This window comes from Lissotriton vulgaris, chromosome 4_1, assembly GCF_964263255.1.
Source record: "Lissotriton vulgaris chromosome 4_1, aLisVul1.2, whole genome shotgun sequence".
Classification (NCBI taxonomy): domain Eukaryota; kingdom Metazoa; phylum Chordata; class Amphibia; order Caudata; family Salamandridae; genus Lissotriton; species Lissotriton vulgaris.
In genome coordinates, this window is record NC_141691.1 from 37,837,159 (window position 1) to 37,909,247 (window position 72,089).

The following is a 72,089-nucleotide window of genomic DNA, read 5'->3' on the forward strand; positions in this document are numbered from 1 at the left end:
GGGCGGTTAGTTCAGGGGTAACAAAACTTGTCTCAATTCTGTCACCAACACCAGGGGTCGTGTGTGGAAGGTTTGGGTAGGACGTGATGAGGTTTAGGGTTGTGGGAAGAGGTAAAGGTGGGTAGAGGGTGAAGCACAGGTGTGAACGGAACGGGAAATAGTGCGCAATTCTATGCAATGCCGGTGCACGTTTTTACAGTGAAAGTGGTTCAGAGCGCTATTTACACTATGTACACATCTACCAGTGGAAACAGGAGAAAATGGTAACGAGGTACTCACATGCCCCGCCGTAACTCTCCTGTGAGTTACGGCCGCTCTCCAGTCACCTCCTGAGGACGCCACCAGTCCTCACACCAGACGTCTTCCTCGTCTGCTTCTTCTTTCCGGTCCTTCGGTCCTTCCGCTGCTGGTTCTCCGAGGTCTGCCAACTCCTGCCACGAGCTCGCTGTTGGGAACCCCGAGTCGTTTGGGTCGTCGGCTTTTCTACTCTCCTGCCTGTATCCGGTCGAAGGACTTCCGGGGTTAGGTGAGTTCACTTCCGGTCCTTCACTAGCGACCCAACTTCCGGGGTCATGGAGGGACGTTTCCAATCCGTCCTGTATCGAGGTTATCGGTGGAGCCTGCGGGGAGACAGAGAGAGGAGTAGTTCCGGTGGGGTAAGAGTCCACAGCGTTCCGTTGTACCCCCGATGTAGGGATCAACCCTTCACATTCCCTTCCCCTAGGAGTGTTTCTTGTAGGGCTGGAAGGTGGAGGATATCGGGATAGATAGTCTGCGTTGCCCTGTTCTAGGCCTTTTCGATGCAATGTTCGAAAACGAAAAGGCTGGAGGGAAAGAAACCAACGAAGCACTCGATCATTGTGTCCCCGGTTGCGAGCCATCCATTCGAGTGGAGCGTGGTCTGTATATAAAATGAATTCCCTACCATCAAGGTAGTAGCGAAGGCTTTCCACGGCCCACTTGATAGCGAGTGCTTCTTTTTCTACAACCGAATAGTTGATTTCCCTGGGAAACAGTTTTCTGCTAAGATACAGAATGGGTTTCTCTGCTCCTTCCGAATCTTTTTGGGATAGAACAGCCCCTAAACCTTGATCCGATGCATCAGTTTGCAAAATAAAAGGCTGACTATAATCGGGGCTCATCAACACAGGTTCAGAGGTCAAGGCGTTCTTTAGAACATTGAAAGCTTGCAGAAGTACGGGAGATGGTTGTTGGAGGGTCTCCTCTGTTTTTGCAGTCTTTTTGAGGAGATCTGTGAGGGGAGCTGCTACTGGTGAAAAGTTGGGGATAAATCTCCTGTAATAACCCAACATCCCCAAGAAGGCACGGAGATCTTTTCGTGTTTTTGGGAAAGGTATCGCCTGTATTGTTTTGACTTTGCTCTCTTGGGGCCGAATGTGTCCTTCACCCAACAAATAGCCGAGATATTTAACACTCTGTGCCGCTAATGTGGTTTTAGCTGGGTTAATGGTAAACCCGTATTTGCCCAAAGAGGAGACTACTGAATATAAATGGGACAGGTGTTGCTCCCAGGTGTCACTATAAATGATGATGTCATCAAGATAAGCACCCGCATACGAAGCATGAGGGCGTAGGACTTGATTCATGGCCCTCTGAAAGGTCGCCGGGGCCCCGTGCAAGCCGAAGGGCATTACTTTAAACTGAAACAGGCCTTCGGGGGTGGAGAAGGCGGTCTTGTGTTTGTCCTCAGTTTTCAGCGGAATCTGCCAATAGCCTTTGCAGAGATCAAGAGTGCTAATGTACCTTGCTTTGCCTATTCGTTCAACCATCTCGTCCACACGGGGAAGAGGATAGGAATCAAAGGCGGAGATCTTATTCACCTCCCTGAAGTCAATACAAAATCGTGTAGACCCATCGGGTTTAGGGACTAAAACAATGGGCGGATTCCAACTACTGCTCGATGGTTCGATGATATTCATTTTAAGCATTTGGTTCGTTTCTTCTTTGATGACAGCCCGACGGGCTTCCGGAATACGGTACGGTCGTTGCCTTACAGTTTTCCCTGGCTCAGTGTGGATGGCGTGTTCCACCACAGTGGTATGCCCCGGCAGAGTTGAAAAGACTGACTGTAGGGGTACAAGAGAACAACATAGTTCTTGTTTTTGGCGTTCTATCAAACCGCTGTCGAAACAGCTTTCAAATAGGAAGGGTTCGTGACCCGACAGAACAGGGCGCGGTCCCTCCCATTTCTTGAGGAGGTTGATGTGATAGATTTGATTGTTTCCCCTATTGGCATCTGTTTCCACCTCGTAAGTGACTGGAGTCACTTGTCTCACTATCGTAAACGGACCCTGCCACTGACCCAATAGCTTATGGTCCGAAGAGGGGATTAGTAGGAGTACCTGGTCTCCGGGGACAAAAGTTCTGGGTTTGGTTCCCTTGTCGTACTGGGCTTTCTGAGTGGATTTTCAGCTACAAGATTCTGTTTGACAATTTCACGGACCTCACCTAAGTGGGTTTTTAAATTTTCAATGTACTCTGGAAGAGGGCGAGTATGGTCCGGCTCGGCCTCCCAAGCTTCACGAGCCATATCCAATAGGGTTCGGGGTGCCCTGCCATACAATAATTCATATGGCGAGTAGCCGGTACTACTTTGTACTTTACAGCGGATGGCAAAAAGAGCAAGGGGCAGCATTTCCTCCCAGCGTTTACTCTCTAGGCCCAACAGCTTTTTCAGAGTGGTTTTTAGGGTGGCGTTATAACGCTCGACTAAACCGTCGGTTTGGGGATGGTAAGCAGAAGTTCTTATTTGCTTGATTCCCAGGGTAGAACAAACCTGACGCATTAGGGAGGAAACAAAGGGGGTACCTTGGTCGGTTAAAATCTCTCGGGGAAAACCCACTCTAGAAAAGATGGCAATAAGAGCTTTGTTTATGTTCTGTGTTGTTGGTTGTCTGAGGGGAAATGCTTCGGGAAAGCGAGTGGCGTAATCCACTAGTACTAGGGCGTACCTGCACCCACTTCTGGACGGTAAGAGGGGACCTATAAGATCCATTCCTACTCTAGAAAACGGAACATCAATCAGTGGTAAAGGTTGGAGGGGAACCCTTGGGGGTCTATACCGACTATTCTTTTGGCACACCGGGCACTCCCTACAGTACCGTTTAATTTCTGCATATACTCCTGGCCAATAAAACTTCTCTAGAATAGCTTCCCCCGTCTTCTCGTCACTGAAGTGCCCTCCCAGTAAATGACTATGGGCCAAAAAGAGTACTTTCTCCCTAAACAGTCCTGGAATGATTAACTGGGCATTTTTCTGAGGTCCCCCTTTCCTATAGAGGAGTCCATTTTTTATGAAAAAATAAGGACCTACTTGTAATGGATCCTCGTTGGGAAGAGCCCGACCCCATGCATCTTGGAGAACCGGATCTTCCTGTTGGGCGGCTCGAAATTCTCTGTCGGTCTCCCAGGGATGGGTTTCCGTTTGTGCAGGACAAGCCAAGGAATATTCCCTTCTCTCTTTTTTCTTTTGAGTTTTGGACTTCAAAGGTTTTGCTGGCTGTTCGATAGCAGGGGAGACTCCTGAAAAAGGTGCTTCAGCCCACCATTTCTTTAGTGAGTCTGTGGTATCCTGGAGGAGGTGAGGAAGACCACTGTAATCACTGCCTAATATAGCTTCTTCAGGAAGATTCGGAACCAGCCCAACAGTCAAAGAGCTACCACTACTACTGGGGTGTTGTACATATACTTTGGTGGTTGGATAACATTTCGTGTCTCCGTGGACACACTTGATGGCTACAGTTCCTGTCACAGGTTCCGGAGAGTGAGGGATGCTATGGTTCTGGGCATGCTTTTTCAATCCTCCCCTAATCTTTGCAATCCTTTGTTTCTTTGAACTTTTTATTGGTCTTTTTTACTCATTTTCTATCCCTCTCTTTTTCACATCTATATATTTTTTTCTACTTTTAGTTACTTTAAAACTACTTTTTTAACTCTTTTCTTTTATTTACTTGTTCCCTATTCTCTTTCAATTATTTTCATTCCTGTCCAGGACCATGGCAAAGGGAGCCGGGAAGAACAAGGAAAGGCTCCCTTGCGGGCGATTAAGGGGGGAGGATGTTTTGGCCCCAGATATTTTCAGTGCAGTGGAAGACCGTGGCAGCAGGGGGCAGGCCCGGTTCAGGGTATGGCCTCCGGGAGCGTCGCCAGCTCTGGGATAAGGTGTGATGGGTCTTGCGTAGGGAGTCAGGGGTCCAGCGCACCTGCCATCAGGCGACGCACCAGTGGGCTTACCTCCTTGACTGGGAGCAGGACCTGCTCCACCTGCTAGGCATAGAGATTCCTGGCCTTGGTGAGTAGCTATTTAATAACTACTTTATTTTCTTCTGCTCTGTGTTATATTGCTGCTGATTCGATTACATTGCAGGTAAATTAATGTTTAAATAGTTTCTGTGATTGCAGGTGCTTGCCTGCTCAGTGGCGTTGCTACTATGCTTACTTGTTTGCAACTTTGTGCTCATTTGAGCAGAACTGCGTAATGCTAGAGAGACTAGAGACTCAAGTCTAGTCCATCCTTTGTACTCCTGCTGCCACTAAGAAGAGATAGTGGTGGATTGATAGGTTGAGTATATTATGACTTGTTATTTAGTAGTAGGACATTTTTTAGTGGTCTGCAATCATGATGACGGACTGTGTCTGTCACGTTGCGTGCTGCTGAGTGCTGCAGTCATAGTAGAACCTTTTTTGTTGTTGGTTTAGTTAGTGATTTACATAACTTTCCAAGTAGACGGTCTGTGAATCCAGCAATACTGTACAATCTATCCTAGTTGACAAGATCAGATAGGTCAATCAATACATGTAGTGCAATTGTTGGTAATTTGTTTCCCCAAGATAATTTTAGATTGTGGTCAAATAAATCAAATATTTCAAAAAAACAATCATCCATGTTTGTGTTTATTTCATGATCATCAGCACCTCCCAGGGGCAAGAAGACCACACCTGAGACTCCGGCGGAACAAGGTGGGCAAAATCAGTCCTCTGCAGGCCGTTCTGCTGGCCCCAGTAAGTTGTTCTGTTGTTAATATGAATAATTATACTTCCCTGACTTTTACAGCTCCTATTCATTCCAAACTGTTTCCTAATTCTATGTTTTACAAAATAGTCTTTGATCTTCTTGTAGACTATTTCTACATTCTTATCCTGCCTCTACCATCACTCTCTGTGCTACTACTATTTACTAATATTATGAGTCGGTCTGTGTAGGTAGCTAAGCTTGCTCAGTCGGCAAACGGTGTTAAACAAAACTCTGATCCATCAATAGCTCTAGAGGCACTGAGTGCAGTCCTCTGGGTTGCCCTTGCTGTCTATTCCAGTCTTCTTAATGTTAGTGCTTTGACAATCTCCAACAACAAAATGTCAATGTCCACCAAGAATAAGCGAGTAGTTGGCTTTTTGATTTGATAGTAGCACATACCATACCGCTAGTGTTTCAGGAACTATTCTGCACATACAGAAGTATGGAGAAGAGAAATAGGACATTGTTGATGATAGCTGCAGTTCGACTTTCCACATACCTCAGTCAGAACAGAAGTTGAACCTCCAATTCCCTTCCCGACTATTTAGTGTGTCTGACCACTGATTATACGACCCAGAAGAACAGAAGAAGACTACCGAGTCCCGACCTATCAGAGTCACAGAAGCATACTTGCAAAGTGCAGTAATGCAACTGCAAACCCTTCTGCTCACTCACTCGTGAACAAAAACCACACAGTGTTTTTTAGTTTTAAAGTTTTATTTTCAAATAAGAAATAAAAAAACGATTTCTTTATTTTTTATAGCGCAGTATTCCCAGGGAGCAGTGGTGATAGATGGCGTTAAAGTTTAAACACCCTTCCCTAGTATATACTTCAACTTAACACATCTAATTATTAATAGTAACTGTGCGGGAATCGGGAGCCCTCACCTTGTTGGAACTTCAAGTCCTCCTGATGGTGATGAGGAGTAGGTGGTTCTGTCTGTAATTAGAAAAATGTTGTACGTTAAAAAGCAAACATTCATCAGTTGTGCCAAAAAGTGTTGCATGTTATAGCTAAGCATATAAGTTAACACCCTCTCCAAAACCGTGACTTTTTTCAGTCCCAATAATTAAAAATTGTTTAACATTTTCTTTTCCTTTACGAGACAAAATACGGGGTGGTGTATGGCATCTAAAAATATGACATGTTTTTTCTAGGCGTCATCACAACATCGGAGTCGGCACTTCCCACCACCAGTGCCGGGGCCAGTAGTGCGGACGGGTCCACTCCAGGGGCGGATGCGGCGGCGCCACAAGTGCCACCAGGAGGAGCTGCTGCGGGGGATACCTCAGCAGCTGCGGACGGTGGTAAGTTATTACACTCATTACTTATTGACATTTTAGAGTAGGCTCGCAAAGGGGTGTATGGTGTACTCTACAGTAGACAGTACACTAGTAGAAGTACACTGTACTGTTATGAACAGTTACTCATTTAGAACTACATTTTTGTCACGGAGAAGACAGTCACCCTTGACTTAGCCATAGCATTAGCGGCGGTAGTACTCGAGTAAGCAATGGCCCCCTCTATCTGACTTCAACTCAGCTGTGAAACTTTTATCGTGAAGCCAAGTCAGATCAGATGAACTTGAGGGATGTGATGAACTAAAAAGGGATAGAAGGGTGCAAGGAAGGACGAGCGAGTCGTAACATTTATGACTGCAAAGAATGATACATATTTTTAAATGCATGCAGAGGTGGCTGATAGGAAGGAATCAGATGCATGGCTGCTTGAAGCAAGGATGGTTGTAGGAGAAAGAAAAGATGACTGACTGTGTGGGTGAATCAGAAAATGCATGTATGGTGTGCATTGCAATATATCATTTGGTTGAAACTGAAATGCAAGTCAAGACGGTGGTTTACCAAATAAAATTAAAAGGGTGTTAGTTGGTTGTTGAGAAAAATTTAAGTTGGTACAGTTGAGACATTAAGAAGAATGATAGACGTTTACTTTGGAAGCATGGATGGTATCTTCTTATTTCTCATAGATAGCAGAGGTGTATGTAGAGCAGACGCTCAGTGGATGAAGGGTGTTACTTTGTTTGAACAGCATGTCCGTTCCAGAGTGGCAAAGCAGAGGAAATCCAAATATTAGAAGTTGTGATTGTTCAGAAATTCTCCCTTGACTAACAGTACAGCAGTTTACTTTGCAAGCACATCATATATTGTGTATGTATTGTATAGTTGACATTGTATCAAGTCAAGTCCCTTCCTCCGGCAATTATGGGTACCACACTCACTCCCTATGTTAATAATTTTCTTTCAGATGTGTCAATCATGGGAGGACTATCACTGTTGTTCACTCATTATATCACAACAAAGCACCTAAAGTCATCTATCATATAAGCAAAAATCATGTGATCGGCTGGATACATGATCCTTTTGTAGTACTGAAGTCCCGGGGGGGAGGGGGAGTGCGAAATATAAATTACATTGAGCAGTAGCCCTTGATGTAAACGAGTATGGCCAGTGCCACCCCTATAGAAAAGTAAGAGCTTCCCTATCCCCACCTGCATGTACTGCTTAAAGTAATGCGAGTCTGCATCATCATGGCTTGTGTCTGTTTTTCTTGGTTGCAAGCTGACTGAACTGGCATTATGCTGGCTACCAAAAGTTCACGTACAAGTAATTTCTTTTGCAAAACCAGAGAAAAAAAGGAAAAGACTGGTGTACTCTCTGACTCTCTGACTATGTAGTGAGTCCATAGTGCTGCTAGTAGAATTCCTGAAACTCCCACTAATGTTACAGCCCTACAAAGACGGCGGAAAGATACATGCCAAAATGTTATACTGTGCTTGAAAGTTGATAGTGTTACTGTGAGACAACTTTCTGTTGAATTATGTTGTGTTATTCTTAAAGAGTATTGGTTACAGTATTTTTCTTTCTTTCTTCATATAGATGCTCCACAAAAGTTCACCAGAAAGGAGATGGCTGTCTGGGCCCGGGCCCGGAAGCTGGAGGCCATTTGTGCAGAATATCGCCGGCTGTGGGCTTGGGAACAGGAGGAGGAGGCGGCAACAGCTGCATCCTCCTCCAGTGCCCCCGGGTCCACCAGCCAGAAGCCTCCAGTACGGCGCCGTGGTCCAACAGCCTCCAGCCGCCACCGCTCAGCTGCAACAAAACCAGCAGCTGCCCCCCCACCAGAGCCTGGATTGCATGCCGGCGCCGGCTACGCCGCCAAATGGACTACCTGGAGCACATGGAGAAGCAGAAGCACCAGCTCCAGGTCCTCCGCAGAGAGCTGCGGGACCACCTGTCCACAGGACACCGCCGGAAGTGACTTTGTCCCTTGCCCCTTTTTTAAACACTGTTGGGGGGGGAATTGGCAGTTGGGAATTCTGAGGGACTTTTTGCGGGACATTGAAATGGACATTTGTTGGGGTTAGGGAGGGGGTGGTTTGGGTCTTTGAACTAGTTTATCTTTGTTAGGGTAAATATATATATATTTTTTTTACATACTTCAACATAGTGTATGCATTCATATTACTTTGTGGGGTGGTGGGCGGGGGTTACTGCACGTTTAGTTTCCTCAAACTTACCAGCATGAATTATCTAAAACGTCTAAAAAGTTACAAAAGTGCCACTAACAGAGTTAGTGAATACAATTAGCCTACTAGTACTTTACTAGTACTCCTGTCAGTCCCTCCTCTCCTCCGAGTCCTAGCCCATTATTCTACCTCCCCAAAATGCTTATCTCACCTGTGATTCGTGTTTGAGAATAGAGCTAGGCACAGCGCTGGCTGCATGGCAAATGGCGATTACGGTTGCCCATGAAATCCATCCAGGACAGAAATTCCATTGTTGTGGTGGTAGAAGGAGTGGTACCACACTAGCAGTAGGGGTATATGAAAAACAAAGGAAAAACATGAGACATTGAGTGGCTTGAGAGGAGTATTGGAAGGAACAGTATATTTGTAGCCTAAGCAATGCTGAAGATAAGTATGGGAAAAAAAATTGCATGGATGATATGGCTACAACAAGAAAAGTGACACAACAGCATAAAAAGTCTTGACATGTAGGAGGATGATGTTGACGATGGACCAATCGATTGTGGGCATGAAATTCAGAATTGATTTGAAAATACTCATTGGTGTTTTTTTAAGCAGAATTACAATATCCTAGGATTCATCTAGCTGCCTTAAAAATGATTTGAGGAGGTTGCTTGCACCTTATCCTCCCCAGCAAGTGTGTGGAATTGTTGCTGGCATTTAGTCACACCACAATGAAAACCACCCAGCCCGGGAGAAGAGGGTTATGTGTTTGAAAATTGGATGGGAATGGGGTTTTTGGGAAAGTTTTGTGGAGAGAGGAAAAAAACACAGCATGGACAAACAACACATGAAGAAAAACAAATCTTTGGATAAAAGATATGCATAAATATTTTAAGGGACATAAAAGAAGTGCATGCATGAAGTTGTTTGCTAAATGAATGGTTCGGTTACTGAAAATAATAATAATAATAATAGGGGCATTTATAAAGCGCTGAGTTACGCGCACCGGCGTGTCCCCGTGCTGAAAAGTGGGAGAGGCGGCAAACAGGGAAAAAAACAGCTGCCAGGCAGGCATTATCTAACATAAAGGTGGATTTTTAATTTCGCTCGAAACCTCGTTTCTTCAGGTTCCAGGCGCAAATCCACTGGGAGTTTGTTCCAGTAGTTTGCCGCTAAATACCTAAAGGATCTCCCTCCCATGCGAGCTTTCTTCACCTTGGGGATCCTCAACAGTCCCCCCCCGCGGACTCGAGCACTTGAGCAGGTTCTTACGCTTCAATCAGTCTCCGCAGTGGTCGAGGTGCCCTGCCATTCAAGATCCTGTGACAGGTGCAGAGTGCCTTGTACTCGACTCTGCTCCTCACAGGGAGCCAGTGTAGCTTCTGCAGGGCCATCTTCGAGGGCGCCCTTTTGGGCAGCCTAAGGATCAAGCGCACTGCCGCATTTTGCAGCACTTGAAGGCAGCCCACGCTTTTCTCCGGTGCCCCCAAGTACAGCAGGTTCGCATAATCTAGCCTTGCGGTCACCAGAGCATGTACAAGGGTTTGACGGGCTTCCATCGGCAGTAAATCCAAGACTTTCCTCAGTCTTTTCTGGACCCCAAAACACACTCCGACCACCCGGTTGATCTGGGGCCCGAAGGTAAGGCCCGCATCAAACCATACTCCTAGGTTTTTTGCCTCCTGGCAGGGGGTGGGAGTCGGTCCTAAACAGGGTGGCCACCAAGCCGACGACCAAGCAGACTGGGCTCTCCCTACCACCAACACCTCTGTCTTGCTGCCATTAAGTTTCAAACAATTGATGGCCATCCAATCGGCAAGCTCTTTCATGCACGATCGGAAGCCATCTGCAGCAAGACAGGGCGCATGCGATAGGGAGATGACCAGTTACGTATCATCGGCATAAGATACCATTTGGAGGACATGGCTCTTCACAATGGAGGCTACCGGCGCTACATACAGATTAAAAAGGGTCGGTTTCAGGGACGAGCCCTGAGGCACGCCCTGGGCCAGAAGTACCCCTTTAGAATAGCAGTCACCTTGCCTCACTTGAAAGCATCTTCCCGTTAGGAAGGCCTGGATCCACCTCAGCGCAGTATTAGCGATGCCACCTCTGTTCAGACACTGTAGCAAGGTGGTATGTGCTACAGTGTCGAACGCCGCGCTGAGGTCTAACAGGATCAGGGCCATAGTTTGCCCCTCATCTACGCCCTGTCTCAGATGTTCTGTTGGCATGAGAAGGGCGGACTCTGTAGAATGGCGCGGTCTAAAGCCAAACTGCATGGCGTGGAGCAAACCCGCCTCCTCCACATGTTTCATAATTTGGGTGTTTACCACCTTCTCCGCCACTTTGGACAGAAAAGGCAGGAGTGAGATGGGCCTCAGATTTTCTAACACCTCAAAGCCAATGTGGGATTTTTTCCGGAGAGGGAGCACCACTGCCTGTTTCCACCCCTTAGGTAACATGCCAGACTTAAAGGAGATATCCAGGACATGCCTTATATAAGGCTCCAGGACTTCTAGGCTGTCCCCCAACCGTTTAGGGGACACCGGGTCCAAGGGGGAGCCAAATTTAACAGAGAGACATACCCTGACTAGCTCCTCAGGAGAGGGGGTACTAAAATCTGTGAGGAGCCCCGCGATCTCCGTGCCCTCCGATGTGACCTCAAACTCAACCCCCATAGGGGGAGGGTTAGGAAAGGTCGAGTAAATTTTCTCGACTTTGTTGGAGAAGTAGCCGGCGATACGATCACATGTTTCCGTCGAACAACTCTCCGGGTCTGCTGACGAGTCTAAAGTAGTCAGAGACTTATAGATGCAGAAGAGCTCTTTGGCCGAATTTTTTGCCCCTAAAATTTGTCCTGCATAAAAGGCCGCCTTCGACTTTTTAATCAGCCTGTGATGAAGCCGCCGTTTTTCTAAAAACAATTCCCTGGCCTGGGTGTCATAAGTGACCCTCCAAGCTCTTTCAGCTCGCTTACATTCTGCCTTTGTTCGTCGCAGCTCTCCACTGAACCATGGGGCTGATCTTTCCTTGCCGCTGCCTGCGGATGTTCGGCAGAATGGGGCGGTCTGATCAAGCGCTTCTGTAATGCGCCTATTCAAGTTAGAAACCGCGTTTCTATGTCCTCACCTCCTGGCTGGCCGTCCCTCGTCAGAGCTTCATTAAAATCCTCCAAGGAGAATTTTGCCCACTTCCTCCTTAAATAGTTTAGGGGTGCCTGACTAAGTTTTGTGGATTTGAAGCTCCTCATGGAAAATACCACCAAAAAGTGGTCTGTCCAGGGAATCGGTTCAACTGTGGAGACCTCGACCCCTCCCCAGTTTGCAAAGACCGGGTGCAAAAGATGACCTTGACGGTGCGTGGGGCTTGAGAGCTTGAGTTCAAGCTGAAGAGCCTGAAAGCAGTACTAACTACAACTTACTAAGTAGTACTAAAGTATTAAACAGTACAGGGCTGCTGTAATTACACAATTTCACTCAGAGGGAGAATGACTTAGTAATACATTACATTATTTTTAAAAATAGCAAAGAAAGTTATGAAATAGCTGTAGGAATGAATTTGAAGCAGAGGGTCACACTCATAGAAGTTCACACCAATACGTTATTTAAAAGATAAGGAGAAGTGAAGAGGATACTGTAACTGTATGTTGTTATTGTCCTATTCAATTTGGGAAATTGCATGCATCCAGCCATTCCTCTTATTCGCGGTACTCCTCCATTCCATCTGACGCTCCGTCGATCAAACTTGGTGACCAGGCACACTGTCCACTGCCTGCCTGGCGGATACGGAATTGTGGATTGATGTTGTTCGCATGGCACAAGGTAAAGCCGGCCTGCAATTGTTGATGGAAAAACAGGAAGGGATATTAAAACAGAGCTGAGAAAAAATATAAGGTACGGTGTGTAGTGCAAAAATAACACTTTCAGAGGCAACAGTATTACATACAGGGCCATGCAGACAATCAAGGCAGGCACCACTGAGTGAACCAACCTGAGGATGTAGGATACCTCTTTGACACAGACAGACAAAGCATATCTAATTTTATGCAGCAAGGCACATAGCCACAATTTTACATGAACCTGGTCTCTGGCATACACTACACTGGCTCGACCACTCCCATACCACGACTAGACAGACATGTAGGTCTGCTGTAGTTGTTGTTGACTTGTTTACCTGTTGTTTGCAACTCACGAAATGGCCATATTTCTTCCGTAAACGGACAATGATGATGATCCATCCATCCCAGTGAGTAACTGTGTAAAGAATAAAGATAATATGTAACTTTAATCATCAAGACTCATCATCATCATAGTATGTTATTGGCAAACTCAATGTTGTATACACACTGAGTCCAAGGACATTTTCCATATTGAAAAATGCAACATAGTTGCTGGCCCCTGCAGTAGAAGTACAAATTGTATTAAACAAGGTAACAAAGTACACTTGAGTTACATTTAGTGTGTAAAAGATTAAATTATAATAACAGAACACATAGATAGGATTCACTTCATGCACAACAAACAAACAACAATTGCTTTCATCAGAGCCAGACAGCCAGTGTTGTCCACCACTGCATGCCATCTCATCATTCATTACCTGTTCCACTTGTCATCATCTTATTCTTAAGTGAAGGGCCACAGGTAAGCCTCTCATGTCAATTTCAGAAGGTGCAGTCAGCATAGTGAGTCATTCCAGTCCCACTTCTTTTGAGGGGACTCATGTATGGACTGAAGCGATGGTTTCTAGATTCTGCGTAATCTGCCTAATCTGTCCATCTGCCTTGAGAGAAATGGATAGGACAGTCTAGAGGAGGAGGATAGAGGAGCATGACGAAGTTGTGAACTTGTGAACTTCAGGAATGCAGACAGCGGCACCTTCAATATGGAAAATAAGACGAAGACAGTGCTGCTGATGGATTTGTTGTGATTAAAGCTAAAAGTTGCAAATCAAAGAAAGACACACAGAAATAAAAGTCAAAAAGGATGGAAGAAAACAAAAAGTAAGATTTTCAAGCCTAGTTGTCAGGGAAGTAGAGCTCGTCCTCAAACTCTGTGAATTGAACATGGAGTAGGTCAGCTAACAGAGAAGAGCTTCAGTCACCTTCGTTGGTGCCCTCTTCTTCCTGCGTGGATTCACATATTTTGTAATCTAGTGGTATGAAGTGCTGATTCATCTTGATCATTGTTAACCTCTCCACATGTTTGGGCGAGAGGCGGGACCTTTTTGAAGTGACAATGGCACCAGCAGCGCTGAAATCTCTTTCCGAAGACACTCTTGCGAGTGGGCAAGACAAATAATTTATATCCAGCCTGCTGAGCAGTGGCCAGTGAGGCCTTTTCCTATACCAATACACCAATGGGTCACGATCAATGTAGACCTCTGTTGGGTCATCCAGATAGGCCTGCACCATCCACTCAAGGGCCTCCCTGGGTGATGCTCCACTTTGCTTACCATGTTTTGCCTTTACATCAACACTGGAGCGAGCAAACCCTTGCTGAGTTATCTAATCCGCTTCCGACAAAATTATGGCTGGGCCTGGTGCAGGTGATGATGACGAGGATACTGTTGCTGCTGTCGGTAATGGCTGTGAGGGAAAGTGACTGCCTTCGGCCACAGAAGTGGACCTTGACGCTGTATGGCCTGCTGCTTCAGTAGTACTTGTAGTGCTTCCTTCAATTTCCTGCCGCTCTTTTTCGAACTGAGTGGCTGACACAGCTAGCCAATGTTTGTACTTTGAAACTTCTTCTTCATCAAAAGGAATGAATACTTTGCTGGTCAGTGCCTGTTTGTACCGTGGATCCAGAAGAGTGGCACAAATGTAATGTTGTTCTGAATGTATTTTTTTAAGCCTTTCATTGACAAGTAGGTGGCTTAATAAGCTCTCCGCCAACCGATATGCATCTTGTTTGTGAACATCAGCTCGAACTGTTGAAGACACCGCCTTCAGTTGTTGCTCTAGCATGAACAACAATGGGATAGCTTTGCCCTAACTACAGTCCTCCCTGCTGACTTCACGGGTGAAGACCTCAAAAGGACGAAGCATGTCTGTCAGGCTTTTAACTAGGTCCCATTCCTCCGGCTCTAGCCTCATGTCTTTCATAGCAGCAGACCATTTGTTAATGCTATTGACATACTCATTGGTTACCAAGTACTGCTCAAACAGACGTTCAAGCATGTAGAAGGTGGAGTTCCAACCTGTTGCCACCTCCAGGATGAGTCATTTGACTGGCACTCCATGGCTAAGTTGAATGATCCTCATCTCCTTCCAGGCCTAAAAAGAATGGCTGAAATGTGTTCAGATTCTTCGGCAGGTGGTCAGTAACTTGCTGACTGTGTTTTTTCTTTTCAATAATGTTAATGCAGTGCACCAAACACGGCACTCTGAAGTAATCACCATCATGCATGGCCTTAACTGTATTACTGCCATTATCCGTGGAAACATAACCAATCATGCGACTTCTTGGCACTAGCCATTTAGAGACCTTACCCTTAAACTCATCCAAAATGTTTAATGCAGTATGAGATTTCTCCATGGCAAACATGGCTACTGTTGCATGTTTCTGACTCGCTTGAAAAATTGTGGCATGGTCAATACCTCTAGACATCTTTTCTCTAACCCCTGCAAAAGAGACCCAGTGTGCAGTGATGCACATGTAATCCACGGCTTGGCAACTGGTCCACATGTCTGTTGTCAGGTTGACGTAAATAATTAATTTACTCTCTTAATTTCTATGCAGGTAAGTACTTAATTAATAATAACTCAAGTCGGAAAGAAAGAACCAGAGTCCGTGGTGTTAGAGTTCTTAGGGGTTTTATTCCTCAAAAAGGAATGGTCAGGACCATAATATCATGTTCTTCCCACCGCAGGGGTGGAAGAAGGGATAGAGCGCTCCATTTTATTGACAGTACATAGCTTATATACTTAATTCATGTCATAGGAAACAGTTATAGTAGGCGTAACAGCTGAGAGAAGACAAGATAACAGTATACACGTGTTACTAGTACGTAATCAGAAGGCGTGGACTAGACGCGAACTGGAGGTGTGTGCTAGAAACGTCACAGGTAGGTGTCACAAAAGGGGTGGCACTAACAGAAATGTTGCAATGTCAGCAGAAATTGGAAACTTGGATGCGCGCGCAGCTGCATGACGTGTGATTGACGTGAAACTGGAGGGTGCAGGGGGCTTGACAGTTACACTGACGGAAAGAGACAGAAGTCTGGCATGTCAGATCAACTTGTACTTCTATCATATCTGATATCTGATGTTTAGGAACCATATTATCTGGACGGAAAGGTCTCTAGGGCAGAAGCTGTTCTATACTAACTGTGGATGCGTGTATAAGCGCCTAAGTGTCTGCATGAGAAGCGTGGGGCACGGGGCCTTCCATGGAAGCATGGTAACAGAAGCTATGAATTACTTGCACGGAGACAGGTCGGCCCTTTGGCCCTGTAGCTGAGGGGGATGTTTACTGAAGCTAGCAGGCAGGAATGTATTTTCGAGGAGCAGATCAGATAATTCGAAGGTTGAAGTCAGTCTTGGCAGAAAACAGGCTGAGCTGAGCGCAAGGGGCCGCGCTAGAAGTAAGTCAGAGTTCACGGGCACAGAGGCAGCTTGGGCTGAGGCTGTCAGAGTCAGAAGCCAGAAAAGAGGCTCGATGGCAGAAATTCAGGGCCTACTTCGCCAAAGCAGAAAAACATGGAAGGCATACTGCAAAAAGACGTTGGCATAGCATACTTAGGAACGGACTATTTAACCCATTCAGGGTGGATCTGAAAGAGGACATGTTAACGTTGGACGCAAATGTATTTGCGTCTTCATAGCTGGTACAGGAGGGAAGTTACATGCACTTTAAGCTGGTACATGGAGTCGGTGGGGTACGCGCTAGGGAACACAACTTGACCATAAAATTTAATTTTCCTCATTCCCTCCTTGTTCCCTACGGACCCTTCATGAAATCTCGATCCTCATGAATCGATCAGTTTGTTCTTGCAGCATCATTTGCTCATCTTTCTTTCTTTGACGGTTTGAGAGGAAACTGGAATGTTCAATGCAGGATGTGGCACACAGTCCACAAATCGCTGGCCCGCACTGCAGGCACAGGCAGCAACTGAATACTATGACTAGGCCAATGCCTAAGAAGGATAGGATTTTCCATCCCCAAGCAGTTAACGTTGTCCAGAACCAACCGGACCAAGTCCAGGTGCCTGGATTCTGATGTATCTGATTTGCAATTTGATGGAGACGTGTAATAGCTTGATATACAGATGGTGCGTTTTGTGGTATGAAAACACAGCAACTTGACCCGATGACCTTACAAGCTCCACCTCTATCTGCCAAGATGACGTCAATAACAAGACGATTTTGAAGGACAACAACCCGCATAGCAGACTGTTCTTCTGTTAAGTTACCTAGGGCGGAGGCAGTTTCATTCACTACTGCTTCAAGTGTTCTAGTTAATCTGCGTATTAGTTTACTATTTTGAACAGGTCCTAAAAAGAAAAAGAATCCTTTATTAAAATCAGTGTACTGTTCCCATGCCGTTTCTGTGTAGTCGACAAGTGGGATATCTCTTCTGGGTCTATTCTTTACTAGATTTGTATTTCTATGGTAATCAGGGGGAGCTAGGAAAACAGGTGGCAGAAGGAATGCAATATAACAGGTACCATCCCAATCTGGAGGTAGGCGTATGTATGCGGTATGACCCCAACAAAATAGGAATGACTGATAGCTTTAAAAGACGATTTACCATGATCACTGAATTCGACCACAGTAGTGCATTTACTATGACCCAAGTGTACTGAACCTTTCTTCCTGATACATAATTCACCAGTGACTGGTAATACTGACATAACCGGTAGAACTGGTGCGGTTTCGGATTCAACAGTAAGAATCATAAGGCTAATTGTGTAATTACCTAATCCATATACTTCATTTTCTAGATCAGTTCCTACTCTAGTGGGGAGTCCCTCCTTGTCAGGGTAACAGACATCGAGCAGGACCAAGTTCAGGTTTCCCCAAACCCAGCCCCCATCGAAAACAGCAATATCAGGATCTAAGGAATTAATTACTTTAAACCATGCACCACAGGAGCCATTGTGAGTGAACGGGTACGGAAAGAGGGGAAGGGCTCCCTTGTAATTCTGGTAGGGAGGGAGTCGGCCACATATCCAGCAGTCTGTAGCATTGTTAGTTTGATGGGAGTGGTGTAACATACTAATGAATGTGTTGTTGCGCAGCGCAAGTCTGTATGACAGTTCATGTGGAGGTAACTTACTAAAAGTGTGTTCAGCAGAGACATTGTAAACAGATTGTTCACGCCTGAAAATAGGGTAGTAGATAGGTAGAAGGATGCTAGCAACAATAATTAAAACACTTAGAATAAACATGATTAATAGTGTCACTATACTGTGACTACGAAGTGATTTGCAATATGCACTTTTCTTAATTTGTCTCTCTCTCTCTCTATCTCGATCTAGGGGATACATGTCAGAAACTATTTAACCGATTCACCTAGGGGAGGACTTAAACAATTAAACTGTCTGACTTGCTAGATCGGAGTTTCGACCGGTACTCCTCTTGGGGAGTTTTTTCTCGTTCGGTAACTGTAAAGTCTTTTGGCTCAACACAGTCTTTGGTGGGGGTGGACGAGTCTCGGTCTGGTTTCAGTTCATGGAATTTTTTCACATGACTCGTATGGACCCACCCCTTTCTCCCTTCGATCTTCACGGCGGTCCTCGTGGTGAGAAGGACGGTCTTCGGTGATTTCCAGCGGGGCTCCAGCGGACTCTTCCTATCGAAATTTCGCACCAGGACTAGGTCCCCAGGACGGACATCGTGCGGCTTTACGTCAGTGTTGTCAGGGAAAGCTGCGGCAACCTGTGAACGACATGATTGGAGTGCAGACATCAAGGAGGCAAGGTAATCTGTCAACATATTACAATCAACATCAGTGATCTTTTTAGGAATGGGCGTCCCCCACATATTCGGTGGTCTGCCAAAAACCACTTCGTACGGGGATAGCCCTGATCTCGAGTGGGCGACCATTCTCATGTAGAACAGTGCCACGGGCAGGGCGACTATCCAGTCGACCCCTTTCTCCTGACATATCTTTGCAAGGCGGATCTTTAGTGTCTGGTTATGCCTTTCTACAAGGCCTGCGGCTTCAGGATGTCGGACACAATGAAATTTCCACTGGTATCCTAACAGTAAAGAAACTTGTTTCATTAGCTCGGACGAGAAGGGTTGTCCGTTATCTGAGTACACGACACGAGGCAAACCGTATCGTGGGAAGAATTCACGAACCAGCTGCTTGGCAGTGGTCGGAGCAGTATAGTCTGAGACTGGGTATGCTTCGGTCCAGCGGGACAGAGCACAAACAACTACAAGGACATACTTGAATCCTCGACAACTGTTCATCTGGATATAGTCCATCTGGAGGACTTCAAAAGGGTGATCGGGAGGATGAAATCCACCTTGCTCTACAGGGACGCTTTTACCTGGATTGAACTGACAACAGATCATGCAAGTACGCACTTTCTGTTTTGCTGCTGCTCGTAAGTGTTTATTACTCCAGAGATTTTGTAAACTGTCTAACATCGCTTTCTCTCCTAGATGTGCTGGACTATGTGCTGTATTAATCATGACTTGAACCATAGAGTCAGGGAGAAACCATGTAGATTTTCCCTTCGTCATCCAACCTTGATCTGTCTGGATCCCTCCTAGTTCAATCCATCTCTTTATTTCTTCTGGGGTAGCATGTGCCTGAATATCAATTACATCTAGAGCGGGATCCCTGACTGCCATACACTTTGTCGGTACTATTGTTTTTGTCACATCAGTTGTCTGGGTGTGAGTCAGTGCTGTATGTTTTGCTGTCTGGTCTGCCAGGTCGTTACCCTGGGAAACAGAATCTGTGACTTTAGTATGTGCTTTACACTTCATAACAGATATGCCTGAAGGCAGATGTATTGCTTCTAACAATGCTTGAATGAGGGGACCGTGTTGTATCTTGGCACCATGAGAGGTCAAGAAACCTCTTTCCTGCCATAACATGCCGAAGTCGTGTACGACTCCGAACGCATAACGGGAATCAGTGTATATGTTAACATTTCTGTTCTTGGCTAGTATACAAGCTCGGGTCAGAGTGATGAGCTCTGCTGCTTGAGCAGACAATGTGTCAATACGATGTGTTTCTTTAACTTCAGTTTCAGTGGTCACTGCATATGCGGCCACTAATTCTCCTGTACTTGTTCTCAGGCATGAACCGTCCACGTAAAGTGTCAGGTCTGGATTTGTCAGTGGAACATCTGTTAAATCTCGTCTAGGTTTTGTTACTGCATTAATGATTTCTATACAATCATGCGGGGCTGGATCTGTCATAATTGTAGGTAACAATGTTGCGGGGTTCAGAATGCTGCAGCGTCTGATTTCTATGTGTGGCTGGAATAGCGTTAATTCATAACCTGTCAGTCGTGCTATAGTCAAGTGCTGAGTCTGGGTTCTGTTTAACAGAACCTCTACAGAGTGTGGAACTTGTACTGTTAACTGATGGCCTAAAACAATTGAATCGCTCTGTCTGATGGCTAATGCTGTTGCTGCTACTGACTTTAAGCACGCAGGGAGTGCCTGGGCTACTGAATCCAATGTACTTGAAAAATAAGCCCAAGGCTTATGTGAACCTGCTTGATCTTGGGTGAGGACAGACAACGCTGTACCATCACGTTCTGTAACAAAAAGTGTAAACGGTTTGCTGTAACATGGTGTCGCTAAAACTGGTGCTTGGCATAATGCTTTCTTTAATTCCTCAAAGGCTTGTGTATGTTCCTGAGTCCAAGGAAGGACAGTCGAGGTTGCTGCCTCCTGCGTTGTTAACTGAATGAGTGGTTTAGCTAGAAATGCATATTGAGGAATCCATTGTCTGCAGTACGAGGTGAGGCCTATGAAGGCCCGCACTTCCTTTTGTGTCTGGGGTCGTGGCATATTTACAATTAACTGAATGCGATCGGGAGTGAGCTGTCTCCCCACTTTGGACAGCAAGTGACCCAAGTACACAACTTGCTGAACACAGAATTGTAGCTTCGAAGGGGACACCTTGTGTCCCTTGTCGGCCAGAAAGTGTAAAACTGTCAGTGATGCTTGTTCACATTCGGGCTCACTTCGTGCGGTGATCAGCAGATCATCGACGTATTGCAGTAATGCGGTGTTAACTGGCATTGTGATACAATCAAGTTGTCTCTTCAGTGCTTGGCTATAGATGCTGGGGCTTTCTGTGAATCCTTGAGGTGCGCGTGAAAATTTGAAACTGCGTCCATTTAAACTGAATCCGAAGAGATATTGGCTCTCTGGATCAATAGGCACGCTGAAGAAGGCGTTCTTGAGGTCAATTACAGTAAAGAACGTTGCTTCTGAATCAATAGCAGTCAATAGGGATGAGATGTCGGGAACCACAGGGTACTGTGGAATAATGCATTTATTCAGTTCTCGAAGATCAATCACCAGCCGATATACTGGCGGTGCATTGGGATCAGTACGTTTAAGAATCGGAATAATGGGTGAATTACAGATATTGGAGTCAGTCTCTACGACCACTCCTTGAGCTATGAGCTCTTCAATGATTTCCAGTAAAGCCACTACAGCATCAGGTGGTAACTTGTATTGTCTGATTCGTGGTAGTACAACTCCTGTCTTGAGTGTAACACGGTATGGTGTGATATGCATACAACCTACATCAGTTGGGCCTTTTGCCCACAAGTGATCTGGTACATTTTTCAATCTGACATCGAATTCTCGCAAAACATAATGACCCTTGAAATCCCGTAGAAAGAGTCTAACTCCCTCCGGGGAACAGCAGATTATAGCTCCTAGAGCCTTCAATGTTTTAATTCCTAACAGATTTTCTGGACATGATTTTGTAAGTAACAAGTCTGTAACACGTGATAATGGACCCACAGCCAGGGGAACTGGTTCTGATACTTCATTTACAATGGGCTGTCCTGAAAAGCCAAGGGAAACATTCTGTGAGCCTGAGAGGGGTGCCCCTGGGACTTCATTATGACTTATTGTGGTGCGGCTTGCCCCTGTGTCAATTAAAAACTTTCTGTCTTTTCCCAATACTTGACTGTGTACATAAGGACCCTCTTGATCTACAGGAATTTCAATAAGAGGCAAGCCAAATTCCCTCTCTAGGCTGTTTCATGTATATCGTGGATAATCAGGGTAAGCGGACTGGGCATACTGGTACATCTGTTGTGAAACTTGCTGGGACGCGGCAATGGGCTGTGGCTGTGATACCGCTACTGTCTGTGCCGGAGGTGAAGAAGCATGCATGGGCTGTGTATTCTGTGAAGACTGATGCTGGTTATGGTCTTGTCTAGGCGGATGCGGTCTTTCTTTAGTTTTACCTGTTGCTATGTTATGTTTCAGGACTGGGCATTCATGTACGTAATGACCTGGCTGCTTACAGTAATTGCATGTCCCTTTAACGGGAGCTGTAGTGTGACTTGTCTGGGTCCCACCCTTTCTCTGACCGTCGGCTGGGACCGTCTGAGCTACTAACATTTTCATCTTCGTGTCTTTCATGCGTTTTTGTTCCTGATCTTGTTCTTCTCTAATTCTGTTCTGATGATATTGGAGCATCTGTAACATCTGGGATGGCGTATTTGCCTGCCAAGTACTTTCAACTTTGTACACTCGGTTTTTAACTAATGGTAGGAATTCTCGACTAATTTTGATACAAAAAGATGCGGATATGACTCGCTACTTGGTTTGAGGCCACTATTAATAATGAAACATTTCTCGAATCTTGAATAGAAGTCACTAGTATCTTCATCATGTTTCTGTTTACAGGACGAGATCGCGTCCCAATCTTCCTTTCTAGTTGTCAATAATCTTGGCAGGACCTGTACTATCAAACCGGGTAATGCTTTAGTTTTGTCCCCAAGGCCTACCCCTGGGACCCGTTTGTTCTCTTCATCTTCTATTTCTGCCCATGCAATCTTTGTGTCCCCCACCTCCCATTCTTTTTCCTTTAATTTCTCGTAGATGCCCGTGGGCAGCAGTACTTTTAACATTTTCATGATATCCTCATACGTGTAATCCCCCATTAGTAACATGTCTTTAAGCTCTCTGTGAAAACCTGCAGGGTCTTTATCATGACACGGGACTAGTTTCTTCATTTCCAACAGCTCTAATTTAGTCAGAGGAGTGTGAACATACACGCGTTTCAAACGATGATCCTCACCCATAACTGGGTGTACTTCTCGTAAAGGGTTCTGGCTTTCAATGCCACTCCCGCATTGCATGTGGTACATTTTCCTTTCTGGAGGCGGGGCGGGAACATATTCAGAGCTTACGAAAGTGTTATATTTATGTCGTTGTTCTAGAATTATTTGTATTAACTTGGTACTGAAACCTCTCCATCTATCCATAAGTAGTGCTTCTAATGTTTCGTGTAAGGGACCTGGATCAGAATGTTGGTTTCTGTATTTCGTGAGGAGGTGCTGAATCATGTATACACCTGCTAATTTCTGTTCGTCTGGAGAAAGGTTCAGAAACGTCTGTGCTAAGGTATCATCATTATATATGTCTGCATTTTCGGCCCATAATATGGCTGACCGGGCTAGTTCTTGTTCATCCATAGAATTGAGTACATGGTACCCCATTCTTTCTCGTAGTCTTTTATCAGTCTCCTGGAACTGATGTTCAGAAGAATTCGGATTTGTTAAAGCAGAGAGAAAAACTCTCTTGTTTTCCGGACGGATACCCTTCCTAAGGTAAGTTCCCTTACCTACATACGCTATAGTATCTGCAGTCTTTACTGGTTCTTCCTGTTCTTCTTCCTCCTCGGAGGAAGCTTTTTCTTTCTCTTTTTGGTGTACTGCTATCACTGCTTTTCTTATTTTTCTACACATACTGGCTATGCAAGTCCCCTTGTCATGTTTTCCTTCAGCTATATTTTGACCCCACTTGTTCAGTGCATCTAATTCACTCTGATCTGTTCCAGGCCTGTCTCGTTCTCTTATTAGGCAATTTATAAAAAAACGTAGTATCTGTGCTTGAACGTCAACTTTCTGTTTCTCCATGGCCTCCTTAATACTGTCAGGGTCTTTCCCTGTCTGAACAAACTCATATATTCTATCTAGACGGTCCTTCATTCCTACATAGCATAGCAAGATATCAGTAGCAGATCTTAACCGTAGTGATGCCAATATCATTAGATCGTCTTTTCCGGGTACTGGGTCGTATCTGCAAACTGAAAGGTTTTCTTTTAATGCGTCAAGGCGGGGTGACCTGAACGTGAGAGGACTCTGCATATCCCTGAGATTGAATCTGTGTGTTAATGGCGGGGTCCGAAGACCCGCGGTCGCACCTCCTGAAGCGGAGGCTTGTGCATTATCTCCCTGTGGAGTCTGTATCTGAACTTGAATTTGTCGTTTAGTAGGATCAGGTAGACGTTGTTTCGGTAGGTCAATTTTGGGTGCGGGAAGTGGCGGGGCTGGCGGAACGGGGGAGGTCTGTCGCGGTACCGGCGGAACATGATCTGGGGGCGGGGTGCCACCCCCGTCCCTGTCAGTAGGCAAGGCACGAACAGGCAGATTGGTGTAAGCCGGTGCTACATCCTCTAGATAAGAATTTAGGAATATGTCTTTAGTAGTCTTATGCATTACTTTAGTTGGAACTAATGGTGGCGGTAAGTTTTTCGGTATTTCTGATAGGGCCTCAGGTGTACCCTCGGCCGCGAGATACATACCGTTTACGAGATTGTTTCGTGCACGGTCTATTTGTTCTGTTTTTACTCGGATCCCCTCGGTAACTAGTTCGTTTTCTTGGGCTTTTTCGGATTCTTTAAGTCTATCTTCTCTACGTAATGCTCTTTCAGCACGTTTATGTGATTCCTTACGCCAAAATTCTATGGCGTCTTTCTGAGATTGTCTGGCTTTCTTTTTCCATAGTGCTTCCTCTACCTTCATGATGCACTCGGCATCCCATGTTCCGTTAACGGGCCATCTGTATCTTTCGTCTAGATGTTTGGTATAGTCAGCCCATAAATCGAGATATAATATGGCATCTATGCCATGCTTATGGTACATAAAGTTACCTGGAGTGTCCCTAGGGGGAATAGGAATTTCTTCCTCCAGTATCCCTTTCCTAGTTCCTATCTGCTTCAACTTGTTGAAAAACGGCATTTTGCTTACTTAGTACTGAATGCTCAATCCTTGGTTTACTTAATACTGGGTACAGCTAATTATACAAGAAACACAATAATGCACATTAAAAACGGTCACATTCATACCACAACATTAATCACATGAAAAGACATTTGAGACATAGATGACTACCCCCTATACTGGATGTACTGCTAAACAGTACAGATACACTGGTGTAACAGTGCAGAAATTCAGAAATTCAGAATACTAGATATACTGCTAAACAGTACAGATACACTGCCTAAAAAACAGTGCAGACCGGACTTGTGTACCCAAACCCGTCTAGATACGTCCCAGCAATGGTACTCACCGGGAAGCACGGAAACAGAAGGCCTCGAAAAACTCGACTGGACTCGATTCGACACTTCGGAAAACTTCGGAAAACTTCGGAAAATTTCGGAAACCTGGTGGGCCTCTTGACACCTCGGACCTTGCTTCTTTCGGCTAGGCTCTGGTCGGGATCCTCCGCACTCCTCACCGCCTCGTCTGGGTACTGATCGCAGTCTTCGTCACCTCCGTGGACCAGAGGGAGATGCAGGAAATCCTGCCGGTACGCGTAAGTTCTTTCTAGCTGATGGCAGGGAACGGAGCTTGCAATGCACCTACCGGCGCGTGAGGTGGGGGAGGGGTCCCTGTTCGGGCGCCAAAATGACGTAAATAATTAATTTACTCTCTTAATTTCTATGCAGGTAAGTACTTAATTAATAATAACTCAAGTCGGAAAGAAAGAACCAGAGTCCGTGGTGTTAGAGTTCTTAGGGGTTTTATTCCTCAAAAAGGAATGGTCAGGACCATAATATCATGTTCTTCCCACCGCAGGGGTGGAAGAAGGGATAGAGCGCTCCATTTTATTGACAGTACATAGCTTATATACTTAATTCATGTCATAGGAAACAGTTATAGTAGGCGTAACAGCTGAGAGAAGACAAGATAACAGTATACACGTGTTACTAGTACGTAATCAGAAGGCGTGGACTAGACGCGAACTGGAGGTGTGTGCTAGAAACGTCACAGGTAGGTGTCACAAAAGGGGTGGCACTAACAGAAATGTTGCAATGTCAGCAGAAATTGGAAACTTGGATGCGCGCGCAGCTGCATGACGTGTGATTGACGTGAAACTGGAGGGTGCAGGGGGCTTGACAGTTACACTGACGGAAAGAGACAGAAGTCTGGCATGTCAGATCAACTTGTACTTCTATCATATCTGATATCTGATGTTTAGGAACCATATTATCTGGACGGAAAGGTCTCTAGGGCAGAAGCTGTTCTATACTAACTGTGGATGCGTGTATAAGCGCCTAAGTGTCTGCATGAGAAGCGTGGGGCACGGGGCCTTCCATGGAAGCATGGTAACAGAAGCTATGAATTACTTGCATGGAGACAGGTCGGCCCTTTGGCCCTGTAGCTGAGGGGGATGTTTACTGAAGCTAGCAGGCAGGAATGTATTTTCGAGGAGCAGATCAGATAATTCGAAGGTTGAAGTCAGTCTTGGCAGAAAACAGGCTGAGCTGAGCGCAAGGGGCCGCGCTAGAAGTAAGTCAGAGTTCACGGGCACAGAGGCAGCCTGGGCTGAGGCTGTCAGAGTCAGAAGCCAGAAAAGAGGCTCGATGGCAGAAATTCAGGGCCTACTTCGCCAAAGCAGAAAAACATGGAAGGCATACTGCAAAAAGACGTTGGCATAGCATACTTAGGAACGGACTATTTAACCCATTCAGGGTGGATCTGAAAGAGGACATGTTAACGTTGGACGCAAATGTATTTGCGTCTTCATAGCTGGTACAGGAGGGAAGTTACATGCACTTTAAGCTGGTACATGGAGTCGGTGGGGTACGCGCTAGGGAACACAACTTGACCATAAAATTTAATTTTCCTCAAGGTGGATAGTGTGAACAGCACTCTTCTGCAAAGCTGACCCAATCACTTCCAGCACATCTTCATGTAGTGCTGGAAACGCAACTCTGGTAAAATAGGACCGGCTAGGAACCTTCCATTTAGGGCAGACTATTGCCACAAATTCTAGAAAACCCACCCCTTCCATGAAAGAAAAAGGGAGAAGGTCCAGTGCTAGCATTTTAGCCAGCTTTACGTTATACAGACGTGCTGTTGGGTGGTTGCGTTCAAATGGCGCCTCCGACCAAAACATGCTTTTAATGGTGGTCTGGACCGTTTTCATATGTGATAATGATGATCCAGACTTCTTCAACCCAGTTAGGCTCATTGATGTACTTTTTCACATTGGTGTCTCTAACAGACTCTTAGTGTGCCTTATACATGTTGCTAGGGTAGAGGGTGTGGGCGCTACCACTGCAGTGCTGCTGCCAGGGGTACTGGGTGTACCAGAACAAATGTCTGTCACTTCTTCACTTCCCCCCTGCACGATCAGCCCCTCGTCATCATCAGATGCAATATGAATGAATACATTTGGATTTGTGGTAGTTTTGGCTTCCCGGATCTTCCTTATGTGCGCCTCCTAAATGATAGTGTGGTGTTTTTGGAGATGACCTCTCTGGCCTCCGGTACCATAGTTGGTACCAAGCTTACCCCGACTAACTAAAGTTCTACAAATCGAACAAACGACCATGTTTTCCGCCTTTTTGCTAACACTAAAGAAGTCCCAAACTGGGGACTGGAGATGTCTGCTGGTGGTGGAGGTGCTACTTTCAATGCCAGATGAAATGGAGGATGGGAGTGGCTGAATTTGACTCTTTTGTGCACTTACAGCACCACTACTTGAGGTAATGGAGGTCGAGCTGGATGGAGGTCCCTGCCGGCCCTTCTGACGAGAAAATATGGAAGCTATAGGTCATGTTGGTGTAGTAGTTAACTGCATTGGTGGTGGTACCAGTGCCACGCCGCCCACATCATGCTCAGCAGCAGTTTGGGATAGGGTCAAAGTTTCTGTCTGCTGCATGCCCGCTGGGGCTGGAGTGAAGACTGTGATGACTGGGTCGTCGTCAGACTGTTCATCATCAGCAGAATACACCACTTCTTGTTCGTCGTCATCATGAGCCATAAGTGAAAGCCTTGCGGGAACCTTCCTTTTAGGCTTAGCTACCTTTGTCGGCTCATGGCGTGCCTCACTCTCAGACAGCATTGGTGGGTTCCAATCAACATCAAGATCATCAGAAGGAAGGGTGCTTGAAGAAGAACTTGTAATAGTAGCCCTCCTTCATCTTTTTCCTGCTGGGGATCCGGAAGACAATGGATCATCATCAGGAGGAGTGGCTTCCTCGGATGATACCTCCGCTTGAATCTTGATTTCCTGATGTTCCCCTACTTCTGGAGGAACAAGCATTGTGGGCAGTTGTGCTGCTCCATGCGCCTCTAGTTTTGCCTCTCCATGCGCCTCTACTTGCGCCTCTCCATGCGCCTCTCCTTGCGCCTCTCCTTGCGCTTCTTCTGGCGCTTGCACTAGTTGCACCTGTGGTTGTCGTTGCTGCTGTAGTTATTGAACACTTGTCAGATGAGTTACACCCTGCGTTGATTGGATGCTACTTTTTTGCGATGAGCCGACATCACTGGTCGATGGTGATTGCGCAATTAAAGTGGCTGCCTCTGCAGCACTCATGGCCTTGGACCTAACTCAGCGTGGTGGCACTGAGCCCAATGAAGTGGAGATGCTGCTTCCAGCTTTATCCCCGGCGGACACCGCTGCTGCTGCAGGCGTAGTTTTTTTTCCGCAAAAAAGTTTCTGTGGGCACACCAGTCTCATTGGTAAGTGGCGTCACTTTCTTCTTCTGCTCCTTCTTACTGCCAGAGGCACTGGCAACTTTTTTGCTAGAGGAGGTACGGCCACCTTTCTTTGGGACCATCTTCTTCAGATGTCAGAACAGCTGGCCGCAGTTGCACAAGTTGCAGAGTTTTCTCTGGCCACATGTGACGTCACGTGACGTTGTTCTGCACACACCACTGCAGGACTTCTTCCTGGCATGGATGATGATGAACGATGATTGATGTGTTTCTCTTGTTCACCTAAAAGGAAAGGAAGCCAGAGGAGCATCAGTTATATTAATGTTGCATATGTCGTGCTTCAATAAATATTTGCATCTAGGTATTGCATTTATTATTAACACACCCAAAAACGGAAAGATACACAATAAAAATTGCAATTCTAATCCAAAATGGATGTTTAATTTAATAGAAGAGACACCACAGGAAAGACTTGGTCCATGCACCACTGAGTACCCCTGGGCATAATGGATGAACGCAAGGCAAACTGGGTGCAGGCCTGAGCACACTGCCTGGCTTCAAAATGGCCCCTTGACCCCCACCAAATGGCCAGGCCCAGCCTGGACCAGGCCTAAAAATGGCCCCAACCCACATGGCCAGGCCCAACAACACCCCAAAAAGTCTAAAAACACACAAAAATCACCCCAATCCAATGCCATCCATGCCCTCAATGATGTTTAAATTCAAGACACTTTGCACATAAAAGGGAAGAGGGTCAAAGACTCTACTCTACCACCCTGAACCCCCAAAGGTCTCAGTTAAACACACTGTGAGGGGTGGAGAGCACAAAACAACACATACAACGAAACAGAAAACTCATCTGTTTAGAAAAACTGCCCTCACTCACATACCAAAGTATGTGACATGCTTCATCATAGGGCCTGCTTACAATACTCCCTGTTGTAGCTACACTCAGGGCGGAGCATAAGGGAGGGGTAAAAATAATAAAATACGCACAATAAAATGTAAGACCACAGAACTCAACACGCAACATACAAAGTGATAGAACAGTGCATATCACCACGTGATTGGAACTAGTGATGCGACATAAAGTGCAGTTGAATAAGTATGTGATTTAAAACTGGTTAGAGGATACCAAAACAAACTTTATTACAAGGTTCCCCCACCAGGATTAAAAAGAAAAAGGGTGGGTAGTGTCTAGAAGAGAAAGTGAGGTTTCTCAAAACACCCCTCCTGGTACTGCTAGTGTCAACATGTTTCGACCGACTTACTGTGCCTGCATAGGTCACCCCGGTCTTCTTCAGGACTAATGTCGCTCCCAGTACCTCTTAAGGCCTCCCATATTTTGGTTGGTATGCCACAGAAAGCACGAGCCTGTCCAATTAGATCCTGGCCCTTTTAGTCACGTGTGGAAAGTGCTCTCAATATTGTAGGAGAACATAAACTAAATTGGGAACATAACAAAACAGAAATGGTATGGTCATACTACACGTCACGGTGAGTTCTAGTCCCATCACCATGTCTTAAAATCACTGGTTGTGTTCCCACTGTGGTCAGGAGTATAATATTCACCCTCTTGGATCCTATCCCTGGTATGGAAAGTAGTCCCCCAGGTGTAGTGATCCCAAACGAAACAAACATAAATAAAGTTTTTTACAGTGCTGCATATATACAGATGTATCACATATCACCACATTCCATCTCCATAGTTATTGCCAAATATCCCTCTCACTTCCATCATCATATTTATGTAATTGTGGCGAGGAGTGTTGTTGTTATAATAAATTAGTACATTGTGCATGCTGACTTATGCCCACTCTGTACTCACTGAGTTTATATAATATATAAACTAAAGATGATGTCCGGCAGGAGGGTATCCCAGGAGCACAACCTACGTTGAAATGAGAGGACAAAATACAAAGTAAACTCTCCTCTCACTGCCACTATCTACGGCGTGCCTCTCCAAATGACCCGCTCTCTCTTTACGGATCGAAATAGTTTTTAAAGGAAGGAGCCCTTCGGGTGCTAGTTGTCATCCCCCTCAAGCCCACAACCCTTTGCCACCTCCTTACTGTTCCGTAGGCTTGCCCTGACTCCTCTGCCTGTGAACCGGATCACCGTGAAGACTGCACGCAATCAAGGTAGTTAGTATTTTAAAGGGAAAAGCCGTCACCGGCCCACGTGATCACTCTTCCAGACGTGGGGCGTAATGACGTGTTGGTGCTGGGAGAAGTAGTTTTTGGCCCCAGCTACTCGCGTGATCGCCGTGATTTGCAGGGTTAATCATCGGCGCAGACGAAATTATAACCTTGCCCATTATGGCCCGCCTAGATAATTTTATGGGTGAATAGTGCTGTTGATATTTGTTTTTTTGTTTTTACACATGTTTCTTTTCAAAACCGAAGAGACCTGGGTTCTTATCTAGTGCAGTAGATTAAGGTTTGAATAACCCAGTAATTTAGAAATCAAATACTATGCAGGGTAGATGTTGACAGATCCGTAATTCTGCATGCCATATCAAAATAGACCTGACCTCAGCATTATATTTAGAGTCTTAAGTAGCAGCTGTTATTAGCGTATACTCCTTAGACCCTAAATTCAAGACACTCCACAGAAAGACTTAATCCATGCACCACTGAGTAACCGTGGGCATAATGGATGAAAGCAAGGCAAACTGGGTGCAGGCCTGATCACACTGCCTGGCTTCAAAATGGCCCCTTGAGCCTTGACCCCCCCCCCCACATGGCCAGGCCCTACCTGTACCAGACCTCAAAATGGCCCCCACCCACATGGCCAAGCCCCAACAACACCCCAAAAAGTTGAAAAACACATAAAAATCACCACAATCCAATGCCATCCATGCCCTCAATGATCTTTAAAATAAATTCAAGAGACTCCACAGAAAGACTTGGCCCATGCAGCACTGAGTACCCCTGGACATAATGGATGAAAGCAAGGCAAACTTGGTGCAGGCCTGAGCACACTGCCTGGCTTCAAAATGGCCCCTTGACCCCCAACACATGGCCAGGTCCTGCCTGTACCAGGCCTCAAAATGGCCCCCACCCACATGGCCAGGCCCCAACAACACCCCAAAAAGTCAAAAAACATATACAAATCACCCCAATCCAATGCCATTCATGCCCTTAATGATGTTTAAATTCAAGAGACCTCACAGAAGGACTTGGCCCATGCAACACTGAGTACCCCTGGGCATACTGGATGAAAGCAAGGCAAACTGGGTGAAGGCATGAGCACAATGCCTGGATTCAAAATGGCCCCTTGACCCTCAGCCAAATGGCCAGGCCCTGCCTGGACCAGGCCTCAAAATGGCCCCCACCCACAAGGCCAGACCCCAACAACACCCCTAAAAGTCGAAAAACACATAAAAATCACCCCAATCCAATGCCGTCCATGTCCTCAATGATGTTTAAATTCAAGAGACCCCACAGAAAGACTTTACCCATGCACCACTGAGTACCCCTTGACATAATGGATGAAAGCAATGCAAACTGGGTGCAGGCCTGAACACACTGCCTGGCTTCAAAATGGCCCCTTGAACCTTGACCCCCACCAAATGGCCAGGCCCTGCCTGGACCCTGGGCCTACTGGCTAGTATGGCTTTACAGGCACCCCAAAATTAAAAAAATAAATCCACATATAACAGTGAGATAAAATTCCATGACATAAATGAGATTTAAGTTCAACAAAACTTGCAGAAACAGTTGTATCATGCACCCAAGACTAACCCTGGGCCTACTGGATACTGTGGCTACCTACAATATATTGTTTTTAAAGTTGTGAAAAAGTTTAAAAATTGTAGTTGCAGCAACTGCAATACCCCAAACAAACAACACCAACTGACTTGTAAAATCTCAAATCCAAAAGTGATCCAAACTCCAAAAAGTCCTCAAATACAAATATCCAGCAGCAGCCTCAAAAAGTAATCCTTCCAGCTCCAGATCCAAATGAAAAGTGACCAGGACATGGACATAGCACTCGGAGGAGCCTGCTGGACAGGAACAGGAAGTTGGAGACTCTTGGGCATTTCCTTCCTATCACCCCCCCCCCCCAAAAAAATGGACTCCTTGCACAAAAAAGTGCACTCAAATGTCAATCTGAGGAGTTATTCAGATCAAAATCATCATTTTAAGAAGGTTTATGCTGCCTGCAGTGGATTTCTTGTGCAAAATTGAAATTTTTGCAAGTTCGGGAAAGCGAGCTGTTCAAATCTCTCGCCGGAATTCAGCTGCGCGCTGCATCTACGTGTTCGCAATTGTTTACTCCCACGATGCGTGATCGCGGGCACTTATGACGTACTCGCGTTGTCAAACTCTCACTGTGCAAGATGGCGGACCGCTATGACGTACTCGCGGTCGATAAAACTCTTCTGCGATCACACAGCAAGATCCAAAATGGCGCAGCAGACACAAACCGGGAGAAAAACAACTAGCAAACTCAGAATCACGGTAAGTCAACGCCGCGCACGTGATATGGTATCAAGCACGACCAAGCAAAAAAATACGCCAGCTTGAGAATTGCGGATGTTTGGGCAAATTCGCAGGATTCGCGGACTGCGAAATTGTCAAAGAATCAGCAAATTCCGCGAGCTTGTATGCATTTTACGCCCATACTTACTTTCCGCCATTGGTGTGTCTCCAACCATGTGCAGGGACATGCTGCATACCTCAAGCTCACTCATCTGAAACATAGTATAGACTCAGGAATGGCAGAGTAAATACAACTGTGCATGCCTCCATCGCTGTCCTGCCCCTGAACACCCAGGCTGCTGCACCCCATCTACTCCCACCTCCCTGAGGTGTCTGCCTGTCCCTGCACACCCAAGCTGCTGCACACCATCCACTCCCACCGCCCAGAGGTGTTTGCCCACCCCTGCGCACCCAGACTACTGCACACCATCTACTCCCACCGTGCAGAGGGGACTGCCTGTCGCTGCACAAACAAGCCTCTTTGATTACCTTCTGCTACCCTGCGTGTTTCCAAGAGGGCTCACCACGTGCTGAAGTGAGCTCCAAGGCTGGAGCCCGAGTCCTTGGCAGCCAGAAGGGCCAGAAGGGCGCACATTTAATTCTGGGTCTTGATATTGCAATGGCCGAGAACATATCAATGCACACCCGCTCAGCCCTTAAGGTGCTGCTAACTGTTTGACCCATGAGCCGAAGCCATGTGACAGTAGACCCACGCTGCCCGCCACACTGTGGTTCAGCAGGGCTCACACAAAGCCTTTCCAGTCGACACTTCCAGGACGTGGCATCATCACAGGCTGTACACCCTCTCAGCACTGATTGTTGTACCCATACCTCAGTGCACCAAAAGTCACCGACATTTGACGTATGCCTGTGCCGGACGCAGTGTGCCCGTTGCCACCAAGTCTTACACCCATCAATCATGTGCATCTATGATTGTCTATCGTGGTGTGGTAGCCATCATGTAAGCTCCGGCCCTGGGGACTGTGAGGTAGTAGTGACCATCAGATCACTACAATGAAAATCTGGGCTATGTAGCTTTGTCATCCCTCCCTGTAAGCATAAGCGGAGTGGGCTGGCCTAGTGTATGCAAGTCCGCGTGAGGCTGTGAACAATGACTCCAGAGCTCTGGGCATGTGTCCGTCCTGGGCTGTATGAGGAATCAACTGATGCGGGTGTCTCTGTTGTAGTGTTGCCGCCACCCGGGCCACCAGCGCCAATGTGTCCCCTTTGACCCAAGTCCCACAACATGGCCAACATGGAAGGTAGGGGGAATCACTGACCCTACATTCATCCGTACTTTCACACATGAAAGATCCTGGACATGGCACATCTGTGTGGATATGAATGTGTATTGCACATTCAGTGGAGTGTTGCAGCTGTAGAAATACAGGGCCATGCAAAGCACAAATTTCAGTTTTTGACACGTGGAGGGCAGCCATTTGGAGCCAAGCTCATGGTCGGGGCTTAGGCTCCGTCAACATTTGTACTCATCCAATCACTCCACCAATCCCCAAGCACTTATAAATTCACTATACACTCTCCTTGCAGTACTGTAATGTCCATTCTCTACTTTTGTACTTATACAATGACCCAGACAAAGTTACATAACTGAAGTCTTCCCCACTGCCAGAGGTAACATGGTTGCGTGTGCTCAGCACAATGTAATTTGGTAGGGCCCAGGGTCATCATGCATACATAATAAACACACTGACGCAGTTAGATAGATAGTGGAACTGGGTACGGGCATGCTCGGACCCTTTTTATTACCAGGTTCACATGTCCAGAGATGTCTGTGCTGGATGCGTGTGGGGTGAGTGTAAGCCAGCCCTCAGGGAATGATTAGTGCTGGCAACAAGTACAACAGTAATTATCGGATCACACACAGAAATTCAATCATAAAGGGTCTATAACTTGTGCTGCACTAAGGTAGGGGCACCAGATATGAAATAACACAAAAAAGATTCTAGTGTAAAAGGTCCATGACTTGTGGTGCACTGAGGTAGGGGCAGCAGATTTGAAATCATACACAGAAATTTCTATCATAAAAGGTCCATGAGTTGTGGTGCATTAAAGTAGGGGCATAAGAAGCATTCAGGGTGTGTGCAGCCAGCGATGATGAGTGGTGCGGGCGGGCTGCACTGGTAGCCTACTGGACTGCATCATCTGCAAGCGCGACTCGATCTGAATTGTGAGCCCTGCTGTCCGCAGTGTAGATCAAAAGCAGTAGTCAGCACAGACATCGAGGAATAATTTTTGTCACTTCCTCTTGAGAAAATACGAGGACATAGAGTACAATTCTCTCTGCAATTAATAAATCAAGACTTAATTCAAATTGTGGGCCCTGCTGACCGCAGTGAAGGCGTATGGAACAAAAGGTGAAATATGTATGGACCACATTGTCGAAATATGTTGGTTTCAGGGAAGTTATAGTTAGTTGCCTACTGCACTCTGAAATTATTAAATCAAGACTGAATTTAAATTGTGAGCTCTGCTGACCGCAGTGTAGGCCAGAGGCATCGGTCATCAAAGGCCCACAGCCATGTGGCATTGTCTTGATCTGCACAGATTGGGAGCATTTGGTCTTCTTAACTTTTTATAGTCTCTTACACAATTTGCATCTTTAGTCTCTTTCAAGTCCAAGTTGAACCCATGGTTCCCTTGACTCCCCATGGTTCCCATGACTCAAGCACCCTTGAAGCCTCCTTCATCTCTTACTCCTGCACAGCTGCTCCTGTTCCACGAGATTCCCTGATTCAAGGCCCTGAGATCTTCTTTGAACTTCAGACAAGTGGAAGAACAATGCTAAGTACTTTATTTGTGGTTAGTGCACACTAATCCTCCTATAGCAGTAAGCAGGATTGAGTATTAGCATCTTCAAAGACTTTAGACTTTTCCTCCATGCCCTCCCTATGCTTTTTACCAGTGCTACTTGTGTGTTCATGCTCCGGACCCTACTTGCAACCTTGGCGCTTGAACTGTGATTGTGCAAGAGAGTTTGGTCTATGCCTGAACCTTGTAATGAGATCTGTATTCCATGTGCTAGTAACTCCAATATGTATTCCAAGTTTGATTCTTGGGAGTGTACCACACGCAAATCTGTAATTTTGCTTATTCTGCTCTCATGTAGTTCTGTTTATTAAACCTCTGAAGTCAATGCATGGTTACTTGTTGAAGAAGTTTTACCATTTGATATGGAAAGAGGTCCCTTATCACTCAATGATATTTATACCTACTCTAAAAACAGTGTAAGGTTGGTTTGGCATCTTAAAGAACTCTCAGTAGGAAAGAGGCATCTTCCAGTTTTTCTGATTTTTCTGTCTAATTGAACCATGAATAAGCTGTCTCATCATCACCAGCAACTGTATAGTATTATTAGGAACTCCTTACTGAAACCTTTACACCTGAAATAACCTACCCAAAAGGCTTGATGCGCAGTGTTCTGTAGCTAGGCGCCATCTTAGAAAGGGGATATGCTATGTTAAATTTTTATTAGGACGCCTCTTCGCTGGGGCAGCTGTGCGCCAAATAAATGTTATTAACATAACATAACATAACATTTGTACAGCGCTCGTACGCCCGTAGGCTTCATGGCGCTACTGAAGTGTTTGGGAACATAGCATAACACCTAAGTACATTGAGCAAAGGAGAGTTTCACAATCAATTTATATTAAAAGTAAGCTTGTCTGAAAAGCAGGGTTTTAAAGGCCTGTCTGAAGGAAAGAAGATCGTCGCTCAGTCTTAGCGATAATGGTAGAGAGTTCCATAAAGAGGGGTAAGAAAATGGAAACTACTGCCACCTTGGTGTCTTTTCTTGTAAAGGGGAATCATTAGCAATTCTTGGTGGGCCGAGCGAAGATTCCATGAAGGGGTATATTTGCTGACCAAATTCCTAATGAATTTCGGCCCTTACCCTGCAAAGCTTTAAAAATGATACAACCAGCTTTGAATGTAGCTCTCTGAGCTACTGGCAGCCAGTGAAGTTTTTCTAATCCTGGTCTAATGGATTGCCATTTAGATTGTTTACAAATGAGTCTGGCTGCCTGGTTCTGAACGTATTGTAGTCTCTTCAACTGACCTACTGGAAGACCAAGATACAGGCTGTTTGAGAAATCAAGCTGCGATAATATTAACCCAGTAATTGCCTGAATCAAGGCAGAATGAGTTAGGAGATGGGAAATTTTCTTTATCTTTCTCAGTTGAAAGAAACTGGATGAAACTACCATCCCTTTATGACTTTTTAGCAAAAGGTCCTCACTGAGAGTCACCCCTAAGCTCTTAACTTTGTGGGATTTAGTGGGTGGACTTCCAATGTCTGACGGCCAGAAGTGGGGACCCCAACTGATTTCACTTTTCCCGGGCAAGATAAGTTCTGTCCTGCCCGGGTTAAGTTTGAGGTGATTCAGATTCATCCATCTCTGGATATGGGTCATGGTTTCCTGAAATTCCACCACAGCATCAGGGGAGTCCAGTGAGAAAACCAATTGCAAGTCGTCTGCATAATTAAAAATTGTGACTCTGTGATTTTTCAGCGAATACAGTAATGGACGTAAGTATAAATTAAAAAGCAATGGAGACAGGGACGATCCCTGGGGGACGCCACAGGTAGAGACAGTTTTTGGTGCTGTGAATGACCCCAGTGTAACTGACTGAGTGCGTTCAGAGATGAAGGACTCCAACCAGCTCAAGGCAGGGCCCCTGAGGCCGGCCTGCTCGACACGGTTGACAAGAATAGAATAGTCAACCACGTCGAACGCAGCTGACAAATCAAGGAGCACCAATGGCTGATGGACGTCTCTGTCTGCATTGGATCTCAGGGTATTCTGGACCGCAAGTATCACTGTCTCGGTAGAGTGGCATGGACGAAAACCTGCCTGATTCGGTTCCAAATATTCAGTTAGCTCAATAAAGTTCGAGAGGCAGTTAGAGACATGAGCTTCCAGAATTTTTGATAGGTAGGGTAAGAGGTAGATCGGCCTGTAGTTTGTAAGGTCATATGGATCAATGCCAGATTTTTTTGTTAGAGGTATCAGTAGGGCATGCTTTAAAACTGCTGGGTACCTTGTCCTGAGCAAGAGATTTATTGAATAAAGAGAGAATACTTTGAGGGAGAGCAAGTCCAATTTCTTTAAAAATGTGGGGGGGCAGATATCATCAGGCAAACCAGATTTCACACGTACCAGGAGTTCCGAAAAAGTTTTACGCTCAATGGGAGAGAAGGTATCCAATATGTGAGGATTACAGAATATATCATTTAATGGGGTTGAAGTGGGAGAATTGATTATGTTCTGTTTAATAGTGATGATTTTATCCCTAAAAAAGTTATTCAAAGAGTCACATAATTTTTGGGTGGGGATTGTAGGGGGGGCTGTCCTATCATCATTGCAGAGATCATTTACAATTTCGAATATCTCCTTTGATTTATTCGAGGAGTTCATGATTTTTGCAGAAAAGTAATCAGTCTTGTGTTTTAAAAGCGTTTTTTGATACATTTTCCTAGCTAAGCAATAAGTCTCCTTGACCTGCGGTAGATAGTTTGCTCTTCATTTCCTTTCTTTTTGTCTAATGCTAAGTTTTAGTTTCTTCAAATCTGGAGTAAACCATGTAAGGGCCTCCTTCCCTCGCGATTTGGGAAAGCTTACTAGAGGAGCATAGAGATTTACCGCCTGGCACAGCCATTGTGAGAGTGCTTTTTCATTGGATTCTATATCCTCGCCCTGAAGGGGAAGGGTAGTAGCCAGAGTATTTAGAAATGCGGGTAAGTCTACGGACCTCCATTTCCGAATTTCTCTGCCCGCTTGAGGCCTGGCTTTATTGGTCCCATTTATAGTAAAAGAAAAATGTATGAAAAAATGGTCTGACCAGCTACAAGGATGTATAGAGGGCGAAGGTAGAGACAGATTATATGACCAGATTTGATCCAGACTATGGCCTTTCTGATGGGTAGGAGAATGGATATGCTGCATCAGATTAAGGTCCAATAGTAAATCCTTGAGTTCTGCTGCTTGGGGGTCTAATGTTACGTTGTCAAACCAGTAATTCAGATCCCCAATCAGAAGAATTTTAGAACAGTTGACAACACATGAAGCCAACTGTTCTGCTAAGAGAGAGGGAAAAGTGGCCATATACTGCGGAGGACGGTATACTAATACCAGTATTAGCGCCCCACTGTCAGTATTTAACTTAATAACAATGTTCTCCGTATCTGGAAGGGACAGATGTGAGAGTTCTCTGAATTGATGGATTTTACGAATAATAGCAGCTACTCCCCCCCCTGTTTTTCCTGGTGGCCGGTTGGCTGAGAGAATATAGTAATCTGAGGGAAGCGATGCAAGTATGTCTGGTAATGAATCAAGAGTAGACCAAGTTTCAGTTAGAAAAAGCATGTCTGGTTTTTCATCAGTCAATAATAAAAAAATGTCTACCTTATGTTTAATCATCGACCTGGTCGATTTCCCTAGATTTCCCTAGAGATAGAAGGGTGATTTGAGAGGTAAGAAGCTCTATAGGACAATCATTAAGAAAAGGAAGCATTCTTTGATCCAAAATGACTAGGAGTCCCTAAAGTAGGCTGTCAAGCATAGCTCTAGCAAGATGTCTTGGGAAACTGTGCATAGGCTTGCCCTGCATGATACCCCTGCAAACACTCTCTTAATATATAACATTTCTCAGCAGGATTTGGTGAAACATTTCACTGACATTTCCTCTTTGGATTGTGTCAGTGAGCATGAGGTTGCATGAAAGGAGCGTTTTATCTCCCCTATTCCTCTGCAGTTTACCGTTCAGGAACTAGCTGCTGCCATCTGAGCAAGAGCTGGTGGTAATGTGCCGGGTCCTGATGGGATCCCCATGGACCTTTTCAACAGCAATCCGGATCTCTGGGGTCCCCTTTTGGTGAATATTTTTAACAACTCTGTGTTATAACTTCTCAGAGTCTTGGGCCAAGTCTATAATTGTGAATATTTTTAAGAAAGGGGACAGGGGGTCCCCAAAATGTTGCATACCAATTTTTTTCTGGTGGATAGGACAGTAAAGATATTGAGGATAGCTATTTTTAAGCATTTACACATTTGGGATTTAGACAATAAGATTGTATCTGCCCACCAATACGGCTTTCATCCTAGACTGGACACAGTAAATCAGTGCCTGAATTGATATCTGATAGTAAGCTAGCATACGTTCCCCATGTACCTGGTCTTTATGGATTTTTCTAAAGCGTTTGATTGCGTAAACAGAACAAAATGAAGGCAGATGCTGAGCAATCTGGGGGTAGACATTGCTCTAGTGAACTTTTTGCATGGTCTTCATGAAAAACTGAGTACCAGGGTTAGGTATGGCTAATCAGGCAAATTCTCAAATGTGTTTCCTTTAGCTAGTGGCGTATGTCAAGGAAGTGTTTTGGCACCATTGCTTTTCATCCTGTACATAAAAAATGTGGGGGTATATGTTACAGAGTCAACTAATGATATGCTGAAAATTGGTAACTTAGCTGTCCCGGCTCTGTTCTACACCAGCAATGCGGTACTGAAGGCTAGAATACAGTGTGACCTTCATAATTTGGTTGATTCATTTGTAATCTTCATGAATACATTACACATGAAAACTAACTCTTAAAAATCTCATATTATGACGTGTGGTCCAGGAAAGAAAGCTTTACCAGTACTAAACTTGGGAGAGAAACAACTAAGTGGAGTGAGAAGGCCTGGCGTTTGAGCTAGTAATTCATTGCAGATGCAAGTAATAACTGCACTCCTGGAACTTAAAGAAGGCAGCGGATTCTCTTTTGAATTTTGCCAAGAGGGATGGTTGGTCCACCAGTTCTCCTTTGCTTAACTATGCAAAATGGCCACTTTTGAAGCTGGGGTTTGGGGATTTTGTCCAAGTGGAAGAACACATAATCTGAATCTTGAATCTTGAAACTTGAATCTTGAACCTTTCTCTAGTGTTACTTTTACTTTACACTCTGAATTACATCTAGAGTATATATGTGATACTCCTAGACTGCCCCTGCTTCTCCTGGTCAATATCTCGAGCAAAAGGGAGGCTAGTTTATATAAGCCAGTTATAATGATTGCCTGACTTTGGATGAGGATTCACCCATCCCCTGGCTGTGATACCAAATCCACTGAGCGATATCGGCCTTTCACAATTGTTAACAATTCCTGGTCTGATTAACAAAGATAGTAAAAACAGAGATCTCTGATGATGCTCTCACTGAGTGGATCCTGGAGATGGTGATCAAGCATACAGTCAGTTATCAGCACACTACGCCCGCCATGGTTGACATCCCTCTTTATTTTATGCTAGAGCTAACTAGTTGGGAGAGATCACTCCTATTTAGATTTAGATCAGGGTCTGGTGTTTGGTTTGTTTTCATGAACTGTCAGGTGTGTGGAGTAAAGATAGGGAGAAACAATATTTGTTACATTCCATGAGTTATATTTTAAATTTTCATTTGAGAAAATTAGCCTTCTGGGAAAGTGGAGTGGCAATAACCTATCTTCAAATGATAAACAACCCAATAATGTGTTATATTGTCTGTTGCTTTTTAATGATGGCTATTCGTCATAGAAAATCAATAGATGGGGCACTATGGGTCTTTTTAATTGCTTGTAGGGGCTTTTTTGTAATTTTTCATTTATTATAATTTTAATATTTGTAAACATTTGCATTACACTGAGCTTGATATCCATGGAAATGAGTTATGCATATATTTTGTTGTATTTATTTACTCTGTGCTTTTATGAACTTTTTTAAAGATTGAATAAAGAGTTATTGATACCAATCCCCTTTATATTTTCTTTACAATGGAGACACAATCTATCAATGTTCATAGATTCCAGAGCTACATGAAACTTCTTAGATCTAGCCTTGGCCAGTTCTTTCGTTCCTTAGATATTCCAAGGGTTAGAAACGATAAGCCAGAGGATGTTTGAATGGCCCCAAGCTTTTTTCTGAGGATGATATTATAACAAATTATTCAATTATCATTAATCTGTGTGAATGGGTATACTGAGACCTTGAAATTTGATACCATACAACACACCTACCTTCGGTGTTATTTTAGGGATCCTGTGACTTCAACTACACAACCCTATCATTGACTGGTCCCTCTAACTTGCATCTTAGGATCCCATTACTGTCAAACTCATTGCTATAATTACACACAAGGTGATCTGTCTTTCTTGACTTGTCATAAAGATATTATTCTGGGTGCTGCGCTACACTATAGTAATGTTTGCACTCTCCTGGAGCTAGAGACTAAACATCTAAAAAACTAATCAGATGATAATGCTAGCCTTAGGGTTTATAAGTCATTACACCTCTCGTCTGTCATTGGAGCTCTTCTTCGTTTCGAAGAGGGATGGCAATTTGTGGACATGTATAGACCATGGAGCATTCAACAAAGTGACAGTAAAGAACAAATATCCACTGCCATTAGTCCCAGAGTTGCTAGATCAGGTTTGGAAATCCACTGTGTGCATCAAACTAGAGTTGCATGGTGCATAGCACCTCATTTGTGTAAAAGAGGTTGACAATTGGATGACAAACATTTGCACTGAGTTTGGATTGTTTTAATACACTGTTATGCCATTTGGGTGATTTTCTGGACAGTTGCTTTGTAGTAAACCATTAGTGTAGAACAAATACTAGACACTAATGAACTACAATTTATGTTTAGCTGGTTTATCACTTAGCTAATATTATCAATTGTGAAGCAAGATATGTCACTTGCGAAAATTCTAATAAAAGGGACCATTTTGATAGAGTGTGCAGAGACAGTGACAATAAGCAAGTTTACTGTTTGAAACAAAGTAATCAAGAAGTTAAGAAAAGTGTTTTTCAAGCACAGAGTAATGTGACCAACTATGTTATCCTGATTGCAAAGTCAAATCAGTGGTTAACTGATTCATATGTATGAAGATTGTGTTTCCCGTTCAACCTTTTGAATCATCATGATTTTAAAGTTATACAAAATACAATTACTTCAGCAGTAGCGATACCAACTATAAATCCCAGTCGATACAATAGAGAAATGATTCCTTTAGTCGGGTGATGAAAACACATATCTCATCCAAAGATTGATTCACATTGAGAAATGATTAAATATTTGAGAAGGAAGCTAACCTGCTGGATAGAAACTCTAAAAGGAATTGAGAATAACACTGGATTCCAGCACTACAGAGCAAGTCTTAATAGTAAACAGGTCTAGAATGGGGGAACCATTTATGTTGTAAATTTGTTGAACTGTTTAAGTAAAGCCTTGCTTTGTTTAAGAAAAACACACAGACCAACAACAATTAATCTACATGTTTAAAACAAAAGTATTAGAGAATACAACTCCATGCATTGAAAAATTGTTGCTTGGTCGAGAAGGTTTTTTCTACAATGTAGAATATGCTCCTGGTGAGTGTCATTTTACTGTTGATTTCCTTTTAAGGGCTCTCATAGACACAAGGGATGACTTCAACATAAGTGACTGTCCAGTTTTAGAAGTGACTGATACAGCTATTAGTGTAGATGAATGGAAAGCACAACCCAAACTTAGGGGCCTATTTGAATGGCGGACGGACTTGCGTCCGTCCGCCCCCCCCCCTGAGGTGGAGGGACCGTCCGTAAGGGCAGGATGTGACCGCCACCCTGTCGGTCACATCCTGTATCTTTAACATTGCGGTGGGTGCTGCTTCAAGCAGCACCCGCCGCAATGTTAAAAATGCATGGATTGCATTTGCATGCACAAAGCGCCAGACACCGCGCGGTGCCTGCCGCTTTGTGCATGCAAATGAAGGGGGGTACCATAGGTACCCCCCATGTGCACCCCCCCCCTTCACCCTGGGGGCCCGCAAGGACCCCCCATAAGCAAAGGTCCACATGCTTTTCCACGGCGGAAAAACTGCAGCGGAAAAGCATGTTTACACATGCTTTCTAATTTGGCTGGCAGTATCTTGCAGACACCGCCACCAAATAGCTGACTACACCCCGTTGATCAGCGGCGGACGGACCTGCCGTCCGCAGCTGATCCTACCGCCATCCTGATATGGCGGATGGTGTTTGCAGGGACCGCGGCGGATTCACCGCCATCTTAATCGACCCTCTAGATGTGGTTTTACATGATTTACAAAAGTGCCATATTTATTGTTTGTCCTCCAAGTGCAGTGATTTAAGTGAATGATTTGAAAGTTTGCTGGGAAGTTAGAGTTTTTGTCAATTAAAATTGACCTAGTGCCTGATTACGAGTTTTGAGGATGGGATACTCTGTCACAAATGTGACGGATAATCTGCCCACCGTATTACAATTCCATTATATCCTATGGAGCGGGTTATAGCGGGTTATATGGCAGACTTAATATCCATCATTTTTGTGAAGGAATATCCCACCAACCAAACTATTAATCAGCCTGCAGTGTTGAAAAATGACAAAATCTCACTTCCAGTAGATATGCAAGGAAACATTGTGCATTTAGCACATGAGACACTTATGCAGATGACTCACCAAGTAGAGATTGAGGCTTCATTATTGGTTCTCAAAGATGGATGCAACAGTAGAAACAAAGGCGAAGGATTGCTATTCTTGTGCTCTTGAGTGACAAATCTAGATCAATTTGTAACCGACCCACACTTCAGAACAAATCAGCGTTAGATATTATTGGTTCTATTAATAAGAAAGGTGTTACCGAATGTTTCATGTATGTTTTGATGGCTTATCATTCAAATTGGGTTGAGACTAATATGGTGAATGAGTCTTTTAGAGAGTCATTTTCTTCTGAAGGTGTTGCTGGTACTTTAGTTAAGGATAATGGTTACAATTCACCTCAAGTGCATAAAGGTTTTTTTGATTAACTTTCCATTGGGCACCAGAAACAGCATTATATTGTCCTCATGCTAATGGTTTAGTGTAGAGAAACAGCAGAATGATTAAAGATGTATCCAGCTATCTTGTTTGACTAGCCATGTAGTAGATAAATCAAGCACAGGATGCAGCATTTGCGCTCCCAACTGTCGCACTGTCAAGTGAGGAATTATACCTCTCATTAAACCAATTATAATCCATTTTTTACTTTTTTCAAATTCCTCTTAATATGAGTCCAATATTTCATGACTTTTCCTACAGTATGAATCCTCACTGAGACAATAATGTTGCCTTTGAATGCTTTATTTGACAGTTTCACGTGCCTTCCGCTTCCAATCCAGGCATTTCACAGCGACATGTTAGGTCAACCATACTTCCAAAAAATGAACTTATTCCATTACCCGAAGCATTTCGAGCTTTGCAGCTCTTCTTCAGGGGTTCACTAAAACAAATAGAAAAAGGACTGAAATGACTACATTATTGCTGACATGTTACTTTCACCTAATCACTTACTGACCCATTACCCTACCCTCAATAACACTCCCTGTCAAAACCACATCATTACCAGTATAAAAGTGCTCAAACTCAAACAACTTCCTCAGCCTTCTGCAAGCACCCCCTGCCTAATCCCTAACTATTCTGTGAAAAATGTTCGTGCTTATGTCACCAAACCCTGACAAACTTACCGTTATACCAATATAAACCTCCTTACTGTATCCCCTATAGCCCCAAGCACTTCATCCCACGTCCCATTCCAACCCTCCTTTACCATATCCCACTCCAAAAAATACCAATCTCAGGCCATTTCCCTTTAAACGCTGTAACCGGCAATCTTAAAACTTCATTACAATCTTCTGGACCGCAGGACAGTGCCTTTAACACCTTGTGCCAAGCGTGCAACGACATTCAGCTGCAGCAGCTTGTCCTCTCGGCCACGCACCGGCAGGGCCATGTCTTGGATTTAGTGTTTGCGGATGCACAACAAGTGACGGTGAACGATATCATCTGCCAGTATTGGACGGATCACGCCTTAGTTGCTTTCTCTCTATGTCTGGGCACTAACTCTTCGGCGGATTCCGGTTCCAGACATGCTAAAATGGGCAGACCTTGGTCCCGACTTTTAAAATCTTCAGTTCTGCCTACTTTATTACCAGGAAATTTCACCCTGGGAGATAATGTGGAGGAGAGCTACACTTCGATGTGCCGGCACATCTCGTACTCCTTGGATAAGGTTGCCCCCCTCCGGAGGTCCAGGGAAAGATTGAATCGGGCATGCCTTTGGTACATGAACGATCTGCGGCAGATGAAGTTGTGCTGCAGACGAGCTGAGAGAGCCTGGAGGAAGGACTATTCGGATATAGCGAAGGCCTCTTTCAGGCAGTCTCTCCAGGAATACAAAGCACAGATTAAGTGTGCGAAAGCGGCCTACCTGGAATCCGCCTGGAACCAGGCCCCTAACAAATCCCAGGCGCTGTTTAAAATCGTCAATGACCTGACGCATCCTACCTGCGCGGCAAAAAATTTTCCTGCATCGCAGGCTTTATGTGAGTCTTTGGCAAGTGCATTTGAAGAGAAGATTGCCACGATTTTGAAGGGACTAAAGCGCCCAGCACCGTCCTCCTCTGGTCTGGGAGCTCCGGACGTTTCGCCCAGTCGACCCCAGCAGAGTCACATGACTCTCTGCTTGGGAGCTCCGAACGTCTCGCCCAGTCGACCCCAGCTGGATGGTCCTTCTCTCAGTCTGGGAGCTCCGGACATTGCGCCCAGTCGACCTCAGCTGGGTGGTCCCTCTCTCAGTCTGGGAGCTCCGGAAGTTGCGCCCAGTCGATCCCAGCTGGGTGGTCCCTCTCTCAGTCTGGGAGCTCCGGACGCTGCGCCCAGTCAACCCCAGCTGAGCTGTTGCTCTCCCAGCATGGAAGCCTTGGCGGTCTACCCCAGTCGACCACAGCTCTGTTCCTTTCCCAGCCCGTCCTACGAGGAGTTCTGTAAATTGGCACTAACTGTGTCATCGGTTCCCCCTTGGACCCACTGCCTCCTAAATTCTGGAAGGTGTTCCAAGATGAACTTTTCCAGCCCTTGCATTCCATCTGCCTCCAGTCCTTTGACACTGCAATCGTTCCCGAGTGCTGGAAGCTGGCAGTGGTGTCACCTCTTTTAAAGAAACCCACATTGGACCCTGCCTGCCTGTCTAATTATAGACCCATCTCCTTGCTGCCGTTCCCTATCATAATCATGGAGAAGTTAGTGACCCGGGCCCTGTCCGGTTTCCTGGAAGAGAACACCTGGTTTGATGAGGCACAATTTGGCTTCTGTCCAGCGCATGGGACTGAATCTGCGCTGGTGGCCGTGTTGGACAACCTTCGTTTGCATGATGACATGGGTCGGGCAGCCTTCTTAGTGCTGCTCGAAATGTCGGCCGCGTTCGACACGGTTTGCCACTCTACCCTCATCAGGAGACTGGAAGAGTGTGGGGTCACTGGGCTGGCAAGGGATTGGTTGGTCTCCTATTTGAACAACCGACGGTAGGTGGTGGCACTGCCCCCATTTAGATCGGAGGTGAGGAATGTGGGGCACGGGGTACCACAGGGCTCGGCCATCAGCCCCATACTTTTCAACCTTTACCTTCGCCCTCTGGTCCATCTGATAAAATCATTCGGTATCTCAGCTTTCAATTATGCTGATGATACCCAATTGGTCTTTTCACTGGAAGGAAATAACTCGGTCCCGTTGGAAACATTCCACCGCTGTATGTCAGCTACAGCTGACTGGCTCCGATCTAACTCCCTTCAGTTCAACAGCAAAAAAACGGAGGTGCTTTACTGTTCTTCTGATAAAATACCGCGCTCACTCCCTGACAACTTTTGGCCCTCGACCTTTCCTGACACAGTACCAGCCGCTGAGTCTGCACGCAATTTAGGGGTTACGTTTGTGCCTAACTTGCAGCTGGATATACACATAAATAAGACCACGGCTACGTGCATGATGCTGTTGTGCATGCTCCGTAAAGTTTTGCCCCTTTTACCTGAACAGTCTAGACCAGAAGTAGTGCGTGGGACCATCTTAAGTCGTTTAGACTATTGCAATGCTCTACTTCTGGAAGCCCCTAAAACGTTGCTATGCAAGCTGCAACGGGTGCAGAACATGGCGGCCAAGCTGGCCCTCTCTCACCCTAACTTCAGCTCCTTCACCGCTGCTCTTCAGAACTTACATTGGCTGCCGGTCCATTTACGTGTTCAGTACAAAGCTGCCTGCCTGGTGTTCAGGGCTTTGCACGAACAGGGCCCGGTCCAGAGAGTGAGGATGGGTGGATGCTCGTTTAGTGTCGCAGCGGCTAAACTCTGGAATTCTCTGCCACTCCTTTTACGAGGTCAAAGGGACTTTCTACCATTTAAAAAAGTGTTGAAGACCCACCTGTTCCCTAGGGCAGTTTAAGATGTTGTTTCTGTTGCTGACAGTGATCTCAAGCACAAGGATGCCCTTGGGGTGACAGTAAAGCGCTTTACAAATATACAATACATACATACATACATACACTTGCAATACGACAATCTTATGTTCTCTTTCTCTCCCGCTACATATGTTATAGGGAAATGTGCTCTCACACGTGTATCCAATTACGCTTGCTAATTCATTAATTCATACTAATCCCATGACTTCTCCCCCATGTGACTGTGCTCCTATTTAAAATTACTTTATTTAACTGAACTCCAACTATCACAATGCACTCAGTTGGCATACTGCTAGCTAAACTAAAACATAAAACGTTAATGCTCCCACCTCCTACTACCTCAAACCTATCAGTGCAATGTGTATATGAAAAAGCCATATACGTAGACTAAAGTCCAGCGGAGTCTCTAATTAAAATGTTTTTCCAAATGTTCCTTGTGTGAAATCCACTTCAAGAATGCCGTTGTTCTGCTCTCTCTGTGATGTTTATTCTTTCTCTACTTTTGAATTTAAACCAAGTTCATTACTTTATGGGGTGCAACTTGCATTTTGGGACGATTAATCGCTGAAGCAATAGCATGTGGAAATGAAGATGCACTACGCCCCTTTAATTATTATGTAATGTGAACCATTATCTCTTTCTTTGTTTGAAGTGTGTGCAGACAGTGAACTGTCCCCTCCCACTGCTTATGAAAAATCAAGCAAAATGGTTTATAATTGGTTTGATGAGAGGTATGATTCCTCACTTGGCAGTGCAGCAGTTGGGTGCGCAAATGCTGCACCCTGTGCTTGATTTTTCATAAGCAGTGAGAGGGGACAGTTCATTGCCTCTGTCTGCATGCTCTACAAACAAAGAAAGAGACAATAATTGAAATTATGTAATAAATAAAGAGAAGGAGCACATCTTTATATCCACATGATGTCTGCATCTAGTAGATAAACAATTCAAGACATGTTATGGGCATACAACATTATGCCCAATTTGATTACGGGTATTTTCCCATTTGTATCTCATGGGGCAAACATCCCTGTTCTATCATCCAAGTTGGGTGGGAGGAGATATTCCATTAAATTGTGGACAATTGCTCAAAAATAATATAATCGTAAATCATCAAGCAAAATATGAGGATTGGTTTGATTCCAAACATGTAAAGTTATAAATATAGTTATAATGGTCAAATGAAAGTAAATATTCTTAACCAATGTGAATTACTAAAGTAAAACACAATATTGATATGTATAGACAATCGTCAACTGTGGAGCATGGTCAAGTTGTTTGGATCACTGAACAACTGGATTGACCCAGGAAGAGTGTAGCAAGACAAGTTGATACAAATATATAATTCCTATAACAAAAGAATGAGAAATGTTTCTCTCCATATCCTCTGGAAATGTGTTGCAATTAGCTAAGTAGTCAGCTGCTTGTGGCTTTCCGACCATTCCTTCCTCCTCCCCTTACTCCGTCCCATCTCAGAAGTACATTTGCATGGTATGAGGAGAATTTTCAATAATGGGAACCTATGAAGCAGTTCATAAAGATGTTACTTACCTCGCCTCAATGTGAAGTTTCTTCATAACAATACATTTAAAGCTAAGGCTTAAAAAGCACTGAATATCATCAGCTATACTGGAGTGAGTTAATTACAATTTACACGCAACATGTACTGCTCACATATCACATCACCCATACCATGTTAAATGGTAACATTGATAACATCGCTGAGGACTCCCCAAAAAACAATGTTTTTGGAAAACATGTTTTTAAAAAGTGATTTGATGTTTTCACAGACCCACCCTCCATGCACACACCAACAACATGGAAGGAGAGCCTAGTAATGCTTTGAAAAGGTGGGCTAATGCTTCATCTCCTGGAATGTTACTGGGCCTGATCTAAACTTGATAATCCTGATTGGACCAATTGTGTTAATCTTGCAGACATAGTAGGTCTCCCGGAAACATGGATGACACATGGTTTCCCTCTAAATGACTTCCATGCTGTCTTGAAGCCAGCTCATGCTTTCCCTGTAGGAAGGGCTAAAGGTGGATTGGCAACTTTTATATCTGCACAAATACCCTCAGGCAAACTGGTTAGAATTGGATCCTCACCCGTTTTCCTGGTCACCTACTCACTATGAAATGTTGTTGATGTATTTTTATTTTAAAGATCTTAAGGATTTGGCAGCAGAAGTATTTGATTCCTTTAAAGACTTATCTATATGCCTTTCTCTAGAGCACTAAAAGTAAGACTATGATACTGTGGGCAGGTGATGTGAGTATCAAGTTGTGTGGGTTCAGTGGGAAACAGTTTTGTGGTCTTACGAATTCAAAAAATGAAAGTCCTACCCACTTCATCCATTTGTAGCATTTGGAAGTTCTGAATAAATTTCTTCTAAAACATGACTTAGTCTCAGCAAAAGACATGGTTTGCAGGGAAAAAAGTTAACTCATCACTTTTATTGGTGGTATTAGGGGGAGCCTGGTTGACTTTGTTTTATGTCTCCTGATCTCCTACATCGTATTTTAGATTTTAATGTTGTGTCAAATTGATTGAGTGAACACAATCCCCTCATGCCGGTCATGTCAAGTCAAGTCAATTTTTATTGTATAAAATTATTAAAAATTATTACAAAATGCATTTAGATCATCATAGGACATAAAACATGTGTTAAAATATTGGCAAATAGAACTGTTTGTCAAATGACAAGGTAAATGTCATATATTTCAGTTTGGTGGTGTGATTCCAAGGTCTGCTTGCTGTAAGAGAGATTGGGCTTTCATCATATATTTGACCCCCCTGCAGGCCAACATAGGACACGATCCATCTAGCAATCGGATTACGGCTTGCCTACAAGTCCGAATGTTCAATTTGTTAAAAATGTTCTTTAAAAGCTGTCTCCTCAAGTCCTTAAGTGCCGGGCACACACATAGTAAGTGCGTTAATGTTTCATTTCGGTATCCACATAAACGACAATGGGGGTCGGTGTGACAATTTTTCCAGGATGGTAACAAGTCCTTTGAGAACTGTAGTCCTAGTCGATGTTTTATGTATCTTTGTTTTAGGGAACTGTTATGCCGGTCATGAATCAGTAGCTGAAGTATACTTAAGCAGTCAAGAAGAGCAACATAGAGCACCCAAATACAAGATTCATGAAGGTCAAATGGGAAAAGGTAAATCCAGAACACCTTAATACACAGATTGTTACCCATCACCTAGCCGACAAGTTCTACAGTGTTTTGAGGGCTTATGTAAGGATAACCTACTTGTACATTTTACTGTGAGAGAATACAATCATCACCGATGGTTCAACTCAGAATGCTCTTTAGCCCACAGGAATTGAAAGGTAATCTTAAAAAAACAGGCCCACTCCGTAGAGGAAGTAAATATAGCAAGGAAATGATATAAACATGTAGTTGAAGAAAGTAAACGAGATGAACAAGCTTTGGCATAAGAAGATCTCCAAAATGCTGCTACATTGAATGATAACAAGCTCCTTTAGTATACAATCAATCGCCCACTTCTTACTGACAATGAATCACCAAAAATAGAACCTGTAATCGCTGCTGATGTGTGGCCTGTTGTACATACTACCAGGAGTGATCAATTCAGGTATTGTCTGACTCATTCTAGCTTTGCCTGGAACAAACCTGCGTAGCATTAAGGTTCTGGATACTTTCAAACCGATCTAATTAGGTGAGGTAGTAAAGGAGATTTTAAAAAGTGGTGTGGTAAAAGCACCAGTCTCTGACAGAGTAGTGATTCCTGGAAGACAAACATAATTATTCCAAAATATAAAAAGGGTGATTAACAATCACCATCTTGTTACAGACCTATGCCCTTAAACAACTTTAGTCTGAAAACACTTGGTAGTTTACTCCCAGCACAGTTGGAACATTGAGCTACTAAACACAATATTCGGCCATGGGTAAGCACAATTGACCACTGCTTATATTTTTATTTGATATCAGGGAAGTACATCAGGGCAAAAAAAGGGGCTACTTCATTAGGAGAGGGTCACTTCATTTGGCTACACAACAGGAGCATACAGCGGCTGACCACGTTTAAGCACTTCAATCCCAGTTGTTTTTTAGAGTGAGTGTTCTGTGCAATCACTTCCAGCACACACAGTCGTTAAGGTAACACTGCCATGAAAAGATTTTTTGAGAAGGAAGGTGCATCAAGACATTATTCAGAAGAACAAATTAAGTCTGTCAATGTTCTTTATTCAAAACATTAATTAAAACTGGCACAGAGCCAACACGTGTTGTTGCTTTGTGCAGAAGGAACTTCATCAGGGCTGAAACAATCACATAAGGACACAGTGTAAATTAACATATGAAAACAAAAAAAGTATAAAGAATACTGACTGACCTAATTTGTTCCCCTGAATAATTTCTCGGTGTACCTTCCATTGTAAAGAGTCACTTCATTTGGCGTTTATAGTTCAGTTCAGTTCAAAAGACCTTTACTCGAATTTCATAAAATTCATAAAAGTACCACATTAAAACAATTCAATTACATAACAGATCAAAATTTACAAAATTCATAATTGTTAAAAAATCTAATACAACTCTCATAAGACTATTTTCAGGGGTCTTTGTTTTCTAAAATAGGGAGTTAAAAACCAATGAATATATTTCAAATAAAATGTACAGAAGAATAGAAAGTGCAAATCATTCTGTTTACTAATACCATCACACGGACATGGATTGTATTGTGTTGTGTGTTGGTAACCCAAAGGAAAACCCAGTAGGGATTTCACTGAACCCGCCCTCAGGCAAAACAACAGTGATCTCTCCCAGTTGTTCATGGGTAAAGTGAAGTAGGGTGGAAGTGGTCTCCTACATAATTCATTCCCCATGTAACTCACAACAGTTGATTTGAGGTTTTCCCTTTCCATTCGTTCAAAATTATAAAGTGCATACAGTGCTTGTTTGACCTCAGTTTTAACTTTGGGCTCAATCCTACTTGGGTCGGAGAAAAGATCTCCTCTGTCCACGGCGCTCAATGTTTTTAGGACTGCCGCAAGCCAGGGGATCGCCATGCCATGGTCACATTTGAGATAGCCATTTATAATATTAATTTACAATAGAGTGGCTGAGTTATTCCTCCAGATCCTGATCCAGAATAGTTCTAATAAAATCACATACATAGGGGAGGTTTAGTTCCTCATGACAAATGAATTCGGAAGATGAGATTGGGGCGCCCAGTATTTTTCTACAGAATCGACCATCTTCTCGCTGTATACATGGGTTTTTTCCCAATCCCCAGACCTCAGCCCCATATGTAGCCACAGGTAAGCACTGTAGTCTAAAACATTTTAAGATAGCTCTGGTGGCACCTATTTTCTTTGGACGGGACAAGCTCAAAATGGAATTAGTGGCTTTTGAGAACTTGACCATGGCGTAGGCCGAGTACCCACTCCATGAGCCGTTCTCAGCAAAAACCAACCTTAAATATGGGAATGTAGTTACAGATTCTAATTTATCTGTCCCTATATGTATGGTGTTGAGCTTCCGTTTCCCGGGTCCACATGGCATAATAAAAGATTTTTTTAAATTTACACACAGATCTAAGCCCTCCATGTGTTGGACAAAACTTTTAACAAGTAAACGGAGGGCATTTGGTGTTCGGCCCATGAGGACTGCGTCGTCTGCGTATAATAAAACTGGTAATGGTTGCACCTGGATTATTGGTACGTCACTAGTCACTTGTTTTAGGGTTTTGGCTAGACCATTAATATAAATAATGAACAACGGGGGTGCTAAAACGCACCCCTGTCTTACCCCCCTGCCTATGTTGATAGGTCCAGATACTACTCAACCCATCCCAATCCTGACTTGTGCCTTGAGATCAGTGTGGAGGTAGGCCAGAAAGTTACAAAAGAGCATCATCCAGTCCATAATTAAGGAGGGTTGCCCATAGTTTAGATCTGTTCACTAGATCAAAGGCGGATGAAAGATCCATAAACGCAAGGTAAATAGGAGACGATCGAGCAACGCTATACTTATCAATTGTCAGTTTTAGATTAAAGCATTGCTCAATCATCCTCACCTTGCTCCTGAATCCCATCTGACACGGGTCCAATAGACCCGTATCTTCAGTCCACTCTATCACCCTATTATAAATTACTCGCCCCAAGATTTTTAAGGTATTGTCCAAAAGGGAGATCGGACGATAATTCACTGGGTCCGACCTCTCGCCCTTTTTAAAAATTGGGACTATGGTGGTAGTTGCCCAGGTAGTGGGCATGGGCACTATTGGCAGACTATTAAAGACATTAAGGAGGATTGGTGCCCATAGATCCGGACTAGGCTTGATAACATCTACGGGCAGTCCATCAGGACCTGGGGCCTTGTTCCCAAGGCTCTCTTTGATAGCTATTTCCACCTCATGGAGATCGATCTCTAAGCCGCTGAGCTGTCCAGGGGCAAAGCTAGTTAATTCCTCGAGTGGTGCGGCATAGATATTGGAAAAATGGGCCTCCCAGGAACTGATGGTTATATTGCAACTGTCCAAGAGGAAGTTCGGACGATAATTCACTGGGTCCGACCTCTCGCCCTTTTTAAAAATTGGGACTATAGTGCTAGTTGCCCAGGTAGTGGGCATGGGCACCTTTGGCAGACTATTAAAAACATTAAGGAGTATTGGTGCCCATAGGACCTGCACCTTGTTCCCAAGGCTCTTTTTAATAGCTGTTTCCACCTCATGGAGATTAATCTCTAAGCCGCGGAGCTGTCCAGGGGCAAAGCTAGTCGATTCCTCAAGTGGTGCGGCATAGATTTTGGAAAAATGGGCCTCCCAGGAACTGCTGGTTATGTTGCAACTGATTGGGGTTAATTGATTGCCCATTTCTCGTATTTTTCTGACAGCTGACCAGAAGGGGCCACTGCTTTTCAAGTTTGCACTTCCAACCAGCGACTCCCACTGTTCTGTCAATAATGCAGCCTTTCTTTCAGCTATTTTAAGTTAATAAAATTTCCTGGCTACCTGTACCTCCGTTATGCACCTTGGTTTGGTGGATAATGCCCTGCGCAGTTCCCTATTTGCTAGTGAACAGGCGGAATCAAACCACCTTGGCTCTTTCCCTTCCTTTGTCAATGGAACTGACAAAGAAGTTTTTATAGCCAGAAACAATTTACCAAAGTAAACGATTATCCTGTGACAGTTCCCATCCATGGATAAACAAGAGTTGATTAACTGGGGATATTCCCCTTTTACACTTTTCAATATTGCCCCACTGTCAACTCCCCTTTATTTTAATTGCAGACCATCGCCCGAGGGAGTAATGTCTCTTGCACCATTTAAATTCGCATATACCTGGCTAGGGCCTAGGTACAGAGTCACTGTGAGGGGGTTACGCAGTCTAATAAATGGGGGGACATAAAGATAAAGTCAATAGTAGAAAAGCAATCCCTGCCTCTGAACGTAGGAGCATGATATGTGCTAGGAGTGTAACCTGTATCCATAGCATTGCTGAGGGTGTGTTCAGTTAATATGTTGACTAATTCGATACCTCTTCGTTCGGCTTGATCTAAGAGATTTCTATCCTCAGTCCAGCAGTTCTTTAGGATTGTCGCATTAAAGTCCCCCCCAATTAAGATCCCTATCTCCTCCTCAGTTTCTAAATTAGTTTCAAGATTTCGTAAGGTCTTAGAGAGTTCTTCAAAGTTCTTATTAGGTACAGAATAAAAATCGTTATTATAAAAGTTAATTAAATAAATCCGGGTCTTTCGCTTGAAATCCAGGATCTGTTTATTCAGGTTCCCTCTTGATAAGTCTCTGATTTTGCCACCGGCCAATATCTTATTCCCAATAAACAAGCCTCCCACTGCGCGGCCAAAATCAGGCTTAGGTGCTGTCACACTAAAGCAATGGTAGCCCTCTATATGTAGATTCCCAAATGCCCATGTCTCCTGAAACTTAATAATGTCTTTACCATCCAATAGCTGGACCCATTGTGGGTCTGACAATCTTGATTCTAACCCCGCCACGTTCCAGCTAAGGATTGACAAGTCACAGTGATTGAAGTGGCTAGCTGACTTGCTCGAAACACTCATAACTGTGCTCCGCTTAGAGTTAGTTGGTGTAGGAGTTACATCCTCTTGTAGGGCTATGGGTGTGGCAATATGGTTGTGCGCTACTATTTCCTGGGTTGTGTTGGCTAGTGTTGGTAATAAATATTCCTTATTGTCATTACTTTCTTCTTGACATCCAATGCTACCTCTCCTATTCCCCAGTCAGTCCTGATCTTCTAAATTTGAGAAGGCATGTTCAAACCGGTTTTAGGTTGGGATGTTATATATGGACCTCAACTCGTTCTGAGGCAAGTTCCGGTTTAAACTTGTCCTCTCACTGTGGTTGTACAGGGGCATGATGGGAAAGTATGGGTGTGGCATCGGGTGTGCTGGGAATGTGGCCTGATGACACAGGGCAGGGCCATTCATAAAGCTATAATATTGATTCAGTTGGATCAATGGGAGTTTATTCCTGGTACCAAGATTTGGATCCTGATAACACACAGCCGGGTTATTCCCGGGGTTAAAGTTTGGGTCTATTAGGAGTCTGTAAAAGTAGCCCAGAGGGAGCAAATGCGTATTAAATTCCCAAGGTGAGGGCAGTGGGGCATTAGCAAGGGTTTTTTTTAGCCCATTGACGGGACCTGAAATTTATAAATATGCAATCCCCCTCAAACTTTTTTCTCAACGGGCCCACCCACCCGACTCTTTGTGTTTGGATAATCTCCCTAGCTCCTTCCATTGGGAAATTGCAATTTATGGATAGCCAATGGAGGATCCTATTTTTGAGGGTGATGGGTTTTTCCTCTTGGTCATTCCTTAGTTTGGGCACATTGACTAAAACCAACACCTACCCTCCACCTTGAGGCGGCAGGCTGATGCGGGTAGGAATCTTCCTCGTGTTGGTTGCCATGTTTTGTTCAGGTTGGACTGTTGGGCGGGTTTGGGCGTCATTCTTAGTTTGTCTGGTTGGGGCTCTTTTACTTTTATCAACATTTTGTTCTGTGCCTTCCACACTAACTTCCTTAGTCATATTAGAATTAGGGGCATGTTTGGCTGGAGGTAGATTTTTGCTTGTGCTGGGTGTTGGCATCGGGGGAGTGAGTTTATTGTGACCATCTGTGTTCGTATTAACCCCATTGTTTTTGGACTTAGTTCCACTTAATATTTCCACATTGGATTTATATGTTACAGTCTGCCCTAAGCCTAGTTTTGTTACATGATCATCTAACACTCTCAGCCTCTTATCCATATTTAGGATTTGTTGGTTGATTGGCCCTGAAAGGGTAGTCATTAAGGTCTCCATCCTCCCCCATAATCCTTCGTTCCCCATCGCTGCACTGGCTTCTACAGTGTGGGTATCTATTTTGTTAGATTGATCTTCCCGCTTATCCCTTTTCTGCTCTACAGAAGTGGAAATCCTCCGACGTTGCTTGTGCCCACCCTTGTTTCTCTGTTTTTTTGGCAATAGCTCAGTGTCTAAGTGTTTCAATTTTCTCTTAGCTTTTTGCCCCCTGGTTCGCACAGGAATACTGTCACTTTTGTCCCTCTCAGTGTTTGATATATCAAGGTCTGGACATGGATCAGTGCCATCTAGATGTGCCGGGTCATTGGCCAGTGGTACACAAGAGTCTTGACTTATGTTCATATCAGACCTGAGCATAGTAGGAGTTGATGATAGCCTACTACCCGTGGTAAAATGTTCGAGGGGGGCTGTGTCTATAATTATGCAGTTCTCATTAGAGTCTGTGCCTGGAAGCCCTGCATAGGAGGCGGCAAGTAGAGAATCCAGTGAGTTTTCTTGATTCTAGAGAGGGGGCAGGCTTGGTGGAAGCGAAAAGCGCCTTTCGGTATTCTGGATGGCTGTTGCAACAACTTCAATGGTCTTCTGGAGCATTTTGTCAATGGCGGTCAAACTTGGCCGTGGGGTGGTGGAAGTTGTTACTGCTATTTTATGCACCTCTTTTGGCCTAGACACTGCCGGTGTTCTTTTCCCCATAATACACGTTTAGTCGGTATTTACTATGTGACAAATATTTAGGCAGTTTAATATACTCTTATCACTGACCTGATAACAATGCAAATGGTCCAGGTGGAAGAGGCCCGTGCGTTCCTCTCCCTTTACACGCCTCCGGGCGCTATGGTGTCGTCACTCGTGCGCCACAGCCGCCGGGGCACCTGGGGATTGAATTCCCTGCCCTCGCGGCAGCGATGGTGCTGGCGCTGGAGTGCGGGGCCTGGTGAGACAGAAAGCCGTTCCCCTCATGGCGTTGATGCTGGCGCTGGAGTGCAGGACCCGGTACAGGTACAGCAAGAGCCGTTCCCCTCACGGCAAGCAAAGCAAGGTGTTTATAGATTTTGTAAGTTTTAAGCATAGATTTTATTTTTGAGAAAATGCAACCAAGTACAAACAATCAAACAGGCTATCAAATGAGAAGTCAAAGCATTAAGTGATTTAAAACATATGCAAAATGGAAGCAAGAAATAAGTAATTGAAAATAGTTCAATATAGAACATTTGTTGTAGAATGTATGAGAGAAAAGAGTGAGGAGAGGAGAGGAGGAAAAGGAGAAACAAGGGCAACCAAGTACAAGCAATCAAACAGGCTATCAAATGAGAAGTGTAAGCATTAAGGGCCAGATGTAGGTAAATTCTGATTACCGACTCTTAAATACAGACTCATACCGAATCAGTATTTAAAATTCGCAAAACGGGATGTAGGTAAAAATTGGGTAAAAATTACTGATTCGTTATCGCCCGGAAAATGAAATCAGTATTTACCGAATCGGTATTTTCCGAATCGGTAAATACCAATTCGGTAATACCCATTCATTCCTATGGTCCCCCTTGCCCATAGGAATGAATGCGACTTACCGAATTGGCATTTACCGAATCGGTAAAATACTGAATCGGTAATATGAAAAAGAACCCATGGGACCCTGTGAACCAATCAGGAACACCTACCACACCCCCCAACAAAGCTACAGAGTATCCAACCAATCAGATGCAACCACTCATCCCTAGTACCTGGGAGTGGCCACACCCATGCAGGTGCAGAGCAACTGAACTGTTTGCAGAGCAGGAGGAAACAGAGAGGACCAGGCATCCCTGAGCATACCTGATCACCAGAATGGAGTCCCAGGATGGCCAGAAGGATGCAGCAGAGCGCAGGGGGGAAATAAAATTCAGCCCAGCAGAACTGCAGGTGCTTGTTGAAGAGGTGGTCAAGCACCACACCCAAAGTTTCGGTAAACAGTCTCTGCATGTTGCAGAGTCTGTAAAATGTAATACATAGCTTGACATCCAGACAAAGGTCAATGCCATTGGGGTGACGCACAGGGAGATTGATGACCTCAAGAAAAGATGGTACGATCTGCGTATCATCACAAAGAAAAAACTTGCAGCACAAAGAAAGGAAGCTGGAGCCACAGGTGGAGGAAAAAACAGAGCACCAAGACTAACAGACCTTGAGGAGCTGGTGAAATCCACCCTGGAGCCAAAAAGCATCCATGGAATTGGGGACGCTGAGGGCTCTGCCAGAGCTGGAAAGTAGCAAAGTAAGATGCATGGACAGTAATCCCCACCCATTTCCCTGTCCCCCTTCCCCAGTGTGTGTGTAAGCATTACACTCCAGAACAGGTTTTACTGATGTCCAGCAATGCATCATGGGAGGCGTAGTCATAGGCACATAATTCTATGCAGTCACCATAGAATTCAGCATGGCATGCCACACATTACTTCGAGAAGCTGATGTACACTAGGCAATTGTGTGATAGAAATGTAATTTAATCATGACACACAGGTGAACGACACCACTGACCCAATGTCCATATCTGTACACAGGGAGTCCTCACGCAGTACAGCTCCAGAAAGGGAGGAGAGGGCCCCAACAACTGAGAGGAGGGAAAAGAAGAAAGAAAGAGCAGGTCACAGCGCTGTAGAGAAAGACAACACCACAGCGCAGGAAGCCACAACACCCGAGAGACCTACAACATCACAGCCTCAGTCACCTCTGTTGTTTGGGACACAAGAGTTGGAACCAGCAGCACTTTCCCCAACACCAACAACACAGTCATCTGTGAAGGAAAGGGCAAGGAGGCTTCATGTGCCCCCTCTCAGGATCCTACAAACCTCAGATGAGGAGGATGAGGAGGGTGAAATGCAAAGTAATCCACCTGTTGCTGACAAGGCCAGGCAGCAGAGTACAGCAGGCGCTGTGCGGGCCAGTGTCCTTGGCCAAAGGGCACGGGAGAGAGGTGAAGGCCAGGAAGGAGAGGGGGTCTGTTGTGGACTAGAGGCCATTATGGTAAAGGTGCAGCGTCTGCAGGCGAAGACAATGTTGGCAGTGCACAGGCAGGTGCGCAGTACCTATTGCAAAATAACCAACATTGACCATGGAATTGGCAACATGGCTGAGAGCATGCAGTCAATTGCAAAGGGGATGACAGACATCACACAGTACATGAGTGTTCTCTGTGACAAATTGGATAGAGACCACTCAGAGCGGCGCAGGGAGCGCCAGTGTATTCGGTAGCAGTCAAAAGCCCTGAACCGCTTTGCCACATCAACCTCACTGCAATGTCCACAATTTGTAACAGAGCAATGTAGAATGCGGAATAAAATAACAAGCAGTGCTATCAGCTCCGGCTGCCATTTAGTACAATGCATCCCACGTAAACGCAGCCATATTTGAGAGAGGGAGAGACGTAGAGGGAGAGAGGTAGAGGGAGAGAGGTAGAGAGAGAGCGAGGTAGAGAGAGAGGTAGAGAGAGAGAAGTAGGGAGAGAGAGGTAGAGAGAGATAGAGAGGTGGAGTTAGAGAGGTGGAGGTAGAGAGGTGTAGGTAGACAGGTGGAGTTAGAGAGGTGTAGAGGTAGAGAGAGGTGTAGAGGTAGGTTGAGAGAGGTAGAGAGAGAGGCAGAGAGAGAGTCAGAGAGAGAGGTAGAGAGAGAGTTAGAGAGAGAGAGATAGAGAGAGAGAGAGTTAGAGAGAGAGAGTTAGAGAGGTAGAGAGAGAGCAGTAGAGAGGTGGAGAGCGGTACAGAGAGGTAGAGAGGTGGAGAGCAGTAGAGAGAGGTAGAGAGGTAGAGAGGTGGAAAGAGGTAGAGAGGTAGAGGTAGAGAGAGAGAGAGGTAGAGAGAGAGAGGGGTAGAGAGAAGTAGAGAGAGAGAGGTAGAGAGAGAGGTGTAGAGAGAGGGGTAGAGTGAGAGGTGGAGAGGTAGAGAGAGAGAGGTAGAGACAGAGAGAGAGAGGTACAGAGAGGGAGATAGAGGAAGAGAGAGAGGTAGAGAGAGAGGCAGAGAGAGAGGTAGAGAGATAGGCAGAGAGAGAGCTGTGGCAGCTGGGTAGTGTGTGCGTGTCTTAAAGCTTGTGTACGGTATTCATGCAGCGCAAAGGTAGGGAAAAAAAAGACAACAGAGTAGATCCGTACATAGTGAAAGGCAACAAAATAGTCAACAGATGGCCGTTGTGTGACCTTTGGCCGTGGTTACTGTTACCTGTCCCATGAATCCTGTAAACAATCGGGTGTAATTTGCTGAGTCTAGAAGAACTCAGTCCCCCCAGACAAACTCTATAGATGCAGAGGTGGAAGTAAAAAAATAGTCACAGTGAGTCGGACCAGGGTTCTTCCTGGGCTCTAAGAGCGTGTGCACGAGCCCAGCCCAAGAAATGTTGAATTTGAATTTAAAAACACTTATAAAGCGCGCTTTTACCTAGCGGTTTCTTGGCGCTGAGGACTTTTAGAACCCGGATGGCAGCTGTGGGAGGAATAGGCTGGGAATGCTTGCAGAAAGAGATAAGTTTTTAAGGCCTTACGGAAATCAGGGTAAAGTGGGATAGGTCGGACATTGTGGGGGAGGGAGTTCCAGAAAGTGGGGCCAAGGACCAGCTGGAGGCGTCGGAGAGCATAAGCCGGGACGCGTTTGTACAGGATGTTACCGTAGTCCAGCCGTGATAAGACCATTGCCATCAGGATGAGTTTGAGAGCGAAAAAATCAAAGACCAAAAAATGTTTGGCATGTATATCATGTAAAAATGAAACAAACTTTCATAAAGGCAGTTATGCGCATGCCTTTGTACACACCGCATTCCAGCTTTAAAATGACACCTGCACTTTCGTTAGCATTGAACACTTACTTGGCTCTCAGCCGTTTTTGAAACATTCACTGGGCTTGAAATCAGGAGTCTCCAGCGTGAATCGGTGAGTTTAGTTGTAGAACTGTCGCTTTTCCCTTTGGGTCCTGCCCAGCTCTGCTTTCCGGAGTGTCTATAGCACATGTGCTGTCCAGTGGCGGCTGAAAAAATTCACCTGCTGCTTTCTCATGCGTGTTCAGGGTAAGGCAGTGTGGTTACCAGCAGCAAATCACATTGTGCTGCTTGTACTAATCTATGCACTTCCTTAAAAACGTAGACATGTCCCGCACAGCTGCTGCATTGGGCATCTTTCAGGTCAGCGGTGCTGTGGGTGTGATACAAATGTTGATGTTGATGGGATGTTAATAAACCACACTGCAGAGAATTGGGCCAGCTTCATGATTCTCCCTCATCCAAAGTTCCTTCCTACCCATTTTGTCAGTGCTATGTTTTTAACATCCCTTTCCCTGTGCTCATGCGTACATTTTGTCAGCCTTGCCTAATATAAGCGATTAACTATTTTTAGGATAATTTCCATTTCGGATTTAAAGCAACAAAAAAAGAAATCTCCTTTTGTTGTCAACTTGAGACAGTCCCTTCTCACTCTCTACACAGAACAATGTATTGCATGTTCTATTACATTGCACGAACATAGGGATAGCACTGTCCCTAATTACACAGCCCTTGGATCACGGATGACAATTCTCGTGGTTCCGAGCACTCTGACGCTGTGGACAGAGCCACACCTGGAGCGTTCACGACTACTACTTATATCCGGTCCCGGCAGATGCCTCGCACTCTCACAGGACACCCTAATCCCCACAGACACGGACTCTAAAGAAGTAAGCCTGTATGTTTACTATCTCTTCTCAGCCGGCCGCCGTCTCTGTGAGACGGGCTTTCCTCTTCCATGCTACGTCTCTTGAGCACCTAATCTGACACAGGACAATACTTACAGATGGCGTCCACAACAGGTAGTTGTCACACTACCCACCGATTCTCCCATGAGAGAGTGTTAGCACCCCTCCTCCATGACACTACCCGGTTTCCTCCCCAATCCCAATTAGATATAGGCGTGGGAGCTACCTGCCCCTTTAGTCTCCATCCATCTGACAGCACGGCTGCCTTCCTAAAACAAAACAAGACTTGCGCGTGCCTTGCCGAAAGCTGTCGTGGGGCGGGACTTGCGTTTTCTGCTGGAAGCCCGCACCCACTGAGTGCCTGGCCAGAGGAGCAGTGGTGATGCGGGTCTCCAATGCCCGAGGGAGAGCCCCGCGGTGGCGGCTGAAGTTTAGAGTTGCTCCTATGATGTGAGTGGGCTTGGAGGGAGGGTAGAGGGGGGTTTGTGTCTCTGTGCGCTCGTGTGTGCGGCGGAGGGGGTGTGTTCTGCGCGCTTGTGTGTGCGGTGTGGGGTGTGTGCTCCTGTGTGTGGCGGCGGGGGGCAGGGGAGGGTGGTGTGTGTCTTTGTAAGTGTTTGCGCTCATGTTTGTGTGTGTGTATGTGCGCGTGCGCGGCGGTGGGGCATGTATGTCTCAATGTGTGGGGGGACATGGAATTAATAGGAAATATTAATGTGATTTATCGCAGGGCTCGATCCCTCTGCCTCAGTACTTTAGCAGTAGGTCAGGTTGTAACTGGATAATATATGGCTGGGATCGATAGTGGCAGATGTAACAAGACCGGCTGCATTTTTACAGAGATCTTAGCGGTCAAGGTAAATTAGTGCAAACAGGGAATACGTAATTGGCCTTGTCTCAATAATATATACAAACAAGTTAAAAAATCGCATGCACATGGAACGCAGCCAGTTTTATGAAAGTAGATATTACAAGATGTTGGAATGCGTCGGACTACGTTTCCTAAATAGAGCATAAACCTCAATCGCCACAGGCAACCAGCCCTTTCAATTACACAAATAGCAAACAAAATAAGGAACCAGCATTACAACGGCTAAGTTATTTCAAGCATTTATCATTATGCTTTGAAACGCATCCATGAAAACTGCGAGTGTTTTAGAAGAAGTGCTGCTCTGCATACTACACAGCTTGGGGAACGTGACCAGGATATGTGTGGGGGGCCGTTTATGTCTCTATGTGTGCATGCGTGTATGTGCACTCGTTTGTGCGCACGCACGTGTGTGTGTGTTCTTCCGTGAGTGTGAATGTGGAGCAACAGATGTGCACGGCGCCGGGCTGGACGTGCACGTCCACTGAACAGAATCACCACGCGTGGCCTGGTCTGTCTCCCTTGAGAGGCAACTCCAAGACAATAGGTCTCAAGGGCGAGACCTAAAAATGGCCTCATCCCACAGGACAGGTCACAGTGAGGAGAACTGAGACCACCCAGTCATGGACACAGACATTGTAGGACCATGGTATTGAATCTTTAACATGCTGTAGTGACAATTAAATGACATACTTCACATACTACGCCTGTCTGTGTCTCCTTACTTACTTAGAAATATCGACGTGTGATCGGTGCCCGTCTCAATCTCCCATCTGTTGCTGCTGCTCCTGTTGCATGGGGCTCTGCCTGTTCTTGGTCATCATCAATATCCTTGTGATGTGTGAGCTCCACCTCTGAGCCTTCCTTGGTGGCAAGATTGTGCAACATGGCACAGGTCGCTATCATCTTGCAGCACAGGATGAGAGTATACTGGCGTGCACCTCCACTCTTGTGGAGGCAGCGGAGCCTGCTCTTGAAGAATCCAAATGTGCGCTCCGCTACGTTGCGAGTAGATCTGTGAGCCACATTATAACGCCTTTCACTCCTGGTAGTTGGATTGAGGTAGGGTGTGAGCACAAAGGACCAAAGGGCATATGCACTATCTCCTAGGTTGAAATGAAAAGTCCATTAGTTACATACTCATGATACATTCATGTGCTATGACTATCAGGGTGTGTCACAGTTATTTACCTAGCAGGTATACGTCCCCAAACTCTCCAGCAACAAGGTGTGTGTATATCCACTGTTCTGGAATATGTACGAGTTGTGGGTACTCCCAGGGAATTTAGCCATAATGTCTGCAATGATTTTGCCAGCATTGCATATCACCTGCACATTGATGGAGTGCGTTGACTTACGGCTCCTGTATATGTGTTCAGTGGCTGCAGGTGGACAGAGTGGAATATGGGTGCCAACTATGCAGCCTATCATGTGATGGAAGTGTGCCAGTTGATACAAATCAGTTTTGGTCTTGGCAAGTTCCACAGGTGTGTCAGGGAACCGGATGTTATTATGCATTCTCTGCATCATTGCCTCAAGGAAGTTCCGGAAAAAACGGGACAGGCAGCTCTGGGACACCCCACCAACTGCAGCTATCACACTCTGGTAGCTCCCAGAGGTAAGCAGGTGTAGGCTACACAGCACCTGCACATAGGGTGGGATGGCGTGCGCCCTAGGTGTTCGGTGATTCAGGTGTGGGTGGAGGTCCCCAATCAAGTCCAGGATGGTTCTGGGGTATAGCCTGTACCTCTGCAGTATCTCTGGCTCAGTCAGATGGAAGAGCGTTACCCTCTGCCTGTAGACCTGCTCCTCCTTTCTCCATACCCTCTCTCCTGCTGCCTGTAGCCGTAGCCGCCTAGCTATGATGTAGAATGCCACCATTCTGTTTGCAATGTTGCAGTTTGGGACCTTCTTTTATATCCTGCACTTGGTTACCACCTGATTTTAATCCATGGTATTTTTTGGGTTTCCTACATCTCGATGGACATTTTTTACCATTTCTTATTTACCGATTCGGTAAATAAGAACTCCGTAAATACAGATTCAGTAAATACCGATTCGGTAGATTACCGACTCTTATTTACCGATTCGGAAAATTTTTGCCCCCTACATCTCAAATTCCAAATACTGGTTGGTAACGGACGGAATTACCGAATTTCGGCAGTTACCGACCGGTATTTGGCCACCTACATCTGGCCCTAAGTGAATTAAAACATACGCAATATGGAAGCAAGAAATAATTGATCGAAAGTATAGAACATTTGTTATAGGACGTATGAGAGAAAAGATGGAAGGGGGAGGGGGAAAAAGGAGAAATAAAGGCAAAGCAAAACTACTGTAATTAACTAATTACATATGAAGGTAGAAAAGCTTAGTAAACATGTTTAATGGTAACGAAAAATAGTAGGAAAACATTTCTGTAAAAAACAGAGTATAACATCAATTTAAAGCGGAATAAAAAAATATATATATGTATATTTACAAATATAAAACAACAATTTATCATTATTAATAAGTCATGGTGGAATGGGGACCTCTTCTGATGAAAAATGATGATGGGTAGATCTTTGTGCAGAGGCGTCTAGAAAAATAATCAAAGGAGACCATATATGTTCTCTTTTCAGGAATAGAGACATAGGAGATACAAAAGCACAATGTAATTGATGACTATATCAAACATTGTACCAACAACATTGAAAGAAGAGTTGTGTGAAATGATTTGTGCTGGAAAAGCAATGGCAATCAATAAATCCACAATGTCCGTGTTATGAGAAAGAGTTTACCAATGATCATTTGCCAATGATCAGATAATGTGCAGAGAAATAAGGCTTCAGTGGAGAAAGGGAAAAGTGTATGGCAAATAGTGTTAATTTGAGGCCATACTTTTAACCAAACCTGATGTGTGTAGGGACAGGAAAAGAGCATATGAAATAAGTCTGCGTGAAAAGTAATATATGACCAACAATCTGAAGAAAGTGTGGGTTGAATTTTATGTAAGGATAACGGTCTAAACAGAAGTTGATTATATAGAAAGAAAAGTGTTTGATTCATGCTGATTGATCTTGAGGTCTTGCGGAGTTTCAACCATAATTTATCCCAAAATTTAATAGGCCATGAAGAATAAAAATCAGATTCCCATTGGAGCTCTGTAAGGGTCTTAGATCTGTGTGCAATGGGAGTACTAAGGAATTTGTAAATGGATGAGGCACTAGTTTTGGCACTTAAATTGGGAAGAATGTTGCACTGAGATAAAGAGGAGTGTAGAATAGAGGGTAGAAGAAATAGAGAATCAGTTTATTAAATTTGACAGAAAAGGATTTTGATAATTAATAAAGTAATTGTCCATCAGAGAAGGTAAGGAAAGAATCGTGTGAGTATACCTGATGGATCCAAAGTAAACCTCCGTCTTTCCAAGTCTTCCAAAAAATGGGTTTATTTTTAATTTTAAGAAACTTGTTATGCCAAACAGATGAATTAAGAAATTGGTCTTTAGGTAAGAGGTGCGATAGCATAAAGTAGTGAAATAGTTTGTGAGCATTTTTATGTATAGGAGAAGAGAGAAAACAAGATTTATGAGTGAAAGTGAGGGATTCATCAAGGGAAAAAGGTGATAAAACGGAATGTTCTAAATCCTTCCATAATGGAGATGGATTAGGAGTAGAGTTCTTTAATGATTTAGAGAGTTGCTTAAGAAGGAAGGCGTTATGATAAAGTTGAAAATCTGGAAACTTAACACCACCTTGAGATATAGGGCGCTTTAGATTAATTAAAGACATGCATGGTTTTTTCTTGTTCCATGAAAATACTGAAAGAATAGAGTTATTATTTTTTTTTTTAAGTATGCAGGAAGATTGAGAGGGATAGCTGAGCTAAAATATGATGGGAGCAAGCATCGATTTAATGGTATCAAGCTTGCCCTACCAGGATAAGTATAAAGGATGCCATTTATCAGTAGAAGTAGATAGAGTAGAGAAGAGATGGGTCATATTTAGGGAAAGCATTTTTTTAATAGAGGGAGCAAACAAGAGACCTAAATATTTAATTTGTTGAGGATTCCATGAGAAACTAGTAGAGAGGAAATCTTGCTCAAAACAAGAAATATTCAAGAGTAATATTTCACACTTATCAAGGTGTAGTTTGTAACCACAAAGTAAGGAGAAAGCATTGACTTCTGCTGGAATGGAAAGTTGCAGTTTAGATAAAAATAAGAGAATGTCATCTGCATAGACACTTATTTTAACATGTAGTTTATCATGCTGGAAACCATTTATTTTAGAGTTTTGTTTGATCTTAGCTAGAAATGGTTCTAAAGCTAGAATGAAAAGGAGAGGGGAGAGGCGATAGCCTTTGCGAACACCTCTCCGTAATATAAAGGGGTAAGAAAAAGAACCATTAGTAAAAATGGTGGCTTTGTGTGAAGTGATTAGTAAAGAAATTAATTTGGGACCAAAAGCAAACCAGGATACAGTATGAAAAATAAAAGACCAATCCATATGGTCAAAAGCTTTCTCTGCATCTAAAGAGATGCTGCAAGAGAATGAGGGTATTCATTAGCTTTATGTAATATATTAAAGAAGGTTCGTATATTATCCGAGATATTTCGTCCTTTAATAAAGCCAGACTGTTCTTTACAAATAATAGATTGCAAAATAGGTTCTAAACGGAGAGCAAGTATTTTAGCTAATATCTTATAATCAGAATTGACTAGAGGGATCGGTATATATTTCTATAGAGATAAAGTCTTTCCCATCTTTAGGGATTAAACAAATAAGAGCATCTTGAAAAGTCCCGGAGGAGCTATTAGAGGAGATAAAGTGTGAAAATAAAGAAAGAAGATGGGGAAGAAGGGCTTTGGAAAAATGGGAATGGAATTCTATAGGAAATACATCAGGGTTGGGTGCTTTCCCCGCATGTAGGAGATTCAGAGCTTGATAAATATCTTTTATGGAGATATCCTGCTCCATGGAACAAAAATTAACATCCGTGGGAAGGGGTTTTTATATGGAAGGAAGATAAATTAGTATGTCTATGGAATCTGCAGAAGATTTTGGAGTATAAATAGGAGTATAATATTTTTTTAACTCATTTAAAATCTCAGGATGTTTAGTGACTGGAGCAGAGCCAGAATTTAATACATAATCAATATTTGAGCTGTTTGTTTTAATTTTGAGGTATTAGACAAGAAGTTTGCCCGCCTTGTTTTGACCACCATAGTAGCGAGCACTACCTCTAAGAAGGTAGGCAGAGGCGGTGGATAATTTATTATATTTACATTTTTCTTTTATTAAATTATTAAGATCATCTACAGAATTAGTTAATGTATGAAGGGATTGAAGTAATTTAATAGATTTAAGAATTTCATTAGCTTTATAAGAAAATTGACGTTTCTTTTTAGCAACGTAAGAAATAATAAAATCCCTGGCAGAAGCTTTAAAATAGTCCCAAACAATAGAAAAGGATGGAACAGAAAATAATTTATGTTTAAAAACTTCAGTAATTAAATCTTCAAAGGAGGAAGTGAAAGATTAGGCAGCTGTTAACAAAGTATTAAAAGGCGATCTCTTTTTAGAAGTAATAGTGGGAAGAAGTTCTAAGTCTAAAATTAAAGAGCGTGACCCGAGATCAAAATGGATCCGATGTCTGCATTTAAAACAGATTGGGTGAGTTCTTTTGAGACAAATAAATAATCTATTTGTGTTTGTGAGAGATGAACCGAGAGAAGAAAGTATATTCACAAAGTTGTAGGTGGCAGAGTTTTCAAGAGTCAACGAGGGATCTGTGAGCATTGGTGAGGAAATAAAAGGTGTTTTGGATATTCAGTCAATGTAAGGGTCAATTATTAGATTACAGTCGCCACCGGATATAACATATGGTGTATCACTAGACAACAAAAGCTAGGAAATGTGTGGCCAGAAAGTGTTATCAGATTTAGTAGGTGCATATAAGTTAAATAAGGTATTAGGTACATCATTAACTTTAAGGTGAATAATTACCCATCGACCATTGTCATCTAGTTATTGATAAAGAAAATAAACTTTAAGTTTCTCATGAATAAGAATTACGGTACCATTTTATTTATTAGTGCATGGATAAAAAAAAAACATGTCCTACCCATTGTCTCTTAAGCTTAAGAACTTCTGAAACTACTAAATAAGATTCTTGTAGGAAAACAATATCAGACTTAAGATTAGATAAATGGGAGAGTACCCATTGCAGCTTAATAGGTGTACCCAGACTTTTAACCTTCCATGAAATAACACATGGATACCAGTAATTAATCACCCATATAAACTAAAACACTTACAGTATTACAGCATAAATACAAATGCAATAAACAATCCGTAATAATTAAGGAGAAAAAAATGGTAAACAATTTTTGAAGTGGAGAAAATGATGATGAGCTAAAGATTGAACAGGGATAGAAGAAAAGAAGGGAGAGTGATTTTGAAAGAAAACCAAAGAAAGGAAGGGGGAGAGTGGAACAAGAAAAAAAGAAGGAAGGATAGAAGAGGGTAATATAGGAAAGTGATAAAAGAAGAACATCAAAACCTACCAGAGACTCAAACATGGGTGGAGGGTGTTGAAACAACAGGACGTGAATACGAACACTTCCAGGGGAGATCACGAGGAAGGAAATATTCTAGACAATATTAAACAATGGAGGATAAAGACTGGAGGAAGATAATACCTTTAAGGGGAAGATATGGGAAAAAGGGAAAATTAGTTCATTTGCCAAGAACAAGGAAAACAGGAAATAAACACATAACTACAAGTATAACATAATAATGATAAGAAATGTTCATAGGAAGAAAGTAAAGAAAACAATGCAGGGTAAGAAAGAACTGAAGGACAACAACACCTAAAATAAAAGACATGGATAATGTAGAAAAATAATTCAATTATCGTGAAGAAAGAAGACATAAAATAAATACATGATGACAACTTGGTATCGAAAAAGTGATAACGTTTTCAGGAAGAAGATTGTCCTGCAAAATCCATAGATTTGTCTCTGCAGTTTTCAAGAAAATGTTGAATTAAAGCTGGGTCTTCATATGTGGTGGTTTTGTTTTTATAGGTTACTTTGAGAGCAAGTGTGTATCAAACCGAGTCTGGCATTTAACTCTTGTAGTGCTGGGCACATTGCTAGAAAGTTTTTCCTTTTATCTGCTGTGGCTTTGGCATAATCTTGTGAGAAAAATAGTTGCGAACATTGCCAGGAGATACAACGTTTGATTTTGACTGCTTGTAAAACTTTCAATAAGTTAGTATATTCTAAGAAATAGAGTATGACACCTCTCGGTTCACACTGAGATGAAGAAACAGAGAGAGGATGACATAATCTGTTAGCTCTTTGTGTGTTCAAAAGAGGAGAATCTGAAAGATCAAGCAATTGTGTCATAAAAGACTGGAAGAAGGCTAAAGGATTGGATTCTCCCAACCCTATGGTTAAGCCATAAATGCGTAGATTATTATGTCTACTGTGATTTTCGAGGTTTTCAACCTGTTTATGAAGTTGTAAAATTTCAGCTTTCATAGAGGGAGATTTGTCAAGAAGAGACCTGCAACGATTCGATTAGACCTTCCAGAGAAGTAAGTATGAAGTGAAAAACTATTATCCTCCAAGCTTTGCAGACGAGTATTTCTTTCTGTCATAGTCAGCTTAAGAGCACCTATATCATCCAGAAGCAGTTTGATTAAGAGAGGTGGAGGAGAAACAGTAGATGTAGGAGGGTATGTTTGACTCTTTTAATGGAGGATACTGACGATGAAGCAATTGGTTTAGCTATAGTCTTAACTTTGATTTGAAAGGAAGAGGTTTGGAAACAGGTATAAGAGCGGGCATGGTAGTCGAGGTTTCAGTGAGATGGGGTACACTTGTTTGTATAGGGTCTTCCACGTCATTTTGAAGAACAGAAAAGGGGTTAGAGATAGGCAACATGGTGGATTTTGAGTAGGAGGTAGACAAATTGGGTAAAATGTTGCTGCGTCCTCCTCTGGTTCTCCCCGGAGG